This window comes from Rhinatrema bivittatum, chromosome 2, assembly GCF_901001135.1.
Source record: "Rhinatrema bivittatum chromosome 2, aRhiBiv1.1, whole genome shotgun sequence".
NCBI lineage: Eukaryota > Metazoa > Chordata > Amphibia > Gymnophiona > Rhinatrematidae > Rhinatrema > Rhinatrema bivittatum.
The window spans coordinates 131206504-131278592 of NC_042616.1; the positions used below are offsets into that span (position 1 = coordinate 131206504).

Below are 72089 nucleotides of genomic sequence, written 5' to 3' on the forward strand. Positions count from 1 at the left end.
TTCGGGCTTTCAGAGGGTCAAACCCACACCCAACACACATCATAGTAGGCCTAATACCATATGGGTTCCAAGTGTCTTTTTTGCAGGAATTTCTGGTTGGCATCACAGCAGTGCATGTAAATATAATGTAAGTGATATTTTTACCTCATAATTCTGTACTTTGATATTTTTATATAAAATATAAATATATAACTCAACTCTGTGTGTGGAATGGGGCAGGAGGGGGCATTGTGCAAGGCTATGAGGTTCGCCTAGGGCACCAGCCATGGGTTCGGGGGTCAGGAGGTGATGGTGTCAGTTTTTAAAGTTTGTATCACTGAAGGGAGCTGGGTATTTTTTTGGTGGGCCCGGGACAGAGAATGAATGAATGAGCAGGAAAAAAGCTAGCACCAGCCCTGGGTGCTTGCCTCATTCACGGGCCGATACAGTACAGTGCGCTCCGATGGAGCGCACTGTTAATCCGCCATTGGACGTGTGTTTTCGACGCGCTAGCATTACCCCTTATTCAGCAAGGGGCCGAAAAAGCGCATCCAATCCCCCAAACCTAATAGCACCCGCAACATGCAAATGCATGTTGATGGCCCTATTAGGTATTCCCGCGCGATTCAGAAAACAAAATGTGCAGCCAAGCCGCACATTTTGCTTTCAGAAATTAGCGCCTACCCAAAGGTAGGCGCTAATTTCTTCGGGCACCGGGAAAGTGCACAGAAAAGCAGTAAAACTGCTTTCTGTGCACCCTCTGACTTAATATCATGGAGATATTAAATCGGAGGTCCCAAAACTTTCCAAAAGTAAAAAAAAAACAAAACAAAACTTGAAGTCGGCCCGCAGCTGTCGGGTCGAAAACCGGGAGCTCAATTTTGCCGGCGTCCGGTTTCCGAGCCCGTGGCTGTCAGCGGGCTCGAGAACTGACGCCAGCAAAATTGAGCATCGGCTGTCAAACCTGCTAACAGCCGCCGCTCCAGTCCAAAAGGAGGCGCTAGGGCGCGCTAGTGTCCCTAGTGCCTCCTTTTACCTGGTTTTACCGCCGGGCTTAATTAGCACAGGACTTTACTGAATCGGCCCGAAGGTGTTAAATCTTTAAATCTACAGGATTGGATCTAAGGGATTTTAGTGGGGGGGGGGGGGGGGGAGGGGTCTGTCACACTTGACATTTTTGCACCTAATGGAGAGCTTTCAGTTAGAGTGTGAGGCCTATGATTACCCTGGTGACTGACCATGCCAGGGGTCCGGAAGGATAACTCCTCCCCATCCAGACTAGGACCCACACCTGTAGTGCCTCTGGTTAATGGTAACCACCCAAACAGGGGACCCACTACACTTCTTGAACACTGTTCTTTTTTGCCTTTATTTTTCCAGTCACCGCCTTTGAGAACCAGATCAGTTTCTTCTTTTTCCTCTTCCTTTTGTTTACTTTCTAGATGTGTTGCCTTTGTAATAGCTCCTTTTAATTTGGCCCACTGTTGTTTCACCTCACCCATTTTCTCCCATGCTGACTGTCATCTAGACTTTTATTACTTGGACTATGGACTTATTTAAAGAAGATATTCTCATGTTGATCCAATAAAAGGTGGTGTCTCAACCTACAAAGAATACAGTTTTCTCTAGGACCAATACAACACCTAGAACTGTTTATTTATGGAGGAACTATAAACAGAAAGCAATAACAAATGCAATAATTTCATTAATAAATGATCACTAATTGATAGATCCTGTACTTCTTCAGTTAATTCAGACAGACCCTAGACTGATAGGCTAAGTCCCAGCTTTAATAGCTCTCTGAAAAGAAGTATAGAGCAATAACAGTTGTAAATTTGCATCATTTTGTTTGAGCACCTGATGGTGTATAATGCTATAAAATAATCTGTGCCTTTATCAGCTTTTAACCAGCTCTTATATGCTCATTATAATTTGCTCATTAAACTGGTACAATGTGTACACGAACTTTGCAACAATTCTGTTTGTAAACTCTATAGGCTTATAGGTGTCTGACTGATATGTCTTTTTTTGTACTTGTCACGTGTCTTTTAAAGTAATCCACTTACTTCCATGTGATATTGAATTGTATGCCTCATGATGCCATACATTTAGTGTTGACGACATTAGAACTACCCATCCATAAATTGAACTTCGTGTTACAGCTGGGTGTAACTTATCATTTTTCCTTTCCAAGCAATAAAGTCACCTGTTGATTCAATCTGGTCTGGATTCTACAAAATTCAGGAAGCAAGCCAGAGCACAAATGCCAGGTAACCTTTGAGGCCTGGAATTTTTCTCATGTTGATGAAAAAAAATATTTGGTTAAGATTTTTCTGATAATCACTTGCCACAGCACTAAAATATGTCAGCAATATAATAGGACTGACCATCATAAATACTTCACACATGCCCACAATTCTATCACTTGCCTGGGAATGCTAGAGTTATATGCCAAATTATAAGCATTAACTTTTTATAAATAAAAACTACGTTTATTTACAGAAATCATTGTACAGGAGATGCGTATTTGATGGCTTCAAGAGTAAGTTCTCCTAGTGTAAGAGGTGACGTGTGTGTGTGTGTGTGTGATTGCAAAGCTGCGAAGCATCTCATTGGAACACTGCTCCTTTGACATTTGTGCCTTAAACTTCAGGCAAAAATATATTAAAATGACTTGAAGTACGATTAAGCATTTTTTGATTCATGCTTTCATTCCTTGATGACATCAGCAATTGAACCTTGCTTCATAGTATTTCTCCTCCTCTTTTCCAGATGTGCAAGAAGTTGTCTAGGAAAAAGGATAAGATGAGAGAGGTGATAGAAATGAGCAGGGATGCCATGTAAATGGTATTTATATGAGATCAATTTTAGAAAAGGCAGAAAAAAAAATAAAAAAGTGAATTTCGCAATAGAGCATCAGTCTTATCATTAAACAATTTTAAAAAACCCCAAAGAGGTCAATATTCTGAAAAGCAGCAAGTAGACAAGTTATCCAGTTAAAGTTAGCTAAATAACTTGTTATGGATATTCATAACTAATATGCTGTGAATAAGACCAGGTAGGTTTAAAAGTATATGTGTAAGTTTACTTGGGTAAGTTTAACCCTGTCTGACTATATTCTGAACATTGCAGATAACTCAAAATAAAAACTTCCAGACCATCAGGCCCAATCCTGCAGACACCCCACCCTCAAAAATTCTTTAAAATTTGTGCAGGTGTAATGCCCAATCCCCTCCCTTCCCAATCCAGAAAATATTAATAAAATATGCCGGCCAGAGCCCTAATGTTATTTAAGTTAAAAGCACTGAGCCATCTCATGTCCCCCACTCGCCTGCATCCTCTACCTCACCTACCCAGACCTACCCCCCCCCCCCCCCCAATATCCCCAAACCAAAGGCAGGAGCTGATACAGTCTTACCACGCTCCCAGCTGCTTCTGGATTTGCTCTGACAGCATATGTTAATGTTGCTGTCAAAACAGAGCAGCTCTAGTTTGGGGGATTGGGGGGCCTGAGGAAGGAGGGGTGGGTTTGAGGTTGAACACTCGCAGGGGACTAGATGTATTGTAAGGAAGTGTGAGGAGCTGGCAAGAAAATTACAAATAATAATTGAATACATTTATTTTGCTCCTTTATTACTCACTTTTTTGTTCATTATAGTTGATTAAAAACTACCAGGTTGTTTTTCACGTTTCTTATGCGGTTTTTCAATTTATATAGCAAAAAAAAATATATATATATATATATATCTAAATAGATATAGACATGTACATATATATATATATGTATATATATATATTTATATATTCTACATATCATTCAGCAACTGTTTCTTCAAGCTATACTGATGAGAAATATATCTTACATACCATAACTTAGGGTCAGATAAAAAAAAGCATCATATTTCCAATTATGTTGAAAGTCTGTCCATATCACAGACCACCTCTGTGTTTGAAATAATCAAAAAGACCCATCTCCTATCAGCTCCCTTCTCAAGTGTCCTCTCTTCCCAGCTGTTTGTAAAGGTCCCTGAATAGGAGTTATTGATCTGAAGTCCCAAAATCTCATAGAATTCTGTCATTACCAAGGGATCTGGTCCTGGGAAGCTCGCCTCCTGCTAAGAACAGAGCCTGCAATGCAGACAAGAGTCATATCTGTTCCACATTTGTCATCAAGGTAGCCCTGTCATCAAAGAGAAGCCCATAGCTGGTTCTGCTAAAGATGGAAAAAAAATAAAGGTTTCACATATTGTCTGAATTAAAAGAAATAATAATAAAAATGCCTCTTTCCCCGTTTCTCGTGGCACAGGGGATTTAAAATTTGTAGACCCAGAATCTTTTGTTTGTTTTGGTTGTTTCTAATTACCCTAAGAAACCACAGATGAATTCCTTTAATTTAAACAAAACCCTTCCCTGCTGGTGCATTCTCTTTGATGTGACTTTCAGTTTACTGTCACGTGTTATGTCTGTGTAATCATATACGTGACACAATATTGTTCATAAATAATGCATATTTAGAAGAAAGCAAACATGATCGGCCCTATCTTCAAAAGAGTTTTGCAACTAGACACAGGATGGGAGAAACCTTTTGAAAACATGGTCTAAGGCAGTCCAGATCTGCAGCAAACCATAATACAAAGTGGCAAACTTGATCCATTTTAGTACAACTCTGAGATTTGCTTTTCTTCCTTTATGTATAGTGTAGGAATTGTGTAATCACCTAAATTACAGACATTTACCATATCTATATTCACATTTGCATGAAATGCCCATGTAGGGTACTTCAATGTCCAAGGCACCTAGCAAAAATAGTGACTGAAAGGTCAGCCAGACGGTAGAAGCTGCAATGTTGTGGATGCAGATCATCATGCACTAATTGCAGTGTCAAGAAAAATTTGCCTCTGTGTACCACAATGGTGCATCACCTTGCTAAGAGATTATAAGATGTTTTTTGCAACATCACAAGTTTCAATCGCATGCATCTAGGGTGAAAAAGTTATTCGTGGCAGAAGCTGGCGTATTTTCATACTTGTGCATAGGAATTCATCTTTTTCGGAAATGTTTGAACAAAATCTGTTGCCTGTTAACTTGCATTTTCTGAGCATGAATAAATATCTGGAAGAAGCAGTCAACAGGTCAGTCCAACAACATTTTGAGGGTAATATTCATTAGTGTGCATATCTCAGCACATACACACATAAAGTAGGTGTGCCTAAAGTTACGCCTGTATTTTTATAATCTTCATATCACTGCCTGTATGTTTCAGTACATGCACATTATTTTAATGCAGAAATCCTCATAGTTTCTAGTACATCTATTTTATAAAAGTACACGTATATATCTTATATGTTAAATAACTATAGCATGTGCATGTAATAACTTTCTTTTAATGTGCAGAGGCAGATATTTATAAAGTTGGCTTCTACATGCAGGTCCAAGCACCAGTTCACAAACACCCTCCTCCAATTCACCCACTCGCTACATTACTACATTACTCCAGACCTCCTACCCAAAAACTGCAGATAAAAGGGAAGTCAGATTTAATCTCCCCACTTAACAGGTATAAAAACAACGCATGCACACATATTTGACAAAACAGATAAATGTATGCATACTAAAAAACTCCATCCTGGAATGCTATTGAAACACCTTCTCTGTATGCAGATACTTTTCTGCACAGCAGCAACAATACGCAAGCACTCCCGCCCTATTGAAAATCTGTTTACCACATACAAAGGCTATTTGTTTGTGTTTATGCTGATTTTACATGCACAACCCCCACGTAATCTTTGAAAATTATCCCCTTTAAGTGCATGTCACTTCTATCCTATAGGTGAGAAGTGCTACAAAGAAGCAATAGGTACTCTTTTAGATGGAAATAATCTGCTTAAAACTGTTTTATATTTTTGCTCTCATAGGAATTCCCTAGTTCCTCAGGCTTATGCATATCAGGAGTGTTATGATTGGTGTGGTGTGTGGACCTTTGGCCCGATGTGCGAGTTGACACAGCCTGTGGGGAGGAGCCCCACAGGTCCGCACTGTCAGGAGGCGAGGTGTTGGAGTGTAAGGAAGCTCCGTGCACAGTCGTGGGGAGAACCCCAGAGACCAGGAGGTGAGCTCCGTGGGGTAGCAGACTGTAGACAGTACTTGGAGAATCTGGTGAGAGAGGGCACCAGACAGAGCAAGGAGCGGCAAGCGCCCGAACAGCCGAGCAGGAGATACTCCAATAGGACGGCCCCGAAAGGCGGAGCTGCAGCATAGTGGGCGTAGGCGGGAGAGTGTAGGCGAACCCACAGGGCAGTGAGCCCGAGCCCAAATCTAGCAGCTCATGTAGGCAGGTACCTGGAGATCGGAGGGTAGCTGGCTGAGTAGTAGAGAAGCGGACCCGCGGAGTGGGACAGCTGTCAAAGGTAGAATATCCCGGAACAAGCCCCGAGGAGCGGGGAAGCTCAGGGTGGTCCGAGAAAAGGTGAGCGCGGCCCAAGGAGCGGGGAGCACGAACAGTCTTGAATACAACGGCGCAACCCAGAGGAGCAGGGAAGGCCAGCTGAGGACTCACAAGTCGCTGCAGTTGTTCCCAAGGAGAGCCAAGAGAAAGAGCAGGAAGCCAGATGAGACCCAAGAGGTGCAGGGCCAGCCCGAGGAGCAGGCTAGGCGAGTACGACCCCGTAGAGCGCACACTGACCCCCGAGGAGCGGGTGTCAGACAGGGTCCACAACGCAGGCAGGAGCGGCAACTCAGGAACAAGAGGCAGGCGTAGGACTCGTACGGAACTTGTTGCCAAGTCGGCTTACTGGGGGCGAAGCAGGAGCTTAAATACAGGAGTCCAATGACATCATCAAATGGGGACGCCCCCGAAGCTCCCGCTGAAGCGGCTACAAAGGCGGGACTTGTGATGCGCGTGTCTAGGAGGGCCCGACAACGGAGTAGGAAGTAAGGGTGTCCACGCCTACATGAGGAGGTCCGGGGAACACGGCGATGCAGGCAGGCCCTTGCAGTAAGCAGACCCAGGAAGGGTAGAAGTGTGGAACAAGCAGTGAGTACTCGCGGTTGCAGCCATCTGCGACCGACAGGCATAACAAGGAGTAGCAGGGCTAGATGCAACCATCCCACTTCTGGTGGTAAAAGGCTGCCTTCTGACATCCTTCCTAGCTCTACTAGTCTGCCCTAAATCTAGAACTTTCTTCTCTACTACTGATGACTTTTCAATGAATATAATTTTACCTCTAGAATCCTTCACTACCACACCTGTCTTATAGATTTTGTGTTCCGGACCATTTTGACGCTGTAGGGCAGAGAAAACATGCTATCAACATTTTGTTGGGTTGGTACCATTTTGTCAGTTTGTTTTCTCACAGTACCCATTATGTCTGTGAATTGTGCTTACCCAGTTTTGCTATTTACTAATTCAGCAATTAGAAGTGCCTTTTCCTTCAGGTCACTGCAAACATGCACTGCAAGGTTAAATTTGCTGGATCACCGTAGCATGTCGGTTCCTCCTAGAGCCAAGTTGAGAATGACATTTCTAGCACCTAATCATGAAGTGACCTAATGCAAAGGATCAACTGGAAGAGGAGATAGCATTTCTGACCCTGGATTTTTGCACACTAAACAAGGGGGTAAAATACACACAGAACAAGGGGGAGGGAGACAGCATGACAACAAACACTGCTGGGACACAGCAGCTATTAAAGGGGAGAACGAATTTGGCTGCTGTTCCTAGGCTTCAGAGGATAGAACATCCAGGTAAAGAGAGAGAGAGATTTTTCTTCTTTATTTAGAGATTGAAGAGTCTGAAGTGAGTTATACTTAAAGCCACCCTACTTGCTGATTTGAGAGAGAAAGAGAAAGAGAGAACACCTCTGTTACGGGCCAATGCAGTAAAGTGCACGGGAGAGCCGGCGCTCCGAGGCAAGCGCCCGCTCTCCTGGGCATGCGATTCACTATGCAAATGAGGGCCTGCGCTAATAAGGAGGCGCTAGGGACACAAGTGTGTCCCTAGCGCCTCCTTATTGGCAGAAGCGGCGGCTGTCAGCGGGTTTGACAGCCAACGCTTAATTTTACCGGCAAAATTGAGGGTCCATCTTCCAACCCGCGAACTGTGGGCAGATTTTTTTTTTGGGGGGGGGGGGGCCTCCGACTTAATTTCGCTATGATATTTAGTCAGAGAGTGTACAGAAAAGCCATTTTTTCTGCTTGTCTGTACACTTTCCCGGTGCCGGTGGCAGGAGTTAATTTCTGAGAGTAAAATGTGCAGCTTGACTGCACATTTTACTTTCTGGATCATGCGGGACTAACTAATAGGCTCATCAACATGCATTTGGATGTTGCGGGCGCTATTAGTTTCGGGGGGGGGGGGGTTGGCCGTGCGTTTACAGTGGGAGATCTATAAAGAGTCAGATTCTCTCTCTCTCTCTCTCTCTCTCTCATATGTTGAAAAGGCTCAAACATGCGACACAGTGGAGATAATTTAAATGCTACGATGTACTTCCTTGCATGATATAAAACTGAGAGTATTTTTGCTTGTGTACCCAAGCGCTCCTATTTGAAATTTACTTGTAAATGCACATGGGCCAAACTCACAGAACAACAAGGTTCATTTAACTTCTACAGTGTGAGTTAAAAAGCAGGAGCCTGCTCCTAATTCATTAACTGGTTAATACAGAGAGAAATTCCATGCGACGCAGTGTTTTGGTGCAAAGTAAACTGCACCAAAACAGGGAGATCTACTAATTAAGGAGAGAGTGTATTTATTATCTTAAGGATTTTTTTTTTCTTTTCCTTCAGTATCTTCCTCTCTTCTTGTTTCATTAACCAGTTAGTAATGGCAACAAGTAAAACCAGAAATGGACATCAAGGATCTCCTACTCCACCTGTGAAATGTAAGTGTGAAATGTAACCCAAATTCATTTAGTTTCCTTTCTTTAATTGTCAACACCACACATAGAAGTTTATTTTCCTTGATTGCTGTTGAATTGTTACTCCATTCACTTCATCACATTTCACTATTTGATGGGCATGACAGCGATTGCTTGCTAATTATGGAGAAAAATCTTCAATGCAAGTTTTGTTTTGTCTGCGGGTGCCTGGAACAATCCCACTATTGTTTTACCAGATTGGGCAGCCAGGGTTGAGCACTTTCATTTCAATTATCCCCATTTGCTGTCATGGCTTGGAGTTGTTCTAGTGGAATGAAGAGAACAAAATAATGAGCAATGCTCCTGTTCCAGAGAGCAGCTGCTGAACCCTCAAAACTTGATTGGTTGTATCTGGCCCCATTCTCATCCAAAGCTATTGCAAGTTGAAACCCAGAAGACCCTTTTCATCAAGGAAGTTAGATCCTGTAAAATATGATGCCTTGTGTACATGAAGCACAATATAACAATGCCTAAAGTAGGCTTTCAAAATGACACAGACATTATGTCTTCAGAGCACAGTCATGCAGGTTTAATGTCTTAACAAACCAATCAAAGCTTTTTTAGAAGAAAAAAAAGTAAATTATAGCTATTTATTTTATTTACCCACCTCATGATCTGAAGACTACAATGAGGGGCTTGTACAATGACAAGATTTTCCTCACAGAAAATCTGAGTCAAGCTATTATTCAAGGACCACAGAAATCTTTCATCATTTTAAATAAAATTAGTATTTGTCAAAGAAGACAATATTGAAGCATTTTTTAATATAACAGGAGGTCACAAAAATGGCCTTTACTATTGACTTCAGTGTCTCCATGGACACTGGTAGATGAGGTCATAGGAAGTAGTGAAGTGATTGGTTTAAAAAAAAAAATATATATATATATATATATATATGAGCTAATGTGATTTGAGATTCTTTCCAAGAGAGAATTTCATGTTTCCTGTCTCCTGTCCTGAGTTCCCAGGCCCTTGCTATCAGGGAGATTTATCTTAGGGTCCAAGAGTGGACTTCTGTGATATGCCAAGGATCCAGAGGAAAGGTCTCAAGGAAAAGGGGACTTAGTCCCATACTCCTCTTTGGCTGAGAGAGATTTTTTTCCAATGGTTTAGTGAAAGCGGATTTTCTTTGTGGGTAACGAGAAGGAAGGACTGCCACGCATGGAGAAGGTCCCACAGAGCTGCAGCTTAAAGGAAATCATCAGCCTAGCAGATTTTGAAGTTATCAGGAGATGTCTCCAGTTTCCCATTGGGAGGTAGTCTGCATCCAGTTTGTAGGTATCAATGGGAAGTGCCCAGGGAGGATCCCTTGTGAAGAGTACTTACTGTCAGGGAGAGCAGATTTAGCAGTGCCTGTGTCTGTGATTTTTCTTTATTTCTGTATTGAATTTTACTCTTCAAAAGTGTAACCATTTGTGATTTTTCATCTACAGTCAAGAATTTAATAAAATATTTTATTTTTGAACAAGCGTTGACTTTGCAGTGTGTTTCTTTTACTGTAAGAAGTAGAAAATAGTTACATGAAGCCTAAGGGCCTTAAAAGGCTTTAGCTTTCCACCCCTGTCAGGAAAAGAGTCCATGAATATGGTGCCAGGCAGCATTGTGCAGTAAGCCATTAAACACTATCAGCCAGCAGGACAAGGGCTACACAAAAAAATGACACCCAACAAGAATGTTAGGAATTATTTGGAAAGGAATAGAGAACAAAATTGAGAATATCATAATGCCTTGAGTATTTTCCAAATACTTGTATCCTGGACTATCCACTGTTGGAAACAGGATGCTGGGCTTGAAGGCCCTCAGTTTGACCCAGTACTGCCACTTCTTATGTTCCTTTTACAGATCCATAGTGCAACCACACCTTGAAAATTGTGTGCAATTCTGCTCGCTCTGATAGTGCATAGACAAAGGTTCAGAGGAGCAATAGAAACGATAAAGGGGATGGAAAATCTTCCTCATGGAGAAAGGCTAAACAAATTAGGGATCTTTAGTTTAGAAAAGAGATGTTTGAGAGGGGATATAATTGAGATTTATAAAATCATGAGTTGGGTGGAACAAGTAAGTAGGGGATTGTTATTTACCCTTTCAAATATAGCAAGCTACTATACACCAGATTCCTGGCCCATAACCTTATCATGTATTGGAGCCTTACAATGTGGACCAAGCTGCATCTGGAACTGAGTGATGTATTTTGGACCTCCACAAAAGGGGTTTTCAACCCTGCAGTGACTGCAAGCTGCCACAGCTATGATGAAAGAATATAAAAATACATCAAAGCCCCTGAGTGCTCACCTGTGAATGATAAATGTTCTACAAGAATCAGCATCCAGTACTCACAGTCAGGTCAATCCAGTACCGAGCGGTAGGAAGAGCTGCATTAGTGCCCGGTGTACCCGCGGTTGCCGCACGCACAGTGCAGCTCACCTACCGCTCGATCCTGTATGTAACTAGCTTGCAAATGCAAGCTGGGTCTAAGAAGGGTCCGTGAAGCGATAGGCCCGTGCAACCCGTTTTACTGTATAGAGCGCTATACAGCGCCTATACAGTAACTTGGGTGCGCGGTCCTAACGCTTCACTGCCACGCTGGTATCTGTCCTTTCAAATGTCATTTCAAATGACATTTGAAAGGACAGGTACCAGGAAGTGGACAGCTCTCCGACGCTCGGGATTGTCAGCCCTCTCTCCCCTCCTCCTGAAGCAAGCAACCAAAGCGGAAAAAACGAAAAAAAAAAAAAGTAGCAAGAGAGCGAGGGGAGAGAGTACGGGCAATCCTACGCTCGGGATTGCCAGTCCCCTCTCCCCTCCTCCTGAAGCAGGGCGCGAAAAGCAGCCTTGCTCCGGGAGGAGGGGAGGGGGGACTGGCAGTGTAAAGCGACGAAGCAACTTACTTTTTGCAGCCCCCCTCCGGACATCGGCGAGGACGACCGCGGCTCCCCTCTCCTGCCTCCAGCTGCCTGCGAAGATGGACACCTGCACGGGTGAAAGCGGCCCCTGTTCGAGCAATTGGGCAGCTCAAGACGTGACGTCACATGCCGTGACGCCAAACGTCATGACGTCACACCTTGAGCAGCCCAATTGCACGAACAGGGGCTGCTTTCGCCCGTGCAGGCATCCATCTTCACGGGCAGCTGGAGGCAGGAAAGGGGGTCCTCCTCGCCGATGTCCGGAGGGGGGCTGCAAAAAGTAAGTCACTTCACACTGCCAGTCCCCCCTCCCCTCCTCCCGGAGCAAGGCTGCTTTTTGCGCCCTGCTTCGGGAGGAGGGGAGGGGGGACTGGCAATCCCGAGCGTAGGATTGCCCGTCCTCTCTCTCCTTGCTCTCTTGCAACTTTCTTTTTTTCGCTTTTTTTTTGCTTCGGGAAGAGGGGAGAGGACTGGGGCTGCCCCGGAGACCAGCACCCATTGACACGGCTAGGGCAGGTAAGCGGGGGCTGGGGGTAAGTTTGCCGCCTAACCTTACCCCTGCCTCTAACGCAGGGGTAAGGGTAGGCGGTAAGTTAGCAGGTTAAACGCGTGGCAAAACGGCAGGGTAAAATAGCGATAGTCGGGGGGGCGCGTTACTGGATGGTAGGGAATAGCTAATTCGCTCGTTTGCATGCAATATACATGCCGCGTGCGGAAGGGGTTGCCCGGGGATTTTAGGATGCGGTAGGAGTAGGTTAAAGGGGATTGGGGATCGCAGGAAGGGCTAACGCGGCCGGAATGTGAGTAGAACGCGGGTTAGGAGCGGGGTAAACGCGGCCGCACTTTACTGGATAGACCTGAGTGTTAACAAGTTGTGAAAAGGGCTATAATGTTTAGTCTGCACAGAGAACAGCACTACATAGCCAGCAGAGGAGGAAGCTAAAGGAATGCTGAAGATCATTCAAGGTAGAAAAGGCACAATTTGGCTGGCTCTGTGTGTGTGTGTGGGGAGGGTGGGGATAACCAGGAGTTGGAGCCAGAAGTAAGGAAGATAGACGTGCATCTGCCAGCTCTGCAATCAGTTCTTCTCCTAAAGAGCTAATTATCAAGAGGGAGAGACAAAAGTCTACGATCTGAGGAAATAGAGAGACAGACAGCTGTTCTTGCTTCATAGATGTAAAATACTAACAAGGGACAGAGGAGCCAGGAGCTGAGAGACTGAGAAACTTCCTTTCTAGAGATATCCAGGCCCAGGACCACATGGCTGGATCATCCTCCTAAAAGACTGAGTTAAGTAATCTAAACTTTGCACAGAGAATATTTTAGAAGAGGAGGGAGAAGGTTTATTTCCTTAGCTTTTGCCCCAAATTCAGTATCTCATCTTAATCGCTTCAGTCTTTCAACCAAAGTCAAGCATAAACCCTTGCTGGTAGGTACTGGGAAAGAAAAACTGGTGGACTGTGGTCTTTCTGTAACAGACTGAAACCAGGTAAACACAAGAATAGATGCCTTTGTCTTTTCCAAATGTTTATTAGAATAGAGACATATAGGTAAAAATGCCTGAGTCGCCTACCTCTTTGTTTTCTTGGACAGACTGAAACCAGGCCAGTTTTCTGTTTACTACCTGGTAAACCATGTGGGAAAGCTCCCCAGGAAAGAGAGACCTTTCACACACTGCAGTGCTCATCTATTTGCTTTGTCATCTAGTCAGCTCCTCCATCAAGAGGGACTTCTTCATTTTCTTGATTGTTTTGTTTTCCACACAATTTTGTGTTTGGGACATGGTGCAACCGTAACAAATTGGTTACATTGGGGCGGATCTGTTTCCCCTCCCCTTCAGGTATAAAGACAATTTTTTGAAAGTTGTGTACTTTACTGTTTTCCCTTAAACCACCACCTTTCTCTGTTACTGTTCCCTATATTTCTACTAGCCATGAGTATGTTGATTGCCCTGGTTAACAGGCTATACCCAATGTTATTTTTGCATTACTTGATATAAAATAAGGAGACTGCTAGTTTATATTATATTTCACTTCTGTACTTTTCCTATTTAATGTTCTGTTTGGATTTACTATCTACTTACATAATACTAGTAAACAGGGCTGGTGCAAGGGTATTGTGAGCCCTAGGTGAACCTTCTGCCTTATGCCCCCTTCCCCCCCCCCCCCCCCCCCCCAAGTCCAGGCCCTGGCTCCAGCCCCAATCTCATTCTCTCAGACAGATTCTCAGAACTTAGATTCCTTGACTCATTCACACACACCCCTTTACATAGGCTCCCTCCCTCTCACTAACACCATTGTTCTCTCATACACATACAGACCCTTTCAGTCACACACACACACACAAACAGAGGTGCCGCTCATGGTCCTCTGATTCTCTGCTTCTCTTGGCTGTGAGAAGGATGGGCACTGCTCATGGCCTACTGAGTCTCTGCTTCTCTCAGCCACGAGCAGGATAGGTGTTGCTCACGGCCCACTGAGTGTCTGCATTTCTCGGCCGTGAGCAGGATGGGTGCTGTTTGTGGCCCACCGAGTCTCTGCCACTTGCAGCCCACTGAGCCTCTACTCCTCTCAGCAATGAGTGGATGAGCTCTGTTTGCGGCCACATATGACTGCTCTTTGCCGCCCTCTAATGGCTGGCACCCTAGGTGATCACCTAATTTGCCTATTGGGATGCACTGGCTCTATTAGTAAAAAGGTTAATTACTATTTTATTCTGGTGTGATAATTTTATCTGGTCTGTAGTGCCATGAGTGAGAGGTTGGGAAGGGCAGAGAACTGTGGTATCGGGGGGACCGGGACCCTGTCTCATCCCTCACTCAGGCTACAAACTCAAAGTTAATAATACTAGTAAATATAATTTCTCATGTGGTACTCCCCACCCCAAGCATAAGGGTAATTCATAGTCCAGACCAAGGGGGGCCACAGAAACAACACTAGGTCTAGAGAATACTCTATGAAACAAGCAACCTGCTGTTTTAAAACAAATCATGGAAGTATTTTTTCACTCAATACACAATCAAGCTATGGAATCTGTTGCCAGGGGATGTGATGAAGGCAACCAATGCAATGGGGTTCAAAAAAGAGATTGAAGATAATTCTGCCACACCGTCAGAAAACGTCGCCTGCAGCGTGGAGAAATCCGGGAAGCCAGGGACTCCATGGTCATCATTCCATGGAAACAGTTTCTCCAGGCCCAAAAGGACGGGCTATCAGGAGACTGCCAGACTGAGAGGATCACTTTTTTCCCCACTAGACAAGCTTTATGTAAAAGGATCTCGTATCCGAATCGGTGAAATACATCCAAATAACAGCCAGAGAGGAGTAAATGGAAAAGCAGCATCTATCAAATCAGCCATGTAATCCACCACTTTGCGCCAAAAGTGCTGTATAGAGGGGCAAGTCCAGAATACATGGGACAGAGTCCCCATAGCATGCCTACAATGGGGCATCCAGCTGATGAAGCTATAGTCCATTGAAAGGCCACTTGTGGCGACACATAGGCCCAACTGAAAATTTTAAATTGTAACTCTCTATAGTGCATATTGGCTGAGATCCTGGAAATACGCCGAAAGCATGTCTTCAAAATGGTCTGAGTAATAACAAAATCACCATCCCTGATCCAGCAGGTCTCCAAAATTGAACACATATCCACCTCAGCATGCTTTTGTAGTTGCTTATAATATATTGACAGAGATGGGGCCTTGGCCTTCTCGAAGCAAAAAACCCCATCTAAGGTGTGAAACACCGAGGGATCCCTATAAAGGGCAGGAAGCGCCCGTAAGTAATGTGCAATTTGAATGTAAGGGAAAGTGTGTGTAATTCTGAAACAATAAATCGCTTGGAATGATGGAAATAACTACACCTTTTTTCTTGGTGTTATGCTGTATAATATGCCTCAACTGGAATTTGTGAAATGTATTGCAAATCCTGTTTCAGGCAGGAGAAGGGAGAGGGAGAGGGCAGTGGAGTAGAATAGAGGTAGTGATGTATAGAGAGAGAAAGAGAGAGAGCCTCTAGTAAGGCATATATATTAGTCAACTTTTTATACCACTGTAGGAGGGTGAACTACTAACTCAAGGTGAGGTTTTGATGGTGTCTAGGGTTTAGGGGGTAATTTTACATGCACAGTCAGAGGTACGAACAGCACAGTACACATCATTGAAGATTTGATGTGATTTTAAGTGAGGAAAGGTACACAAAGATGAGATTTGATAGCAGCTAGGTAGAGAGTGCATCATACTACTCTGGAATTCTCTCTCTTTCCCTATGTTCTTTAAAACACAACAAGGAGTTCACGAAAGCCCTAAAAACACACTTATTTAAAAAGGCTTTTTCAGCAATTTCATAGATCTCAGTCTTCCCTTGTCCTAAACCTTCAAGGCCACCCATTATACCCTTGAGTCAGTCCTGGCTTACCAGCATTGCTATATCCTTCACATGGCCCTTTTTACACAACCTCCTTTCTTATATACAGTACTAACACCCATCATCTTGCCTTATATTTCACTGACCTAGGCTGTCTCTGATGTGGCATTTCTATAACAACATTCTTTCATGTTCTTATATTTGTATTGTTATGTTACTATTTTAGTCTGATGTCATTATTTATATTGATGTACATTACATTTTTACTCTGCCCCGAATTTTGTAGGTCTGCAGGTAATAAATACTTTTAAATAAATAAATAAATAGAATTATCGGGGGGGGGGGGGGGTGTCACGTGATGTGCTGAACCAGAGCAGACGTGTGTGCTCCTGGATCCTGGTGCCATCTCCTAAAAGTAAGATTTTGCGGAGGCTCTGAAATTGAATTGTGGCTCAACACTTCATCGACGGTGAGCGCTTATGAAAATTGATCATTATATGCAAAAATCACTTTCGGGAATGCCGATAAAACCAGTTAAAAGGGACAAAGAAAAGCCAAAAGTAAGTGAGGAGAAAATGGCTGCTACTAATGTGACTGCCGACTGCACAGCAGCCTGCTCTCTTAATGAAGCAACGCTGCAAGCGATCACAGTGGCTGTGAAAGCAGCCTTCTCAGAGCATTTCACAACAATTGCGGAGCACCTTTCAAATCTTAAATCGGCAATTACAGATTACCATTCAAGGGAGGAAGCTTTGGAGAGTCATATGACAATTGTGGAAGCTGATATGATATCGGCAATTTGCAAATTACAAGCTCTGGAAAAAATGGCTGCGGCACAAGAAGATAAACTCAATGAACTCGAAAATCGTTCTCGAAGGAATAATTTACACTTTGTCAGGTTCGAGGAGGGAATAGAACTATTAACATCCTAGATTCCAGAACAATTGGGCCTAGCTGATCAACTATCATTGATGATTATAGAAAGAGCACATTGTCTTGGCCCAAAAAAAGATGGCAACCAAAGGCCATGGTTCGTTATTGCTCGTTTTCTAGATTTTTGCCACAAACAATTAATTTGGCAAGCCTCCCAGAAGGCATCTTCCTTGCAGTACCAGAATAAATCTATTAAGATTTTCCAAAATCTTTCTTCCAGGGTAGCCATGAAAAGGAAAGAATTTGGTCCAATCTGTGCATCCTTGGTGGCTAAGCAAATTAAATTTGTATTATTGTTTCCAGCTTGACTAAGAATATGGAGTAATGGCGACAATGCGTTTTTGAAGATTCGCAAGAGGCCAAGAAATGCATAGATGGCCTGAAATGACAGTCCACTATTTTTGACACCCCCTGAAGATGGTTAAGCCTTCATTTAGGCATTTGACCCTTTTTAGACTTAACTTAAGTCTAATAGTAGAAGCAAACTGAGATGCGAGAATTTCGCAATTTTCTTTTTTTTTTTTTTTTCTATATCGTTAGCCATTGCAATTGTTTGTTCTTCAATTTGCTGGAGATGGCACCGGATCACTCACAATACTGTCCCCCACTCTCTAATAAAGGAGTATATTTTGATATTGCTCATAAATATGGGGAGTAAGAGGTGAAGGGGAAAAAGGTGGAGGGAAGGGGAAGGGGGGAAGTGATACCATTTGTTGGGTGTATGTTTTCCTAAGGGGTTTAGCAATTGGTACATTCAGCTTTGTATATTTATTTGATTGTATGAGCAACTTAGAATATGATCGCTTTATCTGCAAATTTTTCTTTCCTTTTAAAATCTTACTATGGATTAATCAGAATAGATGTGAGCCTCTACAAGGTCATTTGAGGATATTGTTTATGTCTGTAACATGTCTAGTCTTTATTTGTATGTGGATTGCTATAAATTATGGGCCAAACCTTAATTTCTATATTTCCAATTATGGGTCCTTTAATTAAGGCGATAACCTGGAATGTGGCCGGATTGGGCTCACCGGTTAAGAGAGAGAAAGTTTTATCTCATTTTAACAGGCTTAAAGGAGAGATTATATTCCTGCAAGAGACCCATATGAATGACAAAGAACATGCCAAATTACAAAATAAAAGATTTTTTTCTCATCAGGCACTACTAAATATTGTGGGACAGCAATTTTAATCCACAAAAGAGTATCCTTTTCACTAGAACAACAATGGAAAGATATTGAGGGGTGGATTATGATAGTTACAGGAAAACTATTTGGGAAACCTGTTCTTTTGGCATCTATTTATGCCCCTAACCAATATGAACATAAATTCTTTACTTCCCTGATTACAAAACTGTCTGATTTTGCCTTGACACCTGATCATGGGGAGGATTTTAATTTTGTTGCGGGCCCTTGTCTGGATAGACAATCAGTAACCAAAATTCATGGTTTAGGTCATGGCAAAGATATCTCCTTTATGTGTGAATCCCTTTCTTTAATAGATGTTTGGTGTGCCTGTCATCCCGAAGAAAGTGATTGCACACATTATTCTAGCGTACATCCCACAAAGTCCAGAATAGATTATATATTGATATCAAAATCTCTTTGTAATGACATTAATTTGGTGGTTATCACACAATTGGTTATCTCTGACCACTGCCCTGTTGTGTGTTCAATGGGAGGTTCCCCTGGGTTTAATTCTTTTAATAATTGGAGAGTGCCAGAATGCTCTCAAAGAACAAGATTTTGCACCTTTTTTGCAGGAAAAATGAAATGTTTTGCAGAAACCAGTCATCAACATAGGGATACTCCTATTTTGTTCTGGGAAACTGCCAAGGTAGTATTGAGGGGGGAGATTATTCAATTTGTGGCTCGGAAAAGGAAACAGCGTAATAAGCAAATATTAGACAAATCAACAGCTAACTTATTATAAAAACCAATGGAACCAAAGCAATTCTGAGGAGTGGAAAATATGATTTAGAAGGGTGCAGACACTTCTTAATGACATTCTACATCAACAAGCTACAGGTGCCCTCTTTATTTATAAACATAAACTTTTCCAACATGGAAATAAACCAGGTCGGTTATTAGCAATTCTCACGAAACCCCAATTTCAATCTAAATTAATTAGCAGTATTCGGCGACCTGATGGGTCGATTGCACAATCTACAGAGGATATAGGGAAGGTATTTCTGAGTTTTTACCAAACCCTTTATAGCAAAGATGAAGCTGATGTGACTGCCCAAACTAAATTTATGGAAAATCTCCAAATTCCCTATCTTACTCAGGCACAAGTTCAGGGGTTGAATAAAACCTGTCTCCTTACCAGAAATTAGCTTTCGGGCCAATACAGTACAGTGCACTCTGTTAACCTGCCATTGGACGCATGTTTTCCCTTACCCCCGGGCCCGCCCCCGAAACGCTACGTCCCGCCTCGAAAACGCTGTGCGGATCGGGCCCGCCCCCAACACGCCCCCCTCGGAGAACCCCGGGACTTACGCGAGTCCCGGGGTCTGCGCGCGCCGGTAGGCCTATTGAACATAGGCACACCAGCGTGCAGGGCCCTGCTCGCCTAAATCCGGGCGGATTTAGGCGAGCAGGGCTCTGAAAATCCGCCCCTCTATACGTAGTGCTGCTTAGAGTGTTCCATATTGGGAAGTTCATGTTAAGATACTGCAAGGGTCAATTTTCTGGCCGTGTAAAGCCTTCTTAGCAGGGATCTCAACTTCTAACCATTGCCTCAAATGTTCACAGGCACAGGCCTTTCTCCTTCACTACTTGTGGGAATGTAAAAAAGTACAATCCTTTTGGAAATCTTTTACACAACTGTTTGAAAAAATTAAGGTTCCAATTACAACTTGGGGCCCGGCCTTTTGTATCCTTGATGTCATTAATGATAAATGCACAATTAATTCAGATACTCTTTTACTTTTGATCAAAGAATGTTTAATTGTACTGAGGTTGTTACTATGAGAGTGGTTGACACCTATTTGTCCTTCACTGGAGAATTGGTGCAACTTGATGTTGGAATTATACTTATTGGAAAATAGATCAGTACTGGAAGCTTCAAGGAAGAGAAGATTGCGCCACAGGGACATTTGGAAACCTTTCTTAATGGAAATGCCAAGAGACTTGATAAAAAACTTGCAGATGGTTTAGTAACGTTATTTAGTTTGCTTTTTTCAAATCATTTCTATGTTGCTATTTAATCTTATACTTCTGTTTGTTATTTAAGATCATCATGATAAGTACCAACTGCGTGGGAGGGAGGGAGGTGGGAGGGGATAGGGTCATTGATATGATCACTGATACGATCACTAATATATTCACTGGGAATTTCAACTGATGTGTACTGATAATGTGCTGTTGAAGGATTTCTTGATGTGTACTCATGCTGAAAAAGTTCAATAAAAAACAGATTTTCAAAAAAAAAGAAATAGAATTATCATTCATCACTGTATCATGGGCAGGAGCTGAATTTACCTGCACATCATTGAGAGAGTTCAAGTCCATTGCAGAACTCACTGTCTCTGGTGCACAATCTGTCAAATCTGAAGATGTAGCTGAGGCATTGGTGGGAAGCAGCAATGCATTATCAGTTCTTCTGCCTTGTGGTAGCCTGTTCTGTATGCTCCAAGTAAGATCTTGGTGTCACAGATTCTTTAATCACAGTCAGTGGGGTGTTCTAGTGTTTCTTTCCACACAACTTCAGTCAAATGTTGTCCTTTCTTGTGGCTTCCCATAGCTGGTCCAGTTTGCTATTTGTAACAGATATGGTAGCTTCAACTACCTTGACATATACTTCCACATCATCCTCAATGCTTGAAGAAATTCTCTCTGACAATAGATGTCTGGATAGCCACAACATTAAGAGACTTCGCTGGCACATATTCTGCAAATATCTTAAACTTCATTAACTGTAAAAAAAAAAAAAAAAAAAAAAAAGTCTCTGGTATCTTAAAGGAATATCATCTAGAGTCTTACAGTTAATCAAATGAACCAAAAGCTTGTGGTCTGTCATCAGTTTAGAAGTAACTCAAGCTATAGAGATAATGATACCATCATTCACAAGCCCAAACCCCATCAAAGCATTCCTTTTCTACCTGGGCATAATGGGTTTCTGGAATTTTTCTGCTGAGGTCAGAGTCCTGGAGTAGAATGCCACAAGTTTTCAGTTCTTGCCGTTAAGCTGCAGTAGCACAACCCCTGTGCCGTGAGCACTGGCAGCTGTGGGCTTTGTAAGGTCAGAAAAGGCCAAAACTGGTGCTGAGGTTATCATTAGCTTCAGCTTCTTAAAAGCTTGCTTCTGGGCTTGGTCCCAAACCAGGGCAGAGTCCAGTTTCAACTGCTCTTTGAGAGTCTTGACCATAGTGGAAATAACTGGGACATAGCTCCCAAAGTAGCTCGTCATACCCATCACCCTTTTCAGTTCTGCGGCGTTCAAGGGAAGAGGCAAAGCCTGCAAATCTCTTACCTACCCTGGATCTGGCATCACTGCAGATTCAACAGGTCCAGGAACTGTAATTTGTTTGGTCCTACGACACCCTTTTCTCTTTTCTGCTTCAGACTCGATTTTGTGAGTGTTCCCATCACTTTTCCCCAGCTCCTTACTGAGGTTTTTCTCTTGATTTCCTGTACACCAATACATTGTCCATGTATACAAACACAACGCCTTGTCCAGTTCTTGCAGGATCTCAAACATTTTTTCTCTGAAAAATATCTGGGGCGCTTGAGATGCAAAACTGGAGGCGGCTAAAGCTGTGCTGACAAACTGTGTAATAATGAATGCTCTTGGCTTAGAGCTGCCTGGGTGCATAGCTAATTGCCAAAACTTCCTTGCAGCATCAAGCAGTGAGAACATTTTGACTCCTGATAGTTGGGAACATAAATGAATGGACAAGCTGAGTCAGATCAATGGTCCATCCAGCCCACTGTCTCTGATAGTGGCCCCAGGGTCTCCAGATGAAAAACGGAGTTCATCTATGTCCTCCCTCCTCTAATATCCGTTTATGCTGTTTGCTGTGATTATTTTTTTTAAGACCTCTGATTGATTCTGCAGTTTAACTACCCGCTGACTAAAGAAATACTTTCTTGTGTTTGTGTAGTGTAATCCCCACCCCGGTGCGCAATCCTAGCTCAAGTGAGGCTCTTTGGGGCAGGAATCCAGGCTTCATTGCACTATGCCCCTTCCTTGCCAGGATGTAGACCCGGGGATGAAAGGAGTCCTCTCAGTTCCCAGTGTGAGGTGGCTAATTCTCTCTTCCTGACTTCCTTTGGTGATGAAATTATTAATGGCTGCTGTGTGTTCTGGGATGCCCAATAATGACTGAAGTCACTGTGTTAGTGTCTGAAAAAACAACTCTTTACTGATAACAATGCATGGAAATTGCACAACTCTTAGCCCACAGCAGCACAGCGTAATGTCTTGTTACGATTTCTTCCTCAATCTGTGCAGGAATGTCTAGCGCCAGACCATGGGAAATACTGCCCCCCCCCCCCCCCCCCCAAGGGCATGGAGAAATAGGGTCCCCAGGTGGGCAGGGCATACTTTGTATGGGCAGAACCACCCTCTCCAACTGGCAAGGATATAAAGTTATTGTCTCTGCGCAGAGTGATAGAACTCTCTCTCTCCCCGGAGTCTTCTAAGAATCACCAGATGGGTGTCCTTTTGAATGGTAGGCTGTGCCTTTACTCACTGTTAGATTATTCAAAGCTTATTTGTTCTTATGCAGTCCTTTGTGCTTTTATTTGAATCTCTGATGGGAGGGATTCCCTGGAGCAGGACTTTCTGAGCTCCAGTCAGGCAGGAAAAGCAGTCAAAACTTCCTTCTGGATGGTGAAATTAATCTTTTCAAAAAACTAAAGATAACACCAGGGGTCTCCATGCAGCAGGTCACCACCACTTCTGGGGTAGGTCTTCCCTAGCCTGCTCAGCCCCAGACCCAGGATTTTCCAGTCTCTGAGTCCAGGTAGTGTACAGGCTCCAGTAAGGCCCCTGCTACTTAAAAAGTTAAAGTCTAAAAAATGCATACAGAGGGAAACTCCCACCGGAAAGGTTACGTACTGGCTAGGCAGAAACCCTCCTGACCCTGGCCAGAACCACCAAATAGGGCTTGCTTGGCTCCTCTGGCTGGGCCTGTAAAATAACAAAAACTAACCTCTCATTCTACCTCTGTACTTTGTACTTACCGAAAGGACCGCCTCCCTAGCTGTAGCTGGAGAGCTGTTATATACTATTACAAATGGGCCGGCCATTCCAGACGCCACAGGAGGAGAGTCTGAATTTGAATGGAACCTCCCATTAACCATCCCAGTCTAACTAGATGACTGATACCAAACACCCTACAGTTTTTAGCCTTTCAGCATGTGAGAGATGCCTCAGTCCTCTCACCATTCTGGTTGCTCTTTTCTGTACCTTTTTTTTTTAGCTCTACCACATCCTTTTTGAGATGGCTCTCACTCTCACATGCTGTCTCTCTCTCTCACTTAAACACATGTTCTCAATTCACTCTTACAACTCTTTCATTCTCACACACACACATACAAACACAAACACACATGCACACACAAGAATTCTGTCTCACACACCCATACACAAACTCTTTCAGTGCCTCAGCCTCCCCCTTGCCTCTGGGACTCCTTTTCTTGGTCCACCGCAGGATGAGGTCTATGGTGGCCCTGCTGCCGGGCCTCCTCTTCTCGGGTTGCCATGAGATGGAATCCACAGCAGTCTTGCCACAAAGACAGTCGCTGCCCTTGTTCTCTGCAGTACTGTTCCTGAAATACCACATTCCCGAAGACGAAAAAGTAAAATTTGATGATCGATGGAATCAAAAGCAGAGGTGATGTCAAGTGAAACTAAAAGAAACTGTTGACCATTATCAAGACTCCGTTTGATAGAGTCAACCATTGAGATCAGGAGTAATTCAGTACTAAGACCACGGCGAAAGCCGAATTGATGAGGGCTCAAAATTTCATTCTTCTCTAAGAAATCCGTTAATTGCTTTAAAACGATCCCTTCAATTACCTTTGCAATAAGGGAGAGTGATGAAATAGGTCTATAATTTAAAGGATTACTGGCATCTAATGTAGATTTTTTTAAGCAATGGTTTGACCAGCGCAGATTTAAGAACAGTAGGCATAACACCAAGACTTAGTGAGGCGTTAACAATGTCAGTGATCGATGTTTTCATGAGATCAAAAATACCTTTGAAAGAAATAGTCGATACATTCAGAATGGGACACATAGTGTTGTTAAGGTTTGCTATAGTATTTGCAATTTCTGTGGAGGCTACTGATTCAAATTCAGACCACAAATGTAAATTGCTTGATGTCATATCTAAATACCAAGGATCTACGTCTTTAAAAGACAAAATCAAAGTTTCCAACTTTGTTGCAAAATGATTAACAAAGATGTCTGCTGACAATGTAGAAGCATCTACATTCTTTTCTAAACTTTGTTTTTCAGATAATCTATGTACCAAAGTGAATAAAGCTTTGGGATTATAACCAATTTCGTTTATCTTTTTGGAATAAAATTCCTTTTTCGCATTTAAAGTGTCAGATTGATATTGTTTTAAAGACAAATGATACAAAGCGGCATTCTCACGAGAAGGATGTTTAGACCATTTGTGTTCATTTCTACGTAACTGCTGTCGTGATAACGTCAATGTATAGGTATTCCAAGGGTGAAAGACTTTCTTATTAGACTCAGAAAATAAAAAACACTTGAGAGGGGCTATCTTATCAATAGACAGATTCAAATACGAAACCCACTCGTTGAAGTAACAATTGAAATCTGTACTCTCTACCTTTTCAGGGATATTAACAAGAACTTCCCTCAACTTGCTGGAATCGAAAAGCGGTCTTTTCTCGTAACTTCTACCAGGATCACTATTATTAAAACACCCAACTGCACCATGTAAAGAAATACTAATCAAAAAATGATCGGACCAAGGGACAGGTTTCACCTCTGGAGGACTGGCTAACTGCAAATTAGCTCCTTCATTAATGAAAACCAAATCAAGTAAATTTCCTAAACGATGTGTAGGAGAATCAATTATTTGTTGCCAGCCCAATGAATCCAAAATATCCCTGCATAGCAGGATCTGAAAGTCATCCTCTAAAAGATTGAAAGGTAAATTAAAATCTCCCAATAAGATCATATTGTTTAAACAAACTGGAGCGAGGAAAAGCTGTTCAAATAATAGGGAAAGATTAGAATGTAAAACTTTGGGTGGACAATAAACAAGACAGATAGAAAAATGGGAGTTATACACAAGTAGCAATTCCTGATTTAGTGATCCACTAAGATCCAACGATCTTAGTGGATGACATTCAGTTTTATATAAAAGTTCAGAATTCATGGCAGGAAACAGTGAATTCTTTATCCTTGTGTTTGGATACTATTAAGCGATGGTTGAAGCACAATAAGTTGTTGTTAAATACTGGTAAGACCACAATGCTGTTAATTCATCGACCTCACTCCGAACCTTTACAGGACACTATCTCAATAGACAATTTTTCATTTTCTCTTACTAAACCTATTAAGAGTCTAGGTATCATGATTGACTCTACCTTATCTTTTAAACCTCAAATAAAATTGCTGATTAAAACAGGCTTCTTTAAACTTCAGCTGTTAAGAGGCCTTCGTCATTTGTTGTATGACAAAGAGTTTTTGATGGTTGTTCGTGCCATTATTTTTCCGCACTTTGACTACTGTAATGGGTTATATATTGGTTTACCGAAGTGTTTAATTCAATCAGTACAACTTTTGCTAAACTCAGCTGCCAGGCTGGTTTCTCACACAAAGCGCTTTGAAAAGATCTCGCCAACCCTATGTAGACTTAACTGGTTACCAGTGAATGAACGTATAGTGTTCAAAATAGGCATGTTAGTGTACAAGCTTTGTGCGTCAGATTCTACCTTTTGGTTTAATGTACTGTTACGGATTTATAATCCAGTTAGATGTTTGAGATCTTCACAATTTAATTTGCTAGAGATTCCCTCAATTTGCCATGCCCGTTTATCCTGTACTAGGGAGACTTCTTTCTCCATTGCGGCACCCATTCAATGGAACCTTCTTCCTTTTGACCTCAGATCTTTAGAAGATGTTAAAAAATTTAAAACGGCATTTATGGAATATCTGCTTCATCGTGCGTTCAATGATAAATGAGGCTGCATGAATGTTCTTAATCTGCTCATTAAAAGATATATGATGATTTAATAATTGAATATTCAATTTTTGGAATATGCTCTTATGTCTAAAATAGTAAATGTACCATTAATATTTAGTATTTTGCGGCTTGGTTTCTGTGAAGCTGAAATCTGTTGTTTGTATTTTATTTTGTTTTTATTATGTATGTACCCTTGTATATCGCCTAGGCCTTGTTAAGTGTTAGGCGATTAATAAATTTTAATAAATGAAATGAAAATGAAATGCATGGGCCGACGCTCTTCATCCTTCCTGCCTGAGTGGCTCTGCCATCTTTTTCTTCCAGGGCCATGTGAGCAGGATGGAGGAGGAGTACCCAAAGTTTTTGAATGTTGGCCTGGAGACCCAGCAATTCCTTCAGAATTCCAGAGTCTCCAGATCAAATCTGGAGAGTTCCCATATCTGGTGAAAGTCTTGTAGAGTATTGTCTGTAGAGAAAAGATGTAGCCTTGGATTATGTGTTATGGAAGGATTGCAAATCAGTCTCAGTGGAGACTTTGGCTGATCATTTAGAATAGCAATAAGCATGTTTAGAAGTCATAGGAGAACACAGAGCTATTTTCACTGTGTACACTAATCACTCAGTAGTAATTGGCATAATGGTATGATGATGATTATGGATAGGTGTCATGCTCCCTTTATATCATGTAATATATAAGTGGTCAGAACATGGAATATTATTTTTTACTGTGATATATGATGCATGCCTTGCTACATGGCTCTATATCCCTTCATACGTTTGTACATAATCTGGGCCCCATGCTTTTCTGGATGTTAATGTCTGAAGGAGATCCTTGGACAAGGTGCTCCTCCTCCTGTCTCGTTGGTACATTTCTTCCTCTTGGCCACCTTGTCCTTCAGCTGGGCCTTCAGATCTCGGAATCAATGAGACACCTGATCACCGCTCCACTTCACACTGCTGTGTGTCTTTCGATGCTCTGGCCTATCCTCTCCCATAAATGGCTTTTAGCTTCCTTTGACATCTTGACTCCCTGGTTCCCAAATAGCATTTCATAGTTGGAAAGCACACTCTGATGAGCCTCTCATTCTCCTCAATCAAAAACTTGCATGCCCAGAGCCATTTCCTGCTCTCAGGTTGGCTGCCTGTAGCCTAGGTTGCCACTTTCGGAGCTGTCAGGTCCCTCCCTTCCTAATGCTCACTCCCACTCCACTCCCAGCTCCCATCCCTTCCTCTCCCTCTTCCTGGACCTCCTCTGTCTGCTGTCCTTCTGTCTCACTCCTTTCTATAGACCTCACCTGTCTTTCTCCTTCCCCTCAACTCTCCTGCCTTCTCGCTTCCATCTCCCTCCTCCCACTATCTCTTCCCTTCTCCCTGACCCTACTCCTTTGCTGCTCCTGTCTGCCATTAACCTGCCCTCTAGCACTCCAGCCCTTCTCCTCCTCATCAGTTCCCTGTATTCCCTGCTTACCTGACCCACATCTCTTCTCCCCTCCCTATCCTCACTTGCCCCACATACATGCCTCTCATGCCCAGTCACATTCCTGCCACTTGCCATTCTCACTCCTAACAACCACTCACACTCTGCTCATTCATGCTCTAAACAAGAAATGACCCATTGTCTTCCCCTCCAACCTATGGCTACTCATCTGCTACTGCACTCCACCAAACTGCTGACTTTGTTGGTGAGTGGCTAGTAGTAGAAATAAGAGGGCTACAAGAGCAAGCCAACATACACTATATGAATGCTAGCTGTAGCAACATTCACCAAAAGGGAGGTGGCAGCCAAAAAATGTTTTGTACTTTTGCCATGGAAAAATATACACATTTTAGTTACAGTCAGAGGGATGTATATAATTAAATATATTAATATCCTCAAACAAAAGGGATACTCCATGATGACTGATAACTCCAAAATCAATCCTGGATATGCACAGCAATGGTAGGTAATTCAGTCCTAGCTTCCTGCATCTGATCATCTGGGTCACAGCATACCTAATCTGGTGGAGTAGCAGGAAAGAGGAACTTGCCTCTGTCTAAATTTCACAGATTACTTACTTCTGTGTTATTCCTAGGAAAATGTAGACTCTAACAAATGTTTCGAGCGTAAGACCATCTAAACTTGAACTTTGAAGCTTAGAACATCAATAAAATCTAGGACTCGTCCAAAGCAAGTGCCAAACACATCCTGGAGGATTTGATTAAATCCAAACTTAAATGAGCTCCGGTCTCCCAGGTCATCATGCATCTTCCAGTCTAGCGACGAGTATATAATTATGTGTCATTCATTTAACTGAGTTCAAGTTTCATAAGCCGTTGAAGATGGGGGACTGTCATTATGTTAGTTATTTTGTTGGCACTCAAATCAATCCCAGTCTCTTTGTGAATCTGTAACTTTACAGCTGGATCACATAAAGGTTCTGGCCTGTTAAACAGTCTTGGACAGGACAGCGTAAATATGTCACACTGAAGTGTATGTACTACATGCTCATGAATATGTAAGTGGACTTGATTTAATGATTTCCTTAAAAATACGTTCATAAAATATAGAATCACAAAAGTGAACACATACTCATGCTCTGATGATGTACCCTAGTATACATAGCAATCAGAACTTTCTCGACTCACAACCGACTTATTGGCAGTAGATAATTATAAAGTAATTTTATTCAAATCATGTGCATTCTGTATATTACACACTGTTAGTTCATTCCCTGTGTCTATAAACACTGACTACAAGTCTTTAAAACAGAACACCTGTTAATTTTTAATTGCTGTATTTCATTTGTACTTTATGTATATTGCAAACATGTATAATACTCATTCCCAATTACAATATATATGAAACTTGTATAAATTCTCTCTCTCTCTCTCTTTCATTCTTCAGGTACTTCTAAACAATGCCTGGAGAATAACTATTTAATGAGTTCATTTTAGTGTGTCCATGCCAACAAAAATACATAAAAAGGCTTTAATGGCTGTTTCGTGTTATTTGCGACCCCCTGCTTGGTTTTATTATTCAACCTTTTTCCACATCAAGGCATAACACTCCAACTAGATCATTCAACCAATTCCTAAAAACCTGGCCATGTAATAAGATTACTTTTTTATCACCCTGTGTTTTCTTTGCACTGCTGTTAATAAACAGCAAGCAAGCTGAGTGTTAGTTTGAATATAAGTGGTTAGGTAGGGAATGAATGTATAATGCCACTCACAGGGCAGCTTTGTGTTCAGCTGAATTTCCCAAACCATTGCCCTCAGAATGAAGCCCATGGAGATTATGAAAGGGTTGCCACTGATCCTTTATTTTCTCTTTTGCTGTTAACAGTAATGAAGGGGGAGAACAAAACTATGAAAAGCAATGGAAAGGAAGTGTGAACAGTTTGAGTCACAGTTAAGTGTTGACTTGCTTAGGCCGATAGTACTGAACAATTCCATGCAATCTAAAATACCTTGAATCCTCCTACAGAGTTCCAAGTATTCCATGATCAACCAAGCATGCCATAAAGATAATATTTCTTGCAGCATTCTAGGGTTTGAAATATTAAAGCTTTCTTTTGTGCAAGCTAACTGGTAAGTAGTCTGTGTGATACTCATCCATAACAGAGATTTATCACAGGAACAATAGTATTAAAGTAAAATATTAAAAAGGAAGCAGAGTGCACTAAATGTTGCACATAGCTTTGAAGCAAAAGGTCAAAAGGTAGTCAGAGCTGGCATCATGCAGAAAATGTGTAACCAAACACAGTGGTACAGGCACCGTATGTGCTGCTAGAAACAGAAGACCAAAATTAAAAATGATTTTTCCCTCCATGAACAATCCATTTACAGACTGACAGTGTTGGGTTTCCATGATTAAGATTTCACTTCATTGTAGTTCATTTAAGAGCTGTGATAGGAGGCAGACCTATTTTTTTAATCTTCCTTTTCTGGAGCATTGGAGGATTTTTTTTTTTTTTTCTCAACATAAATGCTCGAAGAAAAGAGATTTGAAAGTACAGGCCTGGATATCTTGAGATGGCAGCTCTGTGCAGAATGTTACACTAGATTCTGATACCCCTAAAACTATTTTCCTACAGAAAACGACTTTCTTGTAACTTTATAATTGTGAATCCTTTTTTCTCAGGTCATTTAACAGTAATGCAATACGTTTTTCATGACACCAAATACTGTCATGCGCTTGTGCTTAATATGAGGTAGATTTCCCGGCGTGCTCATCAGTTGGAAGGATGCATGCACATGCCAGGCTTGCACGCATTGACTGAATTTTAAAAACTGCCCACATGCGAGCAGATCTCCCGCTGCGCACACATCTCACTCAGTTTCAAAAACGGGTGTGGTCTGGAAAGGGTGTGGGCATTTCAGGGCATGGCCAAGAGATATGCACATAAGTACTTAGGCGCCCCGGTGCACGCCCAGATCCACTGCCACGTAACTTTACTTCTGCTATGGAGGAGGTATAACTGTAAAAAAAACCCAAAAATAACAGCCATTTTGGAGGGGTTTAAAGGGTCTGGGGTAACTGGGGGGGAGTACAGGCTATTAAACCATGGGGGTTTGGAGGACCTGGCTCAATGGTGGACAAACTGGTGGATGAACTGGTAACACTGGTCATGGCGTGAACGTGCGCCAGTTTTAAAATACTCTGACTTACGGGGTAGAAATTCGATTTACGCACCAGGGCATTCGCACACTTAAAATTGAACGCATATTTGTGCACGCCCAGGTTATTTTATAATGTGCACGCATAAGTTTGAAGGTTACCTTCCCTGACTGCAGAGAAGGGAAGGAGACAATATGTCCTGATGTTTAGCTCAGTATGGAAAAGCAGAAACATGTGTAAGCAATGAATGTCTGATGCAGGAGAGACTGATAGGCTGAGGGCCCAATGTAATGAAACAAAACGCCTGTGCTGAAATTCAAATGCACTCACTAAAAAAAAAAAAATATATATATATATATATATATATATATATATATACTCTTGATGAGTGCACATTATAACTCGGGAAAGGAGAGTTTATTCAATGCACACAAGTTTAAAATTAAGAGCTTCAATTTGGAGGCTCCGGTCCAGGTGGGCTTTGAAGTGCTGGGAAGAGGGGGCAGCACGGGGTCCGGACAGCAAATGAGAGAGGACCCAGCCCAGACTGCAGGCAAGTGGTGTGCCACCATCTCCAGGGAGGGAGGAGGTGGCAGGAAAATGGGCCTATATGGGGAAGTCATTTTCCCAACAAGGACAGTTTTGAAGCCTGGGGATGGAATGGGAGCTTTCCCATCAGATGTGCGCTGCTCCCCAGCAGCTGCATTGTGTGCTGATCAGCAGAGTGGAGCTGATCTCCCCTGCCATCTCAAATCATGTTTTGTGCCCATAAAAAATGTTTTATGGGCACAAATAATCTTTTATGTGCTCACAGCATACTTTCTCACGGTTTGGAAATTTAACTCCTGAGTTTTACTCCACCTCTGACCAGGAGTTAAATTTCCAGAGCTAAGAAAACATGAGTTCTGTCAGCACACCTCTCTGCACTGGGGGGGTAATAGCTAATGTCATCATTAGCATGGGATTTCCATGTGAGGACGCTAAGAAATATGCACAGTTTTATGCACACATTTTTTGTGCACATAACTTCTTGCTGGGTCAGCTACTTAGATCGCAATGATTTTGGAGGAGAAATCTTGTGAACACAAAAACAAATGTTTATACGTGCTGCCTACACTAATAATGTTATATATAATAAAATGTGATGGTCCCCCTTTGAACAAAAATTTAATTCTCGCTGATAGTATTATTCATTATTATTTATTCATAATCCCACCCCCTCTCCAAAGGCTGGAGATGGATAATAAGGATAGATGTTTCTACGGTTCACAAATAGTAGAACGAAAAATCAGCTATGGAAACAATAGAGCAAAGAGAATAATCTCTGCATCCCAAGGCTGCTTCTATATTTTGCTTATACCATATTTGAATTGCACATTGTTTAAAAAAACTGATCACTTAACTCATAGATAGCATGGGACTTTGAAGGTCTGTCATGTGACAAAGTCTCCCATGAGAGGCTTCTCAGTAAATTAAAAAGTCATCGGATAGGCGGCAATACCCAGAACTCCCGGTTTCCTGTGGCAGAATTTTCAAGGTTCTGAGGCAAGAGTTGGCAAATTCTGTGGCAGATGTTTCAAAGTTCCGCAGCAATTATGTGGCAAGTCTGCATCATTTTGCATACATTTGCTATTTAAAAAGCATTTTTTTTTTTACTTTATAGAAATAAACTCGTTTTCTGACATTTGTGTGTCCAGTTAATTTGGTTCTTTAGAAAATAGATTTTAGTGATTGGGACTGGGGAGGAAGCAGGGAAAGAGATCTGGCAACAGGAAGAGAGGAGATCACAGAAGAGGGAAATGAAGAAGGAATCTTAGGCAGGAGGGGTAAGAGAGATAAGTGTTGCGTTTGTGCCTCTTCTCGCCCCTCGCTCTACCCTCTCTACCTGGGATGTGACTCCCTTCGGCTCTGACGGACAGTGTAGCCGCGGCTTCTCTCCACCTCTTGGTCCCGGTTCCCCCGGGCTGGCCTGACGCTTCGGATCCGCCATGTTCTTGATGACGTAAGGGCGCGCGCGCGCACACTCCAGACTTTGTACCAGCAAGGGCGCGAACCTCAGGGGCGTCCCCCCGTAGTGACGTCATCCATCTGCACTTTAAAAGGTCTTTGTTTGCTAACCTCTAACCAGTTAGCAAGGAACTGCAACAGGACTTGCTTCGGCAGTCCACGATACTTGCAACAACGATCCGAGTCAGCCAGGAAACCTGTCTCCACTGCTCGGCCTTTTCAAACTTACCAGGAGTACCCGCTCCATGGGGCTCCGCTCTCTCCTTTTGATTTCAGATTGCCAGAACACTCGGAAGACTCCTCATTTCCTGGAAGCGATCGCGGATGTGAACACAGTGAGTTCTATTACAAAGGAATTGGTACTCACTCCTCAAGGGCCTACATTCCTATAGCTCTGAAGACTCCCTTTCGTCCAAGACGTTATCGCAGGTACAGAGATCAAGAGTTACATTGGCAAGATTACAGATAGGAACCGGTACTCGCTCCACGAGGGCCCATGTTCCTAGAATCTTATATAGACTCTCTTCTAGACTCTCTCTTCTACTCTATATAGACTCTCTTCTACTCTAGAATCTACTTCTAGAATCTACTCTAGAATCTACTCTACTCTACTCTAGAATCTACTCTACTCTACTCTAATCTAATCTACTCTAATCTACTCTAATCTAATCTAGAATCTACTCTACTCTACTCTAGAATCTAATCTAATCTACTCTACTCTAGAATCTACTCTACTCTAGAATCTACTTATATAGACTCTCTTCTACTCTAGAATCTATATAGACTCTCTTCTACTCTAGAAGCCATTTTATATACAGCAATTGTGAGTTCTTATTACAGACTGTGAGAACCAAAGCTCGCCTACGGCTCCTGTTCCTGAATGTACTGAAGACTCTCTGTGGCATAGAGACCATTGCAGACATCTACTATTGTGAGTGTACCATTTTGTATCTAGTATACCCTGTCTACTCACTACTTATAGTCTCTCTCTACAGCTCAGCGACCCAGAGATTATATTCCAGTATCAGAAGGACTTCAGCCTTGCCGGACACAGTGACTCACTACTGCCATCTCTGATGGTCCAGCTTCCAGTCTAATAAAGAACTATTGGGGCGGATTTTAAAAGCCCTGCTCGCGTAAATCCGCCCGGATTTACACGAGCAGGGCCTTGCGCGCTGGTGCGCCTATGTTCCATAGGCCTACCGGCGCGCGCAGAGCCCCGGGACTTGCGTAAGTCCCGGGGTTTTTTCGAGGGGGGCGTGTCGGGGCGTGTCGGGGGGCATGTCGGATCGGCGCGGCGTTTTGGGGGCGGGACGCGGCGTTTCGGGGGCGGGCCCAGGGGCGTGGTTTCAGCCCGGGGCAGTCCGGGGGCATGGCCGCACCCTCCGGAACCGCCCCCAGGTCGCGTCTCGGCGCGCTAGCGGCCCGCTGGCGCACGGGGATTTACTTCTCCCTCCGGGAGGCGTAAATCCCCCGACAAAGGTAGGGGGGGGTCTAGATAGGGCCGGGGGGGGTGGGTTAGATAGAGGAAGGGAGGGGAAGGGGAGGGGAGGGCGAAAGCGAGTTCCCTCCGAGGCCGCTCCGATTTTGGAGGGGCCTCGGAGGGAACGGCGGCAGGCTGCGCGGCTCGGCGCGCGCCGGCTACACGACATCGGCAGCCTTGCGCACGCCAATCCTGGATTTTAGCTGATACGCGCGGCTACGCGCGTATCTACTAAAATCAAGCGTACTTTTGTTTGCGCCTGGTGCGCCAACAAAAGTACGCGAAGGCGCACTTTCTTAAAATCTACCCCATTGTGTTTATCTCATATTCTAGCCTAGTCGGTGGTTCCTCTCAGGATCTCCTCCTGGGGGCGCTGTCATCCATCATTGGCCCAGGGATTCACCATTTTCTCTAAGTGGTCATTCCTTTTACTATTGTCACCTTGTGGGAGCCAACCACTACAGACCACTGACTCCGCTCACGGAAGTATTATATAGACAGCTACTACTCTTTCTCTGAGACTTGCCAGCAGCTTATATATATATATATATATATACAGATTGCTACTCCGTAGCGGGGGGCATGATAGATTGCTATCTCTATAGCGAAGTATTATATACCTATAGCCAACTCCTCTTCCTTGGAGAGTTGATCCATAACAGATTGTTACTCCTCAGCAGATTGATACAGCTTGCTACTTCCTTTCCTTACAGGAGCATCTAACAGCAGTTCGCTAACAGAATTACAGATAGCTAACTCCTCCCCTCTGGAGGAGCAGGTCATGTCATATTGCTACTCCTTCCCCTTTCAGGAGCACAGCAGAACAGCTTGCCAACTCCGCCCTCCTGGCAGAGTGAGTGACAGCAGATTGCTAACTCCTCCCTTCTGGAGGAGGTGAGCATAACAGATTGCTAGCTCCTCCCCCTTGGAGAAGGTGAGCGTAACAATAAGGAACGGAAGCAGGCAGAGGGAGAAAGAGGAGGACAAAGAAAGGAAATGGGAAGAAAGGAGGCAGGGGAGAGGAGACGGGTCAGGAGCTGGGATGGAGGTGGAAGGATCAGGGATGGGAACTTGGGAAGCAAGGGAGTGTTGGGATGGGGTGGAAGAGGAAGAAAGATTGGGTTGAGGAAGAGAAGGAGAAAAGACGTAATTCTATGGGATGAGGGTGGAGGAGAAGGAGGGAAGTTTGGGATGAGGTGGAGAAGGAAGGGAATTACGGTCTACCAAATCACATCTCTATCCCTTCTTTCCCTTATACCCCCTTCCAAAGCCCCTTTGATCCCGCACTCTCTCTTTTACATCCTCCCCAACTAATCACCTCACTCATCCTGGTTGCTTCACCACCATAAACACTGGTTCACTGCCTTCTACCCCACCATGAACCCCTCACAAACCCTGGCTCATTCCCTCCCCCTCCATGAATCCCTCACTAACCCTGGTTCAATCTCCCTTTTCATTCTCCCATTTCACTCTCCCATTTCATTCTCCCTTCCATGATACCCAGTTCACTCCGTCCCTCCCCCACATAATCCCCAGTTCACTCCCTCCTTTCCTTTCCTGCCCCCATTCCCAGTTCACTCTGTCCCTCTCCTCTCTATCGATTGGTTCAATTATTTCCTTTCCCCAATCCTCAGTTCACTCTGTCCCTCCTTTTCCCCATCCCTGATCCCGAGTCGGTTCACTCCCTCCCTTCCCCCTTCCCCCATCCTCGTCACTCTGCCACTCCCTCCCCCTGCAATCCCAAGTTCACGTCCTCCCTCCCCTTCCCTATTTCCAGTTTACTCTATCCCTCCCTCCTTCTCCCATCCCCAGTTCAATGTCCCTCTCTCCTTCCAGATCCCCAGTAGATTCACACTAAACCCCCCCCCCCCAGGTCCCTGTGTCATTCCATTTCTCCCTTTTCCCCTATGAATGCTGAGTCTCTCCCTCTGTGCCCCTCCCCCCAGATCCCCTAACTCACCCAGTCCTGAAGTTAAACCAAAAGTTGAGATGGGCAGCCTTGCAACCCCTCCAGCATCTCCTCTTACTCCTCCCTTGCTGGGCCCAAGTGAACCATGTGTTCAAAGCGAGACATTCGGGCCAGACATGGAGGAGGCCCCAGATGCACAGCAGGGCTGCCCATCTTCTCCTGTTTAACTTAATGAGCTGGTAAGAGGATCTGGGAGGGGGGAAAGTTGCACCTCTCACACTGCCATCAATGATTTTCTTGTGGGACAGGCCAGTGGGAGAGGGGCAATGTGCTGAGCACCATCAAATCCCACCAAATTATTTTTATTTTTAGAAGGTCCCTGGTCTCCCATTGCTATTTGACTAGGCTTGACCAATCCACTGCAAGGGCCAAATTTTGTGGCCCTTACTGTGGCCGGAAAATTGCAGGTGGCCAAGGGCCATGCTAATACCCTACTGAGGATTGGTAACTAGTTCAAAGACAGGAATCAGAGCATAGAACTGAATAGTCCATTTTTCCAATGGAGAAAGGTTATTAATGGAGTTCCACAGGGATTCGTACTGGGATCAGTGCTATTTAACATATTAACATAGAAACATATTGAAACACAGAAATGACGGCAGAAAAAGACCAATCGGCCCATTTAGTCTGCCCAGCAAGCTCCCACACTTATTTTCCCATACTTATCTGTTTCACCAACCACCAACTTCAGGGCTCTTGTTGGTAACTGTTTGATTCAAATTTCCTGCCATCCCCTGTCATTGATGCAGAGAGTAATTTATTTATTTATTTATTTATTTAACACTTTTCTATACTGACCTTCATGGACAAGAACCATATCGGATCGGTTTACATCGAACAGGGTAAACAACTGTAGTGTCAACTAACTTAAATCAACAAAGGTGTGGAAGAGGCAAAGTTACATTCAACAGGGAGTAAGAACTTGGGAGCTTAATCAGCTGGAAAGATAGGTTATAGCAGGCTGAAATTTATAAATATAATACCATTGTTAAGATAATGCATAAGGTGCTTAGGAGTATCGAGGTCTATCGTACAGGCAGAAAATAAGGCTGTCATTCAGGCATAGAGTAAAGGCAGACTAGTGAATGTCAGGGGGTTCAGAGAAGGCTTGACTGAAGAGCCATGTCTTGAGTTTTTTCCTAAATGTTAAGAGGCAGGGTTCCAATCTGAGGTCTGCAGGGATGTTATTCCAGATATCTGGGCCTGCTATCGAGAAGGCTCGATCTTTTGTCGAGGTAAGGCGTGTGGCTTTAGTTGGGGGAAATTGCAGTGTTCCTTTGTGAATTTCTCTCGTTGGTCTATTGGGAGAATGTAGTTTGAAAGGGATTTCGAGATCGAGTTGAAGTTGGTGGTGAATGGATTTATGTATTAGAGTGATTGATTCCTGTAGGATTCTAAAATTCACTGGTAGCCAGTGTAGGTTCCTGAGGATAGGTGAGATGTGGTCTCCACGGTTGGTGTTGGTCAGTAGTCTCGCTGCGGCGTTCTGTATCATCTGTAGTGGCTTGGTGGTAGACTTAGGGAGGCCTAGAAGGAGGGTGCTGCAGTAATCAATTTTGGCGAACAACAAAGATTGGAGAACTGTCCTGAAGTCCTGGAAAAATAGGAGGGGTTTCATTCGTTTTAGAACCTGGAGTCTGTAGAAGCAGTCTTTAGTTGTGGTATTGACCATTTTCTTCAGGTTTAGACGATTGTCAAGAATTACCCCGAGGTCTCTTACATGTTGATGGGTGAAATGTGTATTGTGGGTGGTCTGTGATGTTCAACAGTAATGTTGAAGCTGCATCAAAGGTGAGCATAAGGCTTATGGTTAAGGGTTGTAACCGCCACATCAAGCAAGTTACCCCAGTGCTAGTTTACCCAGTTTGCACAGATCAATGCCTTGTTGGATGATATCTGAATGTAAATCCTGTTTTCCTAACTTCCCCCTACCGTTGAAGCAGATAGCAACGCTGTATATGCTTTCAAAGTGATGTGTCAGGCTTAATTGGTTTAGGGTATTAACCGCTGTATTAAGCAGCTACCCCCACGATTATTTGTTTACCCAGATTGTGAAGTTCAGTCCTTGTTAGTTGTTGCCTGAATGTAAATCCTGTTTTCCACTTTTCCCCCTGCCATAGAAGCAGAGAGCAACGCTGTATATGCATTCAAAGTGATGTATCAGGCTTAATTGGTTTAGGGTAGTAACCACCATAATAAGCAAGCTACCCCCACGTTTATTTGTTTACCCAGATTGTGAAGTTCAGACCTTTTTGGTTGTTATCTGAACGCAAATCCTCTTTTCCACATTTCCCTTTGCCGTTGAAGCAGAGAGCAATGTTGGGGTTACATTATCTGTTAGGGATGTGAATCAGGCTTCGGACGATTGAAAATATCGTCGATGTTTTCAAAATCGTCAGAAATCGGGGGCTCCCATGAAACGTTAGGAAAACCCCACGATATTGATCGTGGGGGTTCTCTTATCGTTTTGGGGGAGGGCGGGAAAAACGACACACAAAAATAACCCCTAAACCCACCCCGACCCTTTAAAACTAATCCCTTTGCTTCCCCCACCCTCCCGACCCCCCAAAAAACATTTTACAGTTACCTGGTGGTCCAGTGGGAGTCCTGGGAGAAATCTCCCGCTCCCGGGCCATCGGCTGCCACTAATCAAAATGGCGCTGATGGCCCTTTGCCCTTACCAAGTGACAGGGTATCCGTGCCATTGGCTGGCCCCTGTCACATGGTAGGAGCACTGGATGGCCCGTGCCATTTTTAAAGATGGCGCCGGCCATCCAGTCCCTTAAAAGAATTTCATGGAATAACTGTTTTGCTAGAAATTTAAAATTCTAATATAAAGTAGGGATGTGCATTCAGAATTGATTTTTAGTTTGGTTTATTGCAATCAAACCAAAACTCGACTCATTCTAAAAATTCTTCCAATCCTTCATTTCAGCTAGCAACCACTATTTGCTGAAACTATTGTCCACAAATGGTTCTGCACTCTGTACTGCACAGAAAGAAACTTGGGTTCGGTTTTCAGCTTATGGAGCCGATACAATAAAATGCGTGTTGAGCACCTGTTGCACCTACAATTGCAACAGGTGCTCAATACGAATATCCATTTTTATCCTCATTCTCCTGGCTGATTTTTCTGAAGTTGTTGAAGATACCCATAGCTAAGTGCCTCTTGATATGGGGGTCTAAATTGTGCATCAAGAAATTTTTTTTTAAATCAAGCCAATATATGTTTATTTTTCAACATCGCAAGCAGTAAATTTAAGTGTCATAACATTACTAAGAAGGAGGAAACACAGAGGACCATATCTTTTAATTTCTCATGAACCCTTGACTTGCAGATTGACTTTATGCCACCTCCTGGGCTAGAATTAAATTTACCAAATTAAAAAGTGTGCTTGGGCACCCAGTGATTTTCTGCATAGGAAGGTAATAGCTAATATCCTCATCTACATGGATTTTACATGTGATGGGCACTATCAGCTGCACATTTGTTTGGGCATGTGTTTTGGACACATTAATCTCCTTATTGCATTGGGTGCTAACCTAACTCATCCAAAACGCATGTCCAACCAATGTGTAAACCCGTGCACTAGTCTGGGTGCACTTTATTGCATCAGCACCTATATGTCTACCTAGTACTTGGGCTGGCTGGGCCTGGGGATGCTGTTAAACAGTACTTCCAGCCCCACAAGTGAAGCTGGATAACACCAAGTACTCTGCCAAACAACCACAGTAAAATTAGAATTAAAAATCACCATATTACTTAGCATACATAAGTGAAGCAACACAGGAGAAAACACGGGGCACACTGAAGGATGCTCATGATGGCTAATCAAGAGATACTAACTAATATAAAGGCATAAAAAGAGCGTGCTTGCAAAGGGAGAAAAGAAAGTAAAAATCAAAAGACGAGTTTCATCTGAAGTGAAACATCTGTCAGTGAGGCCTTTGATAATAGCACCAATGTTTGGTCATGAAGATAGAATAGGTACTTACTATTGTTCCAGGACATTCACGTGCCATTCCCTTCAAGCACAACTTCCTTTGAAGAGAGGTTATAGTAACTTGATATAGTACAATATCAACCTTTTACTGTATCTTTGCTCTGGAATATACAGAATATATTAGGTTTCCTATTAGCCTTGGACTCAGTATTTTCCTATTGTCCACTGAAATGTAATCCTGTAACTTTTATCCACAGTAGGTAGAAATGTTCTCTCTCTCTCTCTCTCTCTTCTCTCCCTCTGTCTCTCTTTTCCTGTTCAGTTTGCTTTGTTTTTCTTGTTTAATAAAACTTCTGCACTTGTACAATGTTTTGTTCCAAGAAGAAAGAGCTTGTTAAAATTATTTGATGGGGTTGATTTTTTTGAGACTTGATTAAAGTAAAAGTTTCAGGCGGCCAATATAGCATTTCAAATGAACATAGCAAAGCAGGAAATCTGCTTTTTGTAACCCCCACAAGGAAGTCACTATTGAATAATACAGTGAGTAAATTTATGCAGACAGCTTCACCCGGATATTGAGAGGAACACACCCAGATAAGTGTTCCACTGAATATACCAAGAGAAAGTGACCAAACTAAAGTTAACTGCATAATTTTAAGATAGGTATTTTTTCATCCACACTTGTCCAGATAACTCCGAAATCAGCACTGCCAGGACAAAGTGAAACCATGTTCTGGGGACAGCCCCAGAGCTAGCGCTTAGTACCAAGTTAAATTCTATCGGGCCGATACAGAAAAAAGTGCAGGAGAGCGGGCAAGCCCCGTCGCGTGCACAGGCCACTCTCCTGTGTGCGCGATTTAATATCGGCCCACATGCAAATGAGGGCCCATGGTAAAAAGAGGCGCTAGGGACACTAGCGCGTCCCTAGCGCCTCCCTTTTAACAGGAGCGGCGGCTGTCAGCAGGTTTGACAGCCGACGCTCAATTTTGCCGGCATCGGTTCTCAAGCCCGCTGACAGCTACGGTTTCGGAAAACGGACGCCGGCATAATTGAACCTCCGTCTTCCAACCCGTGGGCCGCTGGCCGATTTAATTTTTTTTTTTTTTTAGTTTTTGATTTTTTTAAAAATTTTGGGGCCTCCGACTTAATGTTGCTATGATATTAATCGGAGGGTGTACAGAAAAACAGTTTTTCTGCTTTTCTGTACACTTCCCCGGCGCCGGCAGAAATTAATGCCAGCCTTTGGGGCAGGCATTAATTTCTGAAAGTAAAATGTGCGGCTTGGCACACTTTTTCCACAGAATTCCAGAAACCCACTATCGGGCCGATACAGTACAGTGCGCTCCGGTGGAGCGCACTGTTAGCCCGTGTTTCGACGCGCATTTTTGACGCACTATTACCCCTTACTGTATAAGGGGTAAAGCTAGCGCGTCGAAAACTCGCGTCCAAGCACGGGCTTGTACTGTATCGGCCCGATTATGGGTTTCTGGAATTATAAAAAATCCTCAGTAGGCAAATGTTTTAAAAGGGTTTGGTGGATATAAATATCAGGCCGATAAAGTAAAACCCACGGGAGCGCACGCTCTCCCGATGCACGTACAGGCCACTCTCCGGCGCACACAATTTAGTATGCAAATGAGGGCCCACGGTAAAAAGGTGCTAGGGACACTAGCGCGTCCCTAGCGCCTCTTTTTTGACAGGAGCTGCGGTTGTCAGCGAGTTTGACAGCCAACGCTCAATTTTGCCGGCATCGGTTCTCAAACCTGCTGACAGCCGCAGGTTCGGAAAACGTACGCCGGCATAATTGAGAGTCCGTCTTCTGATCCGCGGGCCACGGGCCGATTTTAAATTTATTTTTTTTAATTTGTAATTTTTTTTAAATTTTGGGGCCTCCGACTTAATATCACTATGATATTAAGTCGGAGGGTGTACAGAAAAGCAGATTTTTCTGCTTTTCTGTACACTTCCTCGGTGCTGGCAGAAATTAATGCCAACCTTTGGGCAGGTGTTTATTTTTGAAAGTAAAATGTGCGGCTTCGCTGCACATTTTGCTTTCTGGATCGTGCGGGAATAACTAATAGGGCCATCAACATGCATTTGCATGTTGAGGGCGCTATTAGTTTGGGGGGGTTGGCCGCGCGTTTTCGATGCACTATTACCCATTACTGTATAAGAGGTAAAGCTAGCGCGCTGTACAGTACAGTGCACCGGAGTGCACTGTACTGTATCGGCCCGTATGTAGGTATAGAGTTGTCCGGAAACAAATTTAGCCAAAGAGAGGGGAATTATTCAGATCTCGGGTTTTGTTTGTGTATCTCCAAAAGATACCCAAATAAATCTTTTGAATATTGTCCTATCACTTGGTTCAAAGATATGTAGGAAAAATATGTTTCAAAATGTAATCTGCTCTTTTGAAGGATATAATATCAGTGTCATAAAATTACACACCTTAGACCATTTTAGCTGAAAAGAGTCCTATTCATGACCCTCCACTAATGCAGTACATATTATCCAATGCAGGAAAAATGAAGAGGGATGCTACATTGGTGAAACCAGTCATTAGTTAAAGACAAGAATAAGCATACAAAGACATGAGATAAGACATCACAAAGAAAAAGCAGGGAAACACCTAGATGGGAGAACATTTTTCTGAGCCACAGCATGCATCAATGACCTTATGATAAGGATACTGTAAGGTAAATTCAGAACTATCCAAGAGCATAGGCATTCAAAATTAAATGATTAGACACTTTGAAGCAAACATAAAAGACCTTAATGGTGACATAGGTTTCCTCAGCTATTGCCAGACAGTAATCTTGCTGTCTGTCAGGTTTCTCACCCTTCGCTAACATATCACCTCCTTTTCCACCTTCTCCTCCCCCCCATATCAGCCTTGTAAAGCAACCTGTGATTTACTTATTTATTCAGACAACTCATTCTTCAATTTGCTTTGACCTGACGAAGAGAGTGCAGCTCTTGAAAACATAAAAAATAAAGGTTTATCTACAACTTTTTTGTTGACCTGTATTTGTACATATTCAAGTCAATTAACATGGGGGCAGATTTCTTTTTTTTTGTTGATACTTGATTTATATGCTGCTTTTTTTTAGGCACTTCAAAGCGGATTGCATTCAGGTATTATCCAGGTTTTATTATTTATTATTCAGGTGTTATCCAGGTTTCTCTACCCTGTTCTATGTAAGACAAGACTGTGTCACTGTTGTTTTTTTTACTGGTTGTAATGTAAACCGTAGTGATAATTAATCCTGTTAATTGAACCTCGGTATATAAAAGATATAAATAAATAAATAAATAAATAAATATTATAGCTAATAAAACTCATGCTAAAATAGGAGTTAAATTTGAGTGCAGGTTTTACTTAACACACACAGGGCCAGATTTTCAAAGGGTAACACGCGTAAATCCTGAGGATTTACACGCATAACCGCTCCTGCGCACGCCGTGCCTATTTTGCATAGGCATGGCGACGCGCGCAAGCCCCGGGACGCGCGTATGTCCCGGGGCTTTGTGAAAGGGGTGGGGTGGGACCGAGGCCCCCGGCACAGTGGCTGTGCCGGGAGATTGCGCGCTGGCACTCGGCCAGTGCACGCAACCTACACCTGCCCGGAGGCAGGCGCAACTTATTAAAAAAAGGTTAGGGGGGTTTTAGATAGGGCTGGGGGGCGGGTTAGGTAGGGGAAGGTGGGAGGGGGCGGAGGGAACAGGGAAAGCCATGGGGGCTCCCCTAGGGCTCGGCGCACGCAAGGTGCACAAGTCTGCACCCCCTTGCGCGCACCGACTCCGGATTTTATAACATGTGCGCGGCTGCGCGTGCATGTTATAAAATCGGGCGTACATTTGTGCGTGCCGGGTAGCGCGGACAAATTTACCCCGCGCGCGTAGGTTTTAAAATCTGGCCCACAGTAATAACATGCGTCCCTGTGGGATACAAATCAAGCAGTAAAGAAAAGTGCGCTAAATGAAAAAAGCGCTAAAATGCGAGTTAGCATGAAATCCTCACTAATGCAGAAAACTGCTTTGAAAAGTATTTTCATGCAGGAGTAAGGAGGAGTGTGATCAAAACGGCCTTGCATGTGAGATTCATACTATGGATCCTGACATGGGCACAATCACACATGCATAACCATTTGGGAGAGGCATGCCTAGTAAAATCAAAAGGTAGGGGAGCGACACCGACAGCTACGCACTTTGTCGCTGGGCATCCCGACTTGAGTATAAAACTGTTGGAACTGTTTGGCTATAGGGTAACTCCCCAGAGAGCTCACTCTTCTAGTTCACTTGGCCTGCCTTGCCAAAGTGGCCTTGAATGTGAGCCTGCGCCCAAGAGAACTTGCCCTTGGATTTTCTTGCCATGCTTTGCCACAATGGGATAGGTATCTACACCTGAACAGTGTGGCAAAATGGCCTGGCAAGTGAGAATGGCACGTGCATCCCGACATGGGCACAATCTCACATGCAAGGGGTGAAAAAGTAAGAGAGAGTATGAGTGAGAGGGGAGGGAAGGAAAGGGAAAGGGAAGGGGGAAAGGGAGACAAGAAGAGAGGAATCAAGACTGCCTGGATGAGTGGTGGTGAGGGGGCAAGTGTCGGTGTGTGTCTGTATGTCTGTGTGTGTGTGTGTGTGTGTCTCTCTCTCTCTCTCTGTGTGAGTGTGTTTGTGTGTGTGTGTCTGTGTGTGTGTGTGTGTGTGTGTGTGTGTGTGTCTCTCTCTCTCTCTCTGTGAGTGTGTGTGTGTGTGTGTGTGTCTGTACGTCTGTGTGTGTGTGTCTCTCTCTCTCTCTGTGAGTGTGTGTGTGTGTCTGTATGTCTATGTGTGTGTCTGTGTGTGTGTCTTTGTGTGTGTGTGTGTCTGTATGTCTGTATGTCTATGTGTGTGTGTGTGTGTGTGTGTGTGTGTCTATGTCTGTGTGTGTGTCTTTGTGTGTGTATGTGTGTGTGTGTGTGTGTAGGTATGTCTATGTGTGTGTGTGTGTGTGACTGTATGTCTGTGTGTGTGTCTCTGTGTATGTATGTGTGCATGGCTGGGGGGACTGAAATTGCTTCAGCTGGCACAGCATTGGAAATTTATCTTCTGGGTCTGGTACGGAGTAAAAGTTAGCTCATGCTTCTGTTGGCCAATGTTATTCTATTGCTGTGCCATGTGGTAGTGTCTAGCTGCTTTGATCATACTTAGCACAGCAACGGAAAAATATTAGCCACTGAAATGTGAGTTTACTCCACCTCAGTTCAAAGAAGAAGATACATTTCCAGTATAAACTCTCCTAGGCAGGCACCTACTGCTGAATAAAGTACGAGCTTTTTGGTGCAATTTTGGGGACGTCTTAGCCATGCAAGAAGAAGCTGTATTATGTGCTTATAACATCATTATTGTATGGCTCCTTTTATTCTCTTTATTATGTGTTAATGTGTGCTATTCTCCTGCACTACTGTTTTTTCTCTGTTATGTGTTTTGCATTTTACCTTTTCCTGCTTAATTAAAAATATTGAACTAAAAAAAACAAAGTATAAGCTTTCTGGGGCATGCACATTTGGCTGAACAACAGGCAGTTTGGCACAGTTTATATCCCAATTTTGGCATACTGTTCAACTGTAGATTCCCACTCAAGAATGTTTACACTGGAAATTTCCTAGGTCTTAGCGGGAGTACCACATTGGCAGAGCAATAGATAACACTGGCCACCAGAAATGTGATTTCCTTCAGCCTGAGACCCAGGAGTTCAATGTCCAGTCCAGTGGTATAGCCAAAACTGATTTTTTGGGTGGGCACACCCAAAGGTTAACGTGGGTGGACTGTAGGCATGCAGGTCTGAGATCTACTAGTTGTATTCTTATTGATAAATAATATCATAAACTGCACCCTACAATGGCCTTCTAAGTAGTTTGCAACAGCCATTATGCATCATGTGTGAAACTTTAAAACATTTTACCTCAATTATTTCAAACACTTCCTAGAATTAAAAATTCCTTAGTAATCTGTATTAATTTGTTTTATATTTATTGCAGTTTATAAATGCACAAGTATATCATGTAAAAAAGCAAAGAAAACAAATAGATCCATCAATCATTTAATAAAACAAAAATGAATATATTCTTTCATGGAACCTCTTTGCAGAAAGCCAGAAATCATCAAAACTACAATAAAATAGCATTAATCTTCAAAACAGGTGCAGAGCAGAGCTAGGTTAATTCACATTACAACCAACATGAAATAAAATATTCAAATTCTGGTGTTACCTCAGCATGAATTATCCCTCCACTGCTATTGACAAACTAAAGAGTAGCAAACTGGACCGGATGGTATGCATCCTAGGGTACTGAAGGAACTAAAAAATGAAATTTCTGATCTATTAGTTAAAATGTGTAACCTATCATTAAAATCATCTATTGTACCTGAAGCTGGAGGGTTGCCAATGTAACCCCAATATTTAAAAAGAGCTCCTGGGCGATCCGGGAAACTATAGACCAGTGAGCCTGACTTCAGTGCCAGGAAAAATAGTGGAAACTATTCTAAAGATCAAAATTGTAGAGCATATAGAAAGACATGATTTAATGGAACACAGAATGGATTTACCCAAGAGACGTCTTGCCTAACAAATCTGCTTCATTTTTTTGAAGGGGTTAATAAACATGTCGATAAAAGTGAACCAGTAGATGTAGTGTATTTGGATTTTCAGAAGGCATTTGACAAAGTCCCTCATGAGAGGCTTCTAAGAAAACTAAAAAGTCATGGGATAGGAGGCGATGTTCTTTTGTGGATTACAAACTGCTTAAAAGACAGGAAACAGAGAGTAGGATTAAATGGTCAATTTTCTCAATGGAAAAGGGTAAACAGTAGAGATGTGAATCGTGTGATCGATCGTCTTAACGATCGATTTTGGCTGGGAGGGGGAGGGAATCGGATCGTCGCCGTTTGGGTTTTTAAAATATCGTGAAAATCGTGAAAATCGTGAAAATCGAAAACCAGCACACTAAAACATCCCTAAAACCCACCCCGACCCTTTAAAATAAATCCCCCACCCTCCCGAACCCCCCCAAAATGCCTTAAATTACCTGGGGTCCAGAGGAAGGGTCCCACTGTGATCTTCCACTCTCGGACCTCCAGTGCTTGTAGAAATGGCGCCGGCGCTACCTTTGGTTTTTCCGTACGGAAAAATGATTCACGGCAGGAGATCGCTCCCGGACCCCCGCTGGACCCCCAGGGACTTTTGGCCAGCTTGGGGGGGCCTCCTGACCCCCACAAGACTTGCCAAAAGTCCAGCGGGGGTCCGGAACGACCTCCTGCAGTCGAATCGTGTTGTCTACGGCCGGCGCCATTTTGCGCAAAATGGCGGCGCAAAATGGCGCCCGGGGGCGTGGTCGAGGCCTCCAGACCACGCCCCCAGGACCGGAGGATGGAGCGAGGCTGCCACCAGGCGTAACTTTGCCGACAAAGGTAAGGGGGGGTTTAGATAGGGCCGGGGCGATGGGTTAGGTAGGGGAAGGGAGGGGAAGGTGGGGGGAGGGCGAAGAAAAGTTCCCTCCGAGGCCGCGCTGGGCTCGGCGCACGCAGGTTGCACAAATGTGCACCCCCTTGCACGCGCCGACCCCGAATTTTATAAGATACGTGCGGCTATGCGCTTATCTTATAAAATCTGGTGTACTTTTGTTCGCGCCAGTGGCGCGAACAAAAGTACCGGCGCGCGTATTGTTTTAAAATCCGCCCCTCTGTGTAGCTGGGTTCAAAAAAGGTTTGGAGAAGTTCTTGGAGAAGTCCATTAACTGCTATTAATCAAGTTTACTTAGGGAATAGCCACTGCTATTAATTGCATCAGTAGCATGGGATCTTCATGGTGTTTGGGTACTTTCCAGGTTCTTGTGACCTGGTTTGGCCTCTGTTGGAAACAGGATGCTGGGCTTGATGGACCTTTGGTCTGACCCAGCATGGCAATTTCTTATATTCTTATATTCTTAACGCAAACTCTTGCAAAGAAAGAGGCATCTACAACCTTGCTATACCATACAGTCTCAGCACTGACTCTCAGGACTCAAATAACAGCAACCTTATGAAAAAGCAACAATGCAAATATTATACCAGGCCCTAGAACATTAATGTATCACCTACTGGAGTAACAGAACAAGCTGGACTGCTACAGAGAAACTACACGCTAGCAGATATACTGCACTTCAGTCACACACAGGCAAGAGACTGACCCTTACCTAATATACGGGCTGATACAGTAAGGAGCGGTAGGAAGAGCTGCGTTAGTGCCGGGCGCACCCGCGTTTGCCACACGCACAGTCCTGCTCACCTACCGCTCGATACTGTATTTAAATAGCTTGCAAATGCAAGTCGCATCCAAGAAGCGTCTGTGGAGCGTTAGGCCCGCGCAACCCACACAAACAAAACCAAAATAGCCCGAGAAAATAGATTCTAAATATAAGGATTTCTCCTCAGAACCAGTGATAAAAAATTCACAAACAATTTCTTTGAAATGACAATATATATGAATTGCAATAATTTGCGGATATCTGAGGAGAAATCCTTATATTTAGATTGAAATTTTTGTATATGATAAAGTTTTTGTCTAATCTCATAAACAATTGTGCAATATATTTCTTGTTGTTTTAACTGGTATGTATGAATTGTGTGTGTGTGCTAGCTTAGTTTTTACAATGTTTATATAGGTGAGTGTGTAAACGTGTTAAATAAATATTATACACATTGTGAATGTGTTATCTCTCTATTTTGTGTGGTTGAGTTAATGATAGATCAATAGGGAGTTATTTCTAAATAGTTACCCTCTGTATTGTTATACCATGCAGGAACTTAGCCAGTTCTGTGATGCCTCTGCTCTCCGTGCACACTGCCTGTGCCGCGATGACTTCGCTCTCCCACAATGGCTCTGCTGTTCGTGCGCAGCAAACCTTGCCCATGCAGTGATGCTTCCGGTTTTGCTTCCTCTTCTGGCAGAGCATTAGGAAGGGAGAAGCATGCAGCTGCGGTGGATTCTGCGAGGCGAGGGAGGAAATCTGCATGACGGTAGAGGCTGCAGTGGATTCTGCGAGGCGAGGGAGGAAATCTGTGGGAAGGGAGAATTCTGCACAAATTCTGCAATCCGCAGTAGCACAGAATTCCCCCAGTACTAAAGTTTTTAGCCTACTTTCCAAAGGAATAGAGGTTTATGAGATTGTTATATCTCTACGTGTGTGTGTGTGTATGTGTGTGTCTATGTGTGTCTGTGTGTGTATGTGTGTGCATGCATGCATGTGTGTGTGTGTGTGTGTGTGTGTGTGTCCCCAGTAAGTTTTTATTTGGTGTCCTATTCACATCAAATTTTCAGGACATGTCAGGGAGATATGAGGAATCTGACAAGGGCAGTGGATTTTTGGATATACACAATTATGCACTAACTGCAGACACAAACACACATGTGTTCCAGAAAGTAGGTTCCTGTCCTGTGGGTGGAACTGATTATTATTTAACAAATTGTAACTTGTTTTGTACTTTCTTGGTGGAAAAGCATATGGCAAATAAACAATGATAATGATGAATTTCTAAATTATTGCACTGTATTATTGAATTTTGATCGTAGACATGCAAGTATTTTAAACATTCCAACATTTATGAATACAATTATAAATACTGAATTTGCAAAGACTATGGCAAACATTAGACCCCCAAGTGCACCCTAAGGAAATATTTAAAACAAAATCTGTACCTGCATAACTCAATTGTAAATCAGTGTATATAAAGAGAAAGGCACACTAAGTATACGCTAATTCCTTATGCAACCTCATGCTTCTTTAAGAAAAATAGCTTGATAAAATGTAAAAGCTGCAAAAGCAATCCTTTAAAGAAATACTTGTATGACTCACTGGTTGCCAGTAGATGCATTGCACAGTTTGACCTCCGAGATTGTTTAATTTGCATACATATACCCGAGCCCTTAGGCAGACTTGACAGTCAATTACCAAACCTGACAGGCAATTTAAGTAAGATTTCACACATATTTGAAAAGCTTTTAACACTTTCTGTTTAAAACTTGTAATAAGAGCTGCTGTTTAATGCCTAAGGGTAGGGCAAAGTGTCCCTAAGTTAGTTCCCCACCTGTTCACATAAATAAGACAGGCCAGTTCATAGGATGCACTTTGCAATGCTAGATTGCTGTCAGTATTGTCCAGGATTTAGCGGATTTTGCTTCCACCTTGCCTGCTGGTGCAAGGCAACATGCTATTCATTTAAGAAGAACTTTTACTGCACTCCTCCATGAAGAGATCTCAGAAGCACTCAGTCACAGGGTTTTAGCAAAACCTTATAGGTTCCGAATTAGAGCACCACATCCCACAACAAAGGCAAATTTATGCCCCGTTCAGGTTAGAGTCTGAAAAGCTGTGTTTGAAAAAAAAAAAAAAGTTAAGCTTTGATTTTCAATAAACTGCTAGCAGGTCTGCTCTTCATTTCCTAGCTCCACATTGGGGAGTCACCATACTTCAAACATGGCAGAGTTAATGAGATTTTTTTATTATTATTTTAAACTGTTGCAGTGTCAGAGTCATTTTTCAGCCTGTGGGGGGTGGGTGAACCTTCTGATTCTGAACAAGTACTAGTTCCCTCTCAAAGCAAAGGAACTGCAGAGGATAGTGCAGCCAAATTCAGCTGTGTAATACTGTTAAAGTATACTAGTTCTATCCTCGTTTTAATCCTAAAAAAGTATAAAGCAAAGCCAAGATGAAGAAGTATGTTTCCTTCTCTGATAGTGAACTGTACCAAAAAGTTGATTTTTCTTTTTACATCTTAAAATGCATTCTAAAGTATTTCACAATTTCCAGTTTCCTTAACAAGGAAGTTCAGCATGACGTTCTTAAATAAAATAAATTTCAAAAGATGGCTTATCAGAAATGATTATCAATTCCTATAAGAGCTTATGAAGAAACCAATCACTTTAAAATGGATTTATTCTGAATGCTTTTCGGACTAAGGGCATTATTTATTAACCTTTTTTACCCCATAGATACAGAGAGTCCAATGCAATATCAAGTGTGAAAAAAAGTGCATCCAAACTGGGTGCATGTTTTTTTCAATGTGCATCCCCCTCTCCTGGGTACCCGATTCAATAGACAAATGAGCTGCTGCACTAAAAAGGACATGCTAGGGATAAATTGCGCGTCCCTAGCGCATCCATGGCATCAGGTGCCCAGGAGATGTGGCTGAGCGCTGGTTAGGAAAACAGATACTTAAGTAATGAGCATCCATTTTCCTTTATTTTTCTTTCCGGGGAGTTGGGGGTCACCTCAACTGGTGGCCCCGGGTTGAAACGGGGATCAGCAATGACCCCCCACTCAACCTCCCCATTTGGCCCTGGTTTTTTTTTCTCTGCTGCATTAAATGTGCGATGGGAGTCTCAGGACCCGCATTAGGGTTCCAGACCTCCGACGGCACATGTAGTGCATGGCAAGGAGGCGTTGTTATTTTATCGCAGCTGACCACTTTGCATAAAATTGCCTAGTAATCACATTTTTTGCATGCATTTGCATTATTCATGCATGCAAATTGCATGCAAAGAAAGTCATTGTAATAGGGCAGGGTATCTGGGTGAGGACATAAATATCACATATATTGTGTGATATATGCAACATAACGCATGTTAGAGCTTATTATCACATGTTGAGGCCCTAACACAATTTGAAAAATGACCCTGTCAGATTGTGAGCACTCTGGAGACACAGAAATACCTACAATACCTGAATGTAATCCTCTTTGAAGTGTCACCAAAGTTGGAATATAAATAATTAAAATACTAATAATACATAATATGTTGAAAAATGTTGCCAATAAGGCAGATCCTTGAGTGACACCTGCTGTCAACTGATACCATGTAGATCAGGGGTGGGCAAGTCCGGTCCTCGAGGGCTGCAAACCAGTCGGGTTTTCAGGATAGCCCTAATGAATATGCATGAAATAGATTTGCATGCAACTGAGGCAGTGTGTATGCAGGTCTCTCTCATGCATATTCCTTAAGGATATCCTGAAAACCCGACTGGTTTGCAGCCCTCGAGAACTAGAATTGCCCACCCCTGATGTAGATACTGATATTCTCAATTTCACCTGTTGCTTTCTGTCATCAAGGTAAAAGATGACGCATCTCAATATCTTCCCAGATATCTCCATCTCTGCCTAATCGAGACAACAGGATCTGGTGATTAACAGGGTCAAAATGTTGCGACCGTTGCTGCCCGACGTCTCCACTCTACCCATCTTATCTCTTTTAAGACTCCCTCTTTGGTTGATGGAAGTTTGGCTGCTGCGGCGTCATCATGCCAATCTCCTCCAGCATCCCCAGACTGGCTAGACGCTGCCTTCTGCCATATTCTCCGGAAGCCTAAGGGCGCGCGCGTGGCGCTGCCCCGACTCAAGTACCAGCTGTGGCGCGAACCTCAGGGGCATCCCCCTGAGATGACGTCAACCTCACTGGATATTTAAGGTCTTCGTTTTTGCTAGCTATTTGAGTTAGCAAGGAGATTCCTTCAGGTATCGCTGCAGATAGGATTCGCTCTCTGCATACCTTGCTACTCTGCCTCCTCAGACTTTACCAAGGGTACCTGCTCCTCTGGGGCCTCACTCTCTCTCTTGCTTTTCAGGTTGCAGTCTGGAACCGGTACTCGCTCCTCGAGGGCCCACGTTCCCGGACCTGCAACAGAATACTAATTCTGCCAGGAAGTCACCGCTGCCTACAACACCAGTGAGTTACCATCTCTCTCTCAGAGCTTTCCCTGGAACCAGGTACTCGCTCCTCGAGGGCCTACTTCATTCCAGCCTCTGGGCTGCTTCAAGAGACTATTGTGTGAGTGTTACCATCAAGGTTCTGTTCCTGAACTCTGCATACTCTGCGTACTCAAAATATTCAGTTTCTCTACAGTTCAGCCATCCTGGGATAGCTGTTCCAGTGCCTGAGGGACTACAGCCCAGCCGGGTTCTTCCAGCTCACTACTGCCACCTCTGGTGGTTCACTATACAGTTTAATAAAAGATCTAGTGTGTGTCTGTCTCCCAACTCTGAGCCTGACCGGTGGCCCCTCTCGGGATCTTCCCTCGGGGGCGTGGTCATCTGCCACCGGCCCAAGGATCCACCCACAATAATCACAAATAATAACAGATCGTTATAGTATGATCGGCGGGCACAGAGCTCCCACCCGCCATCTTTAGTAACAGTTATCAAGGAGAGAATGGAGAGACCAGAGTCTCACTGTGAAAAGGTCACTTATTGAGGGTATCCAGAAACCTGGTCACCGCTTCCACATTCTCGTAAGTGGTCTATTTTCCACCATGGTTTATCCAGAGTTTGGCTGGGAATTGTACTGTAAATCGTATGTAATTTTCAATGAGCTTGCTGCAAATTGGGGCATAGGCTCTACGTATGGCTGCTACCTTTGCAGAATAGTCAGGCACCAAATGGATTACTGCCCCTTGCATGTATAATGCCTCATGCTTCCGTGCTGCCTGCAGTATAAGTTGTTTATGATAAAAGTTAAGAATCTTAGCTATTACAGTATGTGGGCGATTTTGGTCGGCCCCTTTAACTCCTATACAATGGATCTACTCGATTTCCAAGGTATCCTGCAGCTCTGTCAGACCCAAAACATCAGGCAGCCATTTTAATAAAGTGGGCCTGAGAAGGTGATCCTCCAGTGACTCAGGGATCCCTATAAAACGTATATTGGACTTCCTTGCCCGATTTTCGAGGTCTTCTAATTTTTCTTCCTGCTCCTTGAGAGCTTTCGCCATCCCGGACACCGTCCCGTTTAAAGTGGAGACTTCATCCTCTAGAGAGAAAGTCCTCTCTTCTCCTTGAGATAGGCGCTGGGCGTAATCGTGGAAGGCCTCTCACAACGAGGTAAGTTGTGCCAAAATCTCCTCTAATTTACTGTCCAAAACAGCGATTACAGAGTCTGTAATCTCCATGGTTGTCGGGTGTAAGGGGGAACTGACCTGCAGCCTTATACTGCTCGGGTCTTCCACTATCATGGGCACCATTTTGTTCTCCGGCCCCTTGATTTTTTCTTTGTCCCGTTTTGACAGTTTAAGTGGCATGAGAGATGGCGATTTTGACATAAAAGTTGTTATCGACATAAGAGAATAAAAGTACGTAGAATTCCGGTGTCTCAGCTGGGTTTAAGCAGGTGGATGATGGCGGGTGGAAGATGCGCCGCCTGGAGCGAGATCAGCTGCGTCTGATCGCACTCACCACATCACGTGATCTCCCAGTCCAGGTTTTTAACCTAGCGCATACAAGGATTTGAAGTTCTGATTATCCCATTGAGAAAGTGTCAACATGGTTTTAGCAAAAGGAATTCTGGCCTTACTGATTTTTTAGATTTCTTGAAGGTGTAAATAAATATGTAGATAAAGGAGAGCTGGTTGACGTAGTGTATTTGGATATTCAAAGGCATCTGACAAATGTCCCTTATGAGAGACTCCCCAGAAAATTAAAAAGTCATGGGGGAGGAGACAGTGGCCTGTTGTGGAATGGTAACTGATTAAAAGACAAGAAACAGAGGGTAGGACTAAATGATCAGTTTTCCAAATGAAGAAAAGTCACTAGGGGAGTTTCATAGGGATTGGTATTGGGACCTGAGCTGATTAACATAGTAATAAGTGATCTGGATAAGGGAATGAAAAGTAAGTTAATCACATTTACAGATGACACAAAATTATTCAAAGTTGCTAAAACAGCAGTGCATTGTGGAAGGACCTTGTGAGATGAGGAAACTGGACATCTGAATTGTAGATGAAATTTAATGTGGAAAACTCCAAAATGATACAACATAGGGAAATATAATCCCAACTGCAAGTACACAATGTTAGAACTGGGGTCAGCCTTGAGCTCGGGATGCTCAAGGCTTGGTAATCCTGTTGCGCTGTCGATGGAACATAGCGCAACCGGGAACTCTCCAGTGTGGAACAAGGAGAAAGTGTGCCCTTGCGGTGTGAACAGTCCAAGTCTGGGAGTCAGGAGCATGGATCATAGATGTGAAGCTTGGAATGTAGACGTGAAGCTTGGAATGTAGATGTGGAACTTGGAACGTAGACATGGAACTTGGATCGAAGACACTGATGAGAAGCTGAGATGAAGACAGGAAACTGTTGTGGTCATGCCTTGTAGCTACGTATTCCATGGTGATTGCGTGTGGGAAAGCCCTAGGAAGGAGCATAGAGGCATGATCGCTTGCTCCTGTGTGAGTGTGAGCCCTTGGTCCATGAGATAACTCAGAGAGGAGCCCCAAGATACCCCAAGGATAGGAAAGCAAGTGCGAGCTTGGACACAGTTTGAACTCATGAAGAATGGAACCAGGAGAGGGGACTCCTGGTCCGGAGAGCTAAGAGTCAGAGTTCATAGAAGAAGGAGGATTTCTGGAACTTGGACTAGATGAGAACTCCTGGACATGGATGAAGAAGAGGTGTACTCTTGAAGATGAAGACGAGACGAGACTCTTGGAGACGATAAAGAGGAACATTCTTGGGTACAAGGAAGAGACGAGACTCTTGGAGTAGAGGAGAGACGAGACTCTTGAAGTTAGGGAGTGCTATCCCTCAAGGCACCCTACACAGCCCAAGGACCAATCACTAACCACCTTGTCTGCTGCGCGCCCTACACAACCCGGAGGCTGGTCACAGACCACGCTAGGAGCGGGAGGAGCACCAGATGGAGAGGAGTCGGGCAGCACTCGACGAAGTCCAACGGAGAGATTCCAATCTATCAAGCATAGACTGATTGGAGAGTCCAGGGAATGCCAAGATCTGCAGACGTGTTCTCCAGGATAAAGAGGTGTAGTGAAGAGAGAGAGGTACACAGAGGGCAGTACCTCAGAGAAGCCATCTTGACATCAGGGAACCTAGACATCTGAAGAGATGTACAACAGCAGGAATGGGCCTCTGCTTAGGGTAGGATCTGAAAGTCTTTCTAGAGGAAGAAGATGGACGAACATCTGGATGAAGAAGGTCAGGACACCAGGACATCTGGTATTCAGAACAGCCGGAATTCTAGACATCGGAGCATCAGAGATATCTACGAATAGACGTGGGATCCCGAGGCTTGTGGAAGGAAAGTCTGAGACTGGAATATACCATGAGGAAGGTTGATGACAGGGAAGACCTGAACGTTGGATGAAGACATCACGAAGAAGACATCACAAAGAGAGAAGACTTGAAAACGAAGTCTTCTGGACAGGAGCTTGAAGATAACCACGTTGGACCAGTGGAACTCCGAGGATGGAACTTTCTGGAGGATGTTGATCCTGGAGGGTGTTACTCTTGGAGGGTGTTACTCCAGCCGAAGGCCCTGAAGGAATGAAGCAACGCCTTTTTATAGGGCAGGAGCAGGAAGAGCCCTGAAGATGTCATCTGGGAGGGCTGAAGATGAACTTCCTGCTTTGCCTTCAGGAAACCCACTTAAATAACTTGGAAAGTATGAAACTTTGCAGGGAGTGGGCAGCAGCATGTTATTTCTCTGAGGCCCAGGGAAAGAAGGGGGGTGTGGTGATCCTGGTTCAAAAAATATCCCGTTTACCATCACACAAGAAATCAAAGATAGTGCCGGCAGATATATTATAGTCACAGGCTCCCTGGCAGGGAAGACCATCACTATCTGTAACTTATATGCGCCAAATAAACCTGTCTCGGCCTTTGTCACTTATATCATAATTGTATTGCTGATTAACTTGCAGGGTGAGCTATTTCTTGCGGGAGACTTTAACAGTGTTTTTAACCCATCATTAGACAAGTCACATCTATCCAAAGGCTATAAATTGACTCTAGAACCAGGGGTAGCCTCCTTCTCTAAAGGTTTACGCCTGGTGGATATATGGCGAGTTCTACACCCAGATACGCAGGAGTATACTCATGTCTCCAGGGCACACAGGACGATGTCCATGATTGATTACATTCTTGTCACTGAAAACTTATTTGCTAAAGTAGAAATAGCAGAAATTGGTGCAGTCATTGTAGTGGACCATGCACCGATCTGGGTGGATTTCTGGCTCACTAACAGGCCGATACAGTACAGTGCGCTCCGGCGGAGCGCACTGTTAACCCGCGTTTAGACGCGCATTTTCGACACGCTAGTTTTACCCCTTATTCAGTAAGGGGTAATAGTGCGTCGAAACGCACATCCAACCCCCCCGAAACTAATAGCGCCCACAACATGCAAATGCATGTTTATCGGCCTATTACTTATTCCTGCACGATTCACTAAGTAAAATGTGCAGCCAAGCCGCATATTTTACTTTCAGAAATTAGCGCCTACCCAAAGGTAGGCGTTAATTTCTGCCGGCACCGGGAAAGTAAAAACTGCTTTTCTGTACACCCTCTGACTTAATATCATGGCAATATTAAGTCGGAGGTCCCAAAGTAAAAAATAATAAAAAAAAAAATTAAAATCAGCCCACAGCTCGCGGGTTGAAAACCGGATGCTCAATTTTGCCGGCGTCCGGTTTCCAAACCCGTGGCTGTCAGCGGGTTTGAGAACCGACGCCGGCAAAATTGAGCGTCGACTGTCAAACTCGCTGACAGCTGCTGCTCCTGTCAAAACAGAGGCGCTAGGGACATGCTAGTGGCCTGTGCGCCTGTGCTAGTGGCCTGTGCGCGCGCTAGTGGCCTGTGTGCGCGCCGGGAGAGTGGGCTCTTGCCTGCTCTCCCATGACTTTTACTGAATTGGCCTGTAAGGCTGGTAAATGTCCAAAAGTATGGCGGTTTCCCGGACACTTGAATGACGATAAAGACTTTCACTGGTTTCTGAGACGGAAATGGGAAGAGTATGCTACTAACAATGGGCAGCATTTTGCGGACCCCATGTTGTTTTGGGAAGCAAGCAAGGTGGTACTTAGGGGGGATATTATCGCATATTCTATCGCTAAACAGAAAAAAATGAATGCAGATATTCTTAAATTGGAAGCCCAGCTTCAAGCTGCAAAACAATTGCTGGCAGACTTCCCAACCCCCACCCACAGGGACTCCTATAAAGCTTGTTTAATGGCTATTAATGCCCAGTTACATTTAAGGGCACAGAGATCCCTTAAAGCTTCGCAACACCACTTTTTCCGACATGGGGATAAATCTGGGAAATTATTAGCAAGGCTGGTGGCAATCCAAAGGAAAATAACCTTTATAGGGGGTTTGAAAACACCAGCTGGAACGCAGGTCACAACAAGCCCCGAAATTTGTGAAATCCTTCGTTTATTTTACGAAGGGCTTTACCGTGAGGATAGACCGGAGGGAAAGAGGAGGAAGACTCCTTTTTTCGGGACATAAAATTACCCCAGGTGTCTGAAGCTCAGTGAGAGTTTTTCAGCAGACCCATCACAGAAGGGGAGTTAAAAGGAGTGATTAAAACAAGAAAGAATCATAAATCACCTGGACTCAATGGGCTTACATCTGAATATTATAAGATTTTATGCTCTAATATTTTGGGCCCCCTGACGTCCTTTTTTAACCATGCCCATGAAATTAACAACTTTCCCGCTCACTTTAATGAAGTTCATATTGTAGTTCTACCTAAGCCAGGGAAAGGCCCATGTCAGGCCTCCTCCTATCGCCCTATTTCCCTTTTAAATTGTGACCTCAAGTTATATGCCCGAATACTAGCTATCCACCTAAACACAGTACTGGCAAAGATAATATCACCATATCAGGCAGGATTTGTCGGAGGCAGGAATGCGGGAGCTCATGTTATTCGGCTCCTCTCGGCCACAGAAACATCCTATTACTCTCAGACTGAATCAACAGCAGTAGGGTTTGACTCGGAGAAAGCCTTCGACCGTGTGTCGTGGGACTACATGTTCTCCCTATTACAGCGTTTTGGCTTTCCACAACAGCTTATTAATGCCATCTCTATTCTTTATTATAACCCGGTGTCGTACATTATGGCCAATGACACTCTTTCAAAGAAAGTCCCCATCCAAAGGGGAGTTCGTCAAGGATGTCCCCTATCTCCTATTTTGTATATATTGGCCTAGGATCCATTGTTAAGGAAATTGGCTGAATCCCCCCAAATCTAAGGGATGCTCTACAAACAGGGACAATTTAAAGTGGCTGCTTTTGCAGATGATATGCTTTTATTCCTGACAGACCCTGTTTTTCCCTACCTCATGTGCTCCGTATTCAAACCATATTTGGTTGGTTCGCTGGGCTAAAAATAAATGTGGACAAGTCGGAAGCACTTGACGTTTTGGGTACCCTGCAAACTACTTGGCCAGGCTAGTTTCCTTTGAGGTGGGTTCAATCAGTATTTAAATACCTGGGGATTTTCAATCCAGCTAAGTCTCACCAACTTTATGATTTAAATATACGCCCTTTAAAAATGAAAATGCTTAAACACCTTGACTCCTGGCAGAGACTACCTCTTTCTTTATCTGGTAAAATACTATTGTTGAAAATGATGGAAATCTCTAAATGGTTATATCTGTGTCACATGCTACCTTTATGGCTAAAAAAGAAAGACATTCAGGACATTCATAAGGGACTTCTAAAATACCTGTGGAATGGTAAACGGGCTCGTATACCACTTAAGACATTAATGCAATCTAAGCAGGAGGGAGGCCTCAATTGCCCTGACTTGGAAAGCTATAATCATGCCAGTCTTTTGCAACATGTCTGTGATTAGATATATGACACTGAGTTTCATTCCCCTATGGACCTTTATAGACACTGGTTGGCTCCTTATGCTCCAGGGGTTGTCTTACATCTTAGTGGCCAACACCTTCCAAACTACATAACTAACATGAAGTTATTCGTCCTCTCCGACTGTTATGGAGAACTGTCACAAGAAACCTAAGGTGAAGGTAACCTCCACAGCATGCATGCCCATCCAGGGATGTCCAACTTTCTTACCTGGCATGATCGAATTCCTTTTTAAAAAATGGTCGGAGCTCGGACTGAAATACATGTCTCAGTTCATTAAAGTGGATACCAACCCTCTTCAGATCTTCAGCTTCCAGGAGTTGCGTGAACGCTATCTACTCCCCTCTGAGGACTTCTATGGGTATCTGCAACTAAGACATTTCATACTTGAAGAACAGAAGGACAATCCTGCTTTCTCTCAGTGTACCAACCTGGGCATTCTACTATTAAGACTGGATGGTAAACGCCAAAATGTTAGCTTCAGTGACTCTGAAATGGAATAAACAGCTTCCCAAGGAGATTTCGCAAAATGACATTCGAGCCTGTTTCCAACAAATTCCAGTTACGGTGGAAAATGTGCCCCTGAGGGACAAGCTGTACAGATATCTTCATCAAACTTATTATTCCCAAACTCAAGCTTTCTATATGGGAGTTACCCCGGACAAAAGATGCATTCGATGTGGCTATCTTTCCCCAGATTTTTACCATGGATTTTGGACCTGCCCCACTTTACAAAACTTTTGGAAGTACCTACAGCATTTAACAGATCAGACATGGGGGCATTCCCTCCCTCTAGACCTTATTGTCTGGCTCCTAAGCATAATTCCTGACACTGCGGTAAAACTAACAAAAAACCAAGCTAAACTTTTGGATAAAATCATTCTTATTGCCAAAGCCTCTGTTCTGGCACAATGGACTGAACAGAGTCCAAAATTTGAGAAGGTTTGGGAAGGAAAATTTCTGCGGCTAATACATATGGAATTGTTGATGGCACGACAAAAGTCTACAGACCACTATAATAGGGCAAAGAAGTTTTGGGCAAATTATGTGACTTTACTTCCTGCTGAAATATTAGCTTTTCTTCCATGATAGCTTGATTTCAAACAGCGCATTTGACTTCTTGTAGCTGCATCATTATTCTTCGTTCGTCAGTCCATCCAACTCTGCAATGGATATCTTGGATTTCTGAGTATAAGGATGAGGAGATCGCCTCTTACATTACCAATCACGAAATTAAATACCAGTGTCTTCTGGTTAAGTGTGGGGGGGGAGGGGGGGGAGGAAATCACTGTGAGGGATGAAAAAAGGAAGAGGGTCATTACAGGACTAACTGTTGATGTCTAATTAAAGTTGCCATCATATGCTTTGTCTGTTTATGAGCCCATTCCTTCAAAATAACAGTATACTTGGGCTTTAATTTTGTTAGTTGGATTTCAAAGACCATTAGATTATAGAGGTCTGTATACCTGTAACCTGACGAAGACACAGTTAAAAGCTCAATGTTAGATGTTTTCCAAATTCTAATTATGACGTGTCATAAAGTGGTTCATTGTTATGCTCATCAGCTGGACTAAAATTTTGTAAGTTGTACTTATACTGTTAATAAAAATTATACACACAAAAACAAACAAACCTGGACTCGATGAGCCTTTTCTTTATGAAACACAGCCATGTGACAACCCTAGTGAAAAAGGCAAGTAATTGCAGGAACATTTATGAAAGGTGACTGAATTAAGGTTTGGCTTGCCAGCTGGCTCTATTGTAACGAAAGGTTGGCATCTTGACAATTAGCGCTGCTACTCACAAGTTTCAAACTTTCTTAATGCAATCATTTTTGTATGTTACCATGCGTGTAAGAAAAGCATGTGTACTTTCCATGCACATTAAAGAAAGGAAGTCTAGCAAACCACAGAAGTAAACATACTCATGAGAATGAGCAAGAAGTCCATCTTATCTCATGTAAACAAAGCAGAGCCAAGCCATCACTTGACTGTTATCCATGGGATACAAACGTTTTAATTTCCATCATTAACCCATCATAGCCCTGGAGAGAATTAGTTATCTTAAACTCAAATCTACTCTTTCTTGTCTTTTTGAAATATATTTTATTGTTAACTAGGTATTTTAAAAGCTTTTTTAAATAATCCTGTCTCTTTATAATTGCTGGTCCCAATTATGAAGCACTCAAAGAAATCAAGAATTTAAAATCTCCAATTTAAATTCCTAAACTTTGCCAACTCACTTTCCTGAAGTTGTAATAAACCAGCATGAGGAAAAAGAAGAAAAATTGAAGGGTACCTGCTCTTTCTCTTCCTCAACCAGAAACAAGTCAAAAATAAAATTTAGGAGCACATCAAGATCACCAAAAATAATATGAAAACTTCTCAATTCATTTATTAGATAAAAGAGATACATATCTAATAGGGATGTGCATTTGTTTGAAACATTTTTATTTCATTCATGGACCCCTAAATTGAATGGAGGGTGTCCACAAATTTAAATGAAAACTTTTGTCTCATTCATTTATGTAATCTTTACCACACTTCTACTGTGGGTTTTTCCATTACGCTACCTTTAGGTAACACAGAAAGCAGTGCCATTGCCTCTCTTTTTCTGACCCAGTGAAAGACTATTGTAGCAAAGAAGATCAGAAAAAGCCCTTTACCTGTGTAAAAGTTTTTTTATTTCAACTGAGCGAGTTTCTGCAAAAAGATACCTCTCTGCCAACTGCCAGAGAACAAGTAGAGTTTCTTGCATATGCTCAGACCTTTCAGTGGGAGGATGTTAGTGTCACTTGATCCAGATAGTAATTAATGGCTAGTTAAAAAGATGCTTCATAGTGTTGCGTTCGTGGCTGCTCTTCGCCCTCGCTCCACCCTCTCTACCTCTGTGGTGACTCCCCCTGGGCCTGAAGGTTGGCTTGCTGCCGCAGTGTCTCCATGCCGCTTCTCCCCGGCGTCCCCGGACTGGCTCGACACTGCGGATCCGCCATGTTCCTGATGACGTAGGGCACGCACGCACACTCTGAAGTATGTACCAGCAAGGGCGCGAACCTCAGGGGCATCCCCCTGTATTGTCGTCATCCGCTTCCAACATAAAAGGTCTTCATTTACACTTACGATTTGAGTTAGCAAGGACTCGGACTTGGACGTGGTCTCGGACTTGGCTTCAGTCTCGATCAAGGATATGAATTCGTCCAAGCTGCTCTGCCTCCTCAGACTTACCAGAGGTACCCGCTCCTCGGGGGCCTCGCTCTCTTCTCTATTTCAGATTGTAGATAGGAACCGGTACTCGCTCCTCGAGGGCCCATGGTCCTAAATACTCTGAAGATTCTTTACTGCCTGGAAGTAAAGAATACAGATACAGACATTCGTGAGTTACCACCGCTCTCTCAGAGCTTTCCCTGGAACCAGGTACTCGCTCCTCTTTCCAGCTACTGAGCCTTCTTAAGCATCTATGTGAGTGTGTCATCTACTACTGGCTGTGTATACAGCATACCCTGTCTACTCACTATCTATAGTCTCTCTACAGCTCAGCAACCCTGGGATCGCAGTTCCAGTACCTGAGGGACTTCAGCCCTGCCGGGCATATCAGCTCACTACTGCCACCTCTGGTGGTTCTACTAATCTGTCTAATAAAAGAACTATCTGTGTCTATCTCCATACCCAAGCCTAGCCAGTGGTGCCTCTCAGGATATCCTCCTGGGGCCGCTGTCATCTGCCATCGGCCCAAGGATTCACCTATTTACATTTCTTTCCAGCTGAGTACCCTCTCTAGCACTCCGCTGTTACAGATTGCCAACTCAGCAGGCTATATCATAACCACTTGCTACTCCCATCTGCTTGCTCCTCCCATCAGTATCGCAGACCCCAACAGATTGCTAGCTCCTCCCCTCTGGAGGAGTAGATCTACAACAGATTGCTAACTCGCAGTCTAACCCACAACAGATTGCTAACTCCTCCTTCCACAGGAGCCAGTTCAAAACAGATTGCTAACTCCAGTGAATCCGGCTTTAAAAATTGGAGAAGCAGAACCCCGTGGATTCAGCTACAAATTTGGGATGTCATTAGCTCCTGGGATCCGGCACAACCTAGTGCCTCGCAGGCTACACTGGGCCTGGCCCAGTGCATCTCAAAACAGCAAGAAACTTTGGAGAGATTTACTGCAGCATCTCATGGATCCGACACAACTCTCTGCCTTGCAGGCTATACCGGGTCTGGCTCAACGTATCTCAGAACAGCAAGGAACCTTGGAGAAACTTACTGCAACATTCCATCAGCTTCACACACAGAAGATACTAGGCACAGCTTCTACACAAGAAGGTCAGTTACAGGAGGTGGCGCCTATTCGATTCTCCGGACAACTCCAGAAGACTCGGGGCTTTTTGAAACAGTGCAGCTTACATTTTACCTTACAACCTTCATTGTTTACCACGGGCCTCTCTAAGACCAGCTACATTCTGTCATACTTGGATGAAAGAGCCTTGTCGTGGGCATCTACCTTGTGGGAATGCAAGGACCCTATTTTGCAGGACATAGAAGGATTTATGGACTTGTTTAAATCCATTTTTGATGACCCTGCTCCTATATCTTTTGCCGGGTTTGCTTTAGTGGACTTGAAGCAAGGCAACAGATCCCTAGCTGAATTTGCCATAGAATTTAAGACTCTTGCAGCGGAACTTCGCTGGGACCCCAGATGTCTTAAGACTCTCTTCTGCAGAGGCCTGGATACCCGTGTGAAAGACGAGCTGGCCGCTCGTCAGACACCTGACTCGCTGGAAGAATTGATAGCCTTAGCTACTCGGATTGATTGTCGACTCCGAGACAAGGTGAAGGAACTCCGGCCTAAGGTGTTACCTGGGTTGAAACAGGCCAGTACCCCTGCATTTCGGATGGGTCCAGTAATTCCTGCTGTTGATAAAGAGGAACCAATGCAACTTGGTCATGGTCACTTGACCTCTAAAGAAAGAAGATTCCGGAAGAAACATAGCCTGTGCATGTACTGTGGTCAGTCCGGCCATGATGTCTCTACATGTTCCATTTTGCCCGGGAGACGGATGAATTCTAGACCATCGGAAAGACTGTTCTTGGGACTTACCGCATCCTCTCCTCCACTTTCTCTTCCAGTCTCCCTGACCTATGGACCAGTCATGGTTCAGACTCATGCCCTGGTGGATTCAGGGGCAGGAGGCAACTTCATTACTAGACGTTTAGTGGAATACTTGAGGATCCCTCTCATCAAGTTAAAAGATCCACTACTGTTGTCTTCCATTCATGGGGAGCCTTTGCCAGGCGACGTGACCTGTGAGACCATATCAGTTACGCTTCGCACCGCAGCACTCCATATGGAGACAATCTCTTTCTTTGTACTGGAAAGAGCTATGCACCCTATCCTTTGGGGTTATCCTGGCTGCAAATACATCAACCCCAATTTGACTGGGCATCCTTGGATCTCTTCCACTGGGGCCCAGAATATCATGGGAAATGCCTTAAGGAGATATCGCCTGTTATAGGCATGCTTGCGACCCCAGCAGTACCGGGGCTGCTGTTCCAGTACACCCCCTTTGGGGATATGTTTTCCAAAGAAGTAGTCTATGTTCTTCCTCCACTGGAGCCCTATGACTGTGGCATCAGACTGAAGCCCAACACTGAACCTCTGAAAGGTAGGATGTACCCTCTCTCCACTTTTAAGAATAAAGCAACGTTGGAAGACATGCAAGAGATTCACTAGAAGGACTGTTCTCTACCATCGGGATTGTAATCTGGTACAGACTTTTGCTTTGAGAGAAGAGAAGATGATATGATATCTAGTGAAGGTTCTTCAATATCTCTAGATGAAGATGATACTATACCCAGTGAATGTTCTTCAATATCCCAGGAACCATATTCATGGATCATCAACCCTAGAGTATCTCTGTCTCACTCATTTCACTCAGATGATATGCATGATGAACCTCAGTACATAATAGATCCAAAGAAGATATCCTTAGCAACCAGCCAGACTGTTTCCGCTGGTAACACTACCATCTCTCATCCAGCTACATCTACTGGAGAGTCATCTTTAGAAGTGGATTTTGGACATTCTTCTACACCACCACTTCCACTGAATCCCTCAGTGACATCCACAGCAGCTCCACCCATTGCTGCTGATATCATCAATAACACTCTGCAAGATTCTTCCAAATCTCAAGATCCATCTGTCATCGTTGTAGAAGACGAAGTTAAACTCAAGATCAAAGAGATTCTGGATGATCATAACAGAGGCAAGAATTTTGAATACCTTCTGATTTGGGAAGACTTCGGCCCCGATTTGATCACTTGGGAGCCTCAGACAAATATCTTGGATAAAGAGATGCTTCATCAGTTCCACCTCGCGCATCCTTTGAAACCAAAACCTGGTACCCGAAGAGGAGATCGCCCTTTGAAGGAGGGTACTGTTGCGTTCATGGCTGCTCTTCACCCTCGCTTCACCCTCTCTACCTCTGTGGCAACTCTTTCCGGGCCTGATGGATGGCTTGCTGCCGCGGTGTCTCCATGCTGCTTCTCCCCGGCGTCCCCGGACCGGCTCGATGCTGTGGATGCGCCATGTTCCAGATGACGTAGGGCGCGCGCACGCTCGCTCCGAAGTATGTACCAGCAAGGGCGCGAACCTCAGGGATGTCCCCCTATATTGACGTCATCTGCTTCCAACATAAAAGGTCTTCACTTACACTTCTGATTTGAGTTAGCAAGGACTTGGACTTGGACATGGACTCGGTCTTGGTTTCGGTCTCGGTCAAGGATACAAATTCGTCCAAGCTGCTCTGCCTCCTTGGACTTAAAAGAGGTACCCGCTCCTCGGGGGCCTCTCTCTCTTTTCTCTATTTCAGATTGCAGATAGGAACCGGTACTCGCTCCTCGAGGGCCCATGGTTCTGAATACTCTGAAGATTCTTTACTGCCTGGAAGCTATCACAGATACAGACTAGGGATGTGAATCGTTTTAGGACGATTAAAATTATCGTCCGATAATTTTAATATCGTCTTAAACCGTTATGGAACACAATACAATAGAGATTCTAACGATTTATCGTTATAAATCGTTAGAATCGTGAGCCGGCACACTAAAACCCCCTAAAACCCACCCCCGACCCTTTAAATTAAATCCCCCACCCTCCCGAACCCCCCCCAAATGAGTTAAATAACCTGCGGGTCCAGCGGCGGTCCGGAACGGCAGCGGTCCGGAACGGGCTCCTGCTCCTCAATCTTGTTGTCTTCAGCCGGCGCCATTTTCCAAAATGGCGGCGAAAAATGGCGGCGGCCATAGACGAACACGATTGGACGGCAGGAGGTCCTTCCGGACCCCCGCTGGACTTTTGGCAAGTCTCGTGGGGGTCAGGAGGCCCCCCACAAGCTGGCCAAAAGTTCCTGGAGGTCCAGCGGGGGTCAGGGAGCGATTTCCCACCGCGAATCGTTTTCGTACGGAAAATGGCGCCGGCAGGAGATCGACTGCAGGAGGTCATTCAGCGAGGCGCTGGAACCCTCGCTGAACGACCTCCTGCAGTCGATCTCCTGCCGGCGCCATTTTCCGTACGGAAAATGGTGCCAGCCATACGCGTATGGCCGGCGCCATTTTCCGTACGAAAACGATTCGCGGCGGGAAATCGCTCCCTGACCCCCGCTGGACCTCCAGGAACTTTTGGCTAGCTTGTGGGGGGCCTCCTGACCCCCACGAGACTTGCCAAAAGTCCAGCGGGGGTCCGGAAGGACCTCCTGCCGTCCAATCGTGTTCGTCTATGGCCGCCGCCATTTTTCGCCGCCATTTTGGAAAATGGCGCCGGCTGAAGACAACAAGATTGAGGAGCAGGAGCCCGTTCCGGACCGCCGCTGGACCCGCAGGTTATTTAAGTCATTTGGGGGGGGTTCGGGAGGGTGGGGGATTTAATTTAAAGGGTCGGGGGTGGGTTTTAGGGGGTTTTAATGTGCCGGTTTTGCGATTTTTCGATTTTTCATGATTTTTCACGATATTTTACCCCCCCAAACGGCAACAATACGATTCCCTCCCCCTCCCAGCCGAAATCGATCGTTAAGACGATCGAGGACACGATTCACATCCCTAATACAGACATTCGTGAGTTTACCACCGCTCTCTCAGAGCTTTCCCTGGAACCAGGTACTCGCTTCTCGAGGGCCTAACTCTTTCCAGCTACTGAGCCTTCTTAAGCATCTATGTGAGTGTGTCATCTACTACTGGCTGTGTATATAGCATACCTTGTCTACTCACTATCTATAGTCTCTCTACAGCTCAGCAACCCTGGGATCGCAGTTCTAGTACCTGAGGGACTTCAGCCCTGCCGGGCATATCAGCTCACTACTGCCACCTCTGGTGGTTCTACTAACCTGTCTAATAAAAGAACTATCTGTGTCTGTTTCCATACCCAAGCCTAGCCGGTGGTCCCTCTCAGGATATCCTCCTGGGGGCACTGTCATCAGCCATTGGGCTAAGGATTCACCTATTTATATTTCTTTCCAGCTGAGTACCCTCTCTAGCACTCCGCTGGTACAGATTGCCAACTCAGCAGGCTATATCATAACCGCTTGCTTCTCCCATCTGCTTGCTCCTCCCATCAGCATCGCAGACCTCAACAGATTGCTAGCTTCTCCCCTCTGGAGGAGTAGATCTACAACAGATTGCTAACTCGCAGTCTAACCCACAACAGATTGCCTACACAGAATAGCTCCTGCACTTCCCCCCTCCCCCACTCAGGTGTCCGCCCTCTCCTTATTTTAAGGAGACATTCATTGTAAATTTGTAAATTATTTTCTCTTGTTATGACCTTCTTGTTTTCTCTATCCTCCTACTACCTTTTGGTTTACCCCCGCCCAGGTTCATTCTCCCTGTTGAAATGTATTTTCCAAACTTTCAGTTATTATGTGAACCGGTATGATGTCCCCACTAATACCGGTATATAAAAGTTTCTAAATAAATAAATAAATAAACTCCTCCTTCCACAGGAGCCAGTTCACAACAGATTGCTAACTCCTCCTTCCACAGGAGCCAGTTCACAACACATAGTGATTTGTCCTCTGTCTGGTCTCCTTGCCAACGTGTCCTACCTTGGTTCCTAGGAGGCTGTTATGTTGCACAGGCTACAGTTGGTTGCTATAATTATCGGTTGTTTGTTTTCTCAGCACAGCTATGGACTTGAATGGGCAGTAGACTTTAATGTAATGAAGTAGTGCCAGTGATTTTGTTGCTTATGTCTGACATGGCGCAGTGCAATGCAGTGAGATTAGCAAACATTGACAGATTGAAGTGAAGAAGAGCTTTGCCAGAGTGCCAGACTTCTTGGCTCTGTTTTTAAAAGTGTTTTTGGTGTGTGGAAAAGGAGTCAATCAGCAATGTTGTGTGTCTGTATGTGTCCCACAGACATTTTGTGCACACACTAGTGTGGTGGTACAATATCATTTAGAGATGTGAATCGTGTCCTCGATCGTCTTAACGATCGATTTCGGCTGGGAGGGGGAGGGAATCGTATCATCGCCGTTTGGGTGTTTAGAGTATCGTGAAAATCGTTAAAATCGTGAACCAGCACACTAAAACCCCCTAAAACCCACAGCCGACCCTTTAAATTAAATCCCCCACCCTCCCGAACCCCCCCCCAAATGCCTTAAATTACCTGGGGGTCCAGCGGCGGTCCGTAGCTAAATCGGGGGAAGGGGGAGGGCAGGAAAACCGGCACACTAAAACACCCTAAAACCCACCCCGACCCTTTAAATTAAATCCCCCACCCTCCCGAACCCCCCCAAATGCCTTAAATTACCTGGGGGTCCAGCGGCGGTCCGGAACGGTCTCCTGCAATTGAATCGTGTTGTCTTCAGCCGGCGCCATTCTGCGCCGCCATTTTGCAAAATGGCGGCGCAAAATGGCAGCGGCCATAGTCCAACACGATTCGACCCCACTTTGGGGTCTGAATTTAGTTTTGTCCTTCTGGACGGAATCACAGTAGCTCCTCTTAAGACTGTTTCATTACCACTGTTCATGTTAATGGCGGTCTTCTTAGTTGTTATTGCTCAGCTTGGAGGATATTTAAGTTTGAAGCCCTTGCTTGTAGGAAATCTGTCTTTTTTATTACAAGGAGAGTGCCTGGTTCATGCAGTTTCTTCCTTGCTTCCGAAAGTGGTTTCAGAATTGCCTTTAAGAAATAATATATCCTGCTGAAGGAAAAATGAATAAAAATGACTACTCTGGAACCATTCCCTCTATATAGCTTTCAGATTGCATATTTGGATTGTATTTTGAAAGTCAGTGAGTAATTACTACATTGAGAATGAGACCTGTTTAATTGTGGACTGATGCAAATATTCTAGTCCCCAACCATAATTAAATAAAAGGTGTTAAGCTTCCTTATCACTTGTAAAAGGAATTGAAAAAAGCTTTTTGTGATTGGGTTTGGGCTCATACTCATTCACAAATGTTAAAATCTCTCTGTACAATGTTCCTTCAGTTATAACAAGCTTTCTTGTTCTCTATATGACCCAGTAATGGGGCCAGATTTAAGATTTTGGTGCCCGTAAACAGGACCAGAGGGTGAGGGTGGAGTGCTCGCCTTTGAATTCAGAGGGTGGATGATTCACCTCCAGAGACTGGAAAGTAGGGGAGAGGGCATTGAGTCTGAGTGCCACAATGGTACCGTGTTTGAAATGGCAATCTCCTCCTCAGTGCCCTCAAAATCTGGTGCCCCAGTTGCCTATGTTGCCTCTTCCTAAATCCAGGCCTGCATAACGAAAAACAAAGGAAGAGCCTTATATATTAACACACAAACTCCCTGACTTTTGGAATCATAACATGTAGAAATGACCTGCCCTGCCCAGCTTTTCATGTTCAGTCTTTGTCACCTGGGTTTCTTGTAGGAATGCAATCTGTACCTTTTGCTTTTTAAGGAATTGCATGATTCTCATTCTCTTGCTAGGAGTGGAGATTCCTCTAATGTTAATTGAGATAACTTTAATATTAGGTACATTTTTCTGAAAATTCTCAGTAGCTGTATAAATGTGCACTGAATGAGAATAACCAATAGAAAATCTTTGCATTGCAAACCATAAGTAGCTTCTCTGGCCCCCCACTAAGCTCTTGTCACTTAGTTGAGTATATCTTAATTTTAATATTAACTCACTCCAATTAACCTTAAACAACAACTTTTAAGCCCCTTCCTCTCAAGCCATCATTCCTGCAATACATTTACATTCAAATATGTGACCAATATATATATATATACTGTCAGTTGATAAAACCCAGCATATTGGACCTTCCCCCAACAAAGTAGAGAGTATACATTTATAACAACATACTTTAACCTCTGGAGAAATCTCATTTCTTTCCCCACTTTAAACAAACCAAATATCCCAAATAACTTAGTAACTTTCCAATTTCTACCACCTCCACTCCCCTGCATCTGTGAGTCACCCTTCATATTCTCCCACCCAGGAAATCCCTCCTCCTCCCTCTCAGTAATGACCACATTGCCAGGGTCTTTAAACTCAAAAACCTGCTGTTCCAAGTGGGCTTCTCCTCCAGGCTCAAAACATGCATTCTTTAACAAAAAGGAAACAAAATTAAAAAAAAAGCAAGCCATTGGCATATATAGCTTTATTTGATCTTCCACTCTCACCTGTAAATTGTGCAGATCGAAAATGAATTTTCACATGAGCCTCTGTTTCCTGCTTACAGTTTGGTGATAATGGTAATGAGGGAGCTACTAGTCTGATAAAACAAAAACTTATTCTGTCACCCACAATAGAGCCCTCAATCTTAAACATACTATACCTCACTCTCATCTCACTCTCTCAGCTCCCTTTCCCTGATTCACCCCTGCCCAGTCCTACTGCCTCTTCTCTAAATTGGTGGAGCCTGGGCAACTCTGCCAACTATTCTGCTCCTGTCATGCATTTCAAAAAAAAAATGTTCTCCACGGGCCGGCTCCGGCTCTTGGCTTATAGGTTGGGACCCCTGCTGCAGTCAATCTCTTTATTGAAGCTACAACAATAATTTGGTCCTTTCAAGACTTAAAACAAAGATATTCTTTACTGAATGAAGATTTTTTTCATATTTTTAATACACACTAGATGAGTTCTTATTGGATGGGATGGTCAGGGAAGGCTTATGA

The 72089-nt window shown here is 43.7% G+C and overlaps 1 long non-coding RNA gene across 2 annotated transcripts; it reads right to left on the reverse strand.

Moving 5' to 3' along the window:
* Window positions 1-2333: 2333 nt before the first annotated feature.
* Window positions 2334-49163, reverse strand: LOC115086049. Of its 2 annotated transcripts, none has more exons than XR_003855036.1 (3): window positions 49074-49163; window positions 4062-4189; window positions 2334-2767 (listed from the first exon to the last, which is right to left on the reverse strand). It is a non-coding gene; the product is annotated as an uncharacterized LOC115086049 (long non-coding RNA). The 2 variants fall into 2 exon arrangements; XR_003855035.1 differs by having other exon boundaries at window positions 4062-4192; window positions 49074-49152.
* Window positions 49164-72089: the final 22926 nt, after the last annotated feature.